This window comes from Vigna unguiculata, chromosome 11, assembly GCF_004118075.2.
Source record: "Vigna unguiculata cultivar IT97K-499-35 chromosome 11, ASM411807v1, whole genome shotgun sequence".
NCBI lineage: Eukaryota > Viridiplantae > Streptophyta > Magnoliopsida > Fabales > Fabaceae > Vigna > Vigna unguiculata.
In genome coordinates, this window is record NC_040289.1 from 4,323,656 (window position 1) to 4,395,744 (window position 72,089).

Sequence of the window (72,089 nt, forward strand, 5' to 3'; positions counted from 1 at the left end):
GGTAAGTGAGAAATCAAGAGAATTCCGTTTGTAAATCAACACTTATATTGACCAATTTATTTGTACACGTATTTTCTTTTCTAAAAATATGAATAATCCTAAAATATATGTATCTATAATTGTGTTTAAACATCTTCTGCATGTCATTTTGATGTCAACAAAAAGAATGTTAAAGCTCAATAAATTTTAACAACAAATGCAAACCACAGACGAAATAGTATGTATGAGAACATAAGGTGATTTGCATTTTCTTCATTTTGATTAAAAAATAATTTAAATCATTTAAGTTCCCGACAATATTGTAAAATAATTTGTAGTTTTTATATCATCATAATTTATTATAGAAAACTAATTTATGATATTAAGGTTCATGATTCTCGCACCTTAATATACATAAATCATAATAATAGATATACTAATATTGATCGATCAGATCCAACACTAATGTGTTCTTCAGTTTCTATATTTTTTAACATCCTTTTCGCAATCTACTTCTTTGTCTTTTTTCTTCTCTCATGTGTCTTTTATGGCTCACTGTGAAAGAACCTTATGGCTCTGCTCAAGACAAATCCCTAATCCTTTTTATAAATCAACGTCCATCAAGTTGGTTTTATTTTACCTTTATTTTATTTTACTATAACTTCTTATAATAATCAATAAATTCTTATATTTTATTAGATCACATTTGAACTCATCATAATATTTTAAATGAGTCACATAATAGAATTAATTCATCAATTAATTTTAACAAATATTTGTCATAGTCAAGTTATTTGTTTTAAACATGTTAACCACCAACACTTCAAGAACAAAAAAAAAAATACATTATACATGGTACCTTGATGCTCTAAAAAAATTTAAAGGTTAGTGTCATTAAACTATTTTCGTTGATGAATCATTGCATAGAGAGATTTTATCAAATGAATTACTGACTTGTAACCTTTTCATCAAGCACTCTACATTATTAGTTCTAGAAAAAATATGTTATTGTTTACGAATTGGAGTAAGAAGGAAATTTGTTTTTATCATAAAAGAAATATATTGGTTGTGGAGCATTTAGGATGCTCCAACCCTTTTATAAAGAATAAGTACTTAGTTTTTCACTCCATATACAAACATAGCCAAACAAATTTACTTATCAAAACCCTACTAATCTTCATATAAATTTTCACAAAAAAACTCAATTTGGTGCTCTATGAATATAGCTAGAATGAATTCATGGAGTCAGTGCTTCACTCTTTGATATTAAAAATTATCTTTCTAGCATGATGTAAAGGCCTCTAGCACCATTGTACACTGCTCTTGCAAACTTATAGGGATAAATATTCTCATGAATCCCTTGGCAAAAAGTCAACAACATGAACTCCATTATAGAATGTGTTTGTTAAGACCGCACTTACAAACAAAACACCAGTCACTCCATTGTAGAATGTGTGAATAATTCCTAACATATGGATCTTAAACAAAGTATGAGATAAAGACACCAATCAAAAAAGGAAAAATTAACATTTGTATTTTTATTTTTCAACCATGCCAAAACTTTCACTTAGTAGACAAAAATATCTCTTCAGGGTTAGGTATTGCATTCCTAAAAATAATATGATTCCTATAGTTCCATAAGGTCCACACTATAGCAATCCACACCCCCTTCCATAGCATATTCCCTTTGTGATTTAGCTTAATTAGATGAAAATGTTCAAAATGTGCTTGAATCTGATTATGGTTTACCCCCAAATTCTCAGTCCATTTATGGTCTTTTCCTGCTCGCTGCACATAACACAAGTGACATTGTTAAATATGACCCTATAAGCCTTAAGTTAACCATTGTAGGTACTCCATTTGAGATAGCCCACCACACAAACAACTTAGCAGATGGGATAACCTTTAATCTCCAGAGAAAGTCAAAGAAGCATTGGTTGTCTATAGCGCATGGACCTTGCACCTTTTTATATGCTGACTTAACTGAAAATGCCTTATCTTCCCCATCGTTCCACATCCAAATATCATTTCTTCCTTTAACAAGATTTATCATATCAATGTCTTCTGATAGTGTTTCAATATGAGGCCTCTCTCATTCAAACCAATATCTTCTCGAAGACATATTCCACTCCCGTCAATCATTGTCCCACTTTCCACATTCACTTATTGTTTGATCTTTTTTATTTGAATTTGCATATAGCCTAGGGTAGGACTCCTTAATTAATCTATCCCCTATCCATTTGTCTTCCCAAAACAAAATCCTAATTCTCGAACCCACTTTCCAACTCACATTCTCTTCAAACCATATGTTATCCTCACCAGATCCACAAATCTTTCTTAAGTCTTTCCACCCTCTAGATTCTTTCTAGATGAACTTTCTAACATCCAAGCTTTTCCAAAATCCATATTTAGACTCCAATACTTATTTCCACATCCCATTTTCTTCTAAACTTAATCTCAATTTCCATTTAGCCAAGAGTGCTTCGTTAAACATCTTTACATTTTTTATATTTAGACAACCCTCTTCTTTTGGTTTGCATAGAGTTGCCCACTTCACCCATGTTATTTTCCTCCCTTCAGCACCCTAGACCGATAAGAATTTTCTTTATATCTTCATTATCTCCTTACTAATTGAGATGGACATTTTGAACAAAGACATATAGTACAATGGTACATATGTCAAAATTGATTTAAGTAAGCATACTCTTTAAATGAAAGATAAAAACCTTCTTTTCCACTGAGTTAATTTGTTCTTTAATTTTATTCGCTATGAATTCTCAAAAAGTATTACTTCTAGAGTTTCTCCTACACAAATGCCTAGATACTTAAAGAAATGTTCATGGATCTACAGTTAATGATATCAATGCTTCTTTGAAGTTCATCTTCTCCAACCTTTATACTTTCTACGGTTAAGTATGTTTTTAGTCTCTGAACTTTGACTCAAAATTGAAATTCGTCCCTGGTCGAAACTTTGATAAATTTTGGTCCCTAAACTTTAAAAATGAATGAATATAGTCCTTTTAACCTAATTTTGTTAACTTTTTTTTAGGTTTCGAATGCATTTCTCAATAAATATTGAGCCGAGAATGTGTCAAACGGCATAAACAACTCCAATATTAACATGAAACACATTCCACATGTTGAAAAAAAGTTAACAAAATTCGGTTAAAAGGACTATATTCATTCATTTTTAAAGTTTAAGGACCAAAATTTATTAAAATTTCGACCATAAACAAATTCCAATTTTAGGTCAAAGTTCAGGAGTTAAAAACATACTTAACCCTATTTTCTAACTTGCGCTTATGAAAATTTATCCTAAACCTGAGTTCAAAACATCTTAGGAGATAATCACGAGTTCCCTACACATTTTTTATCAAATTTTCAGCGGTCGTTTTTTATTGTCATGATAGGTCACCTAATCATTAGAAAAACTTGATGATGATGCATTTGATAAGGATTCATCCTTTTTTATTAATTATTTTACGATGTTTTTAAGTAAAAGTAAATGCGCACCTCAAACTTTTATTGTCAATTTTAAGTCCTCGTTTTTCTTTAATATCATTTTAGGTTCATCTGAGCATCGTTAGAGGCTAGAAGCTAATGTCAGTTTATTAATTTTGAAAATATGTAGTTGTTTTAGGTATCGAATCTCGAGGATTAAAATATCCATTTAAACAGATAAGAAGATAATTAATATACTTATTTGTAAAATTATCCTTGTTAGTTACATCTTTAATAAAATAAGCAACAAGAAAACTTATTAGAAAACATTCCAAACTTCGCACAAATACTCTCTTCTTTTACCCTAATCCGCATTTAAACCTTTTTTTGTAAAATTATATTTAAACTATTTAAAAGACTAAAATAGATATAATTTAAAGTGAAAATGAAATATAGATAAATTTAAAAAGAAATTAAGAGTGAACTTAATTTTTTAAAAGAGAAACTGTTCTACCGTAATTAGGAATAAAAATCATCTGAAATGTCGCGGTTAAAAATAACATAGATACACACGAATCTGTTTTACTTACGTAATGTGACTTACGTAATGTGATGACAAACTTTGAAGTCTTTCTCAACAATTGGAACAAGTTTTTTGTTATTCACACCAATAATTTTATATTATAATCTGATTTCACGAGGTAGGTGATGACTAGTGGCGGAAGATAGTATTCACTGGGGGAGTCGCGGTTCCTCAACCTTTCTTTTTTTACTTTATTTTCTGTATATTTAAAAAATAATATTTATATATTATTACTTTATTTATATTAATTGATTTTTATTTTATTTTATTTTTTATATATTTTAAAAAACATATTTATATATTATTATCTTATTTATATTAATTTAGTTTGGAAAACTTTTTTAAAATTTAAAAATCTAATTTTTTTCTATTATAATTTTTTATACTTCTTTTATTTGATTTTTCTCTTTTTCTTGTCTCTATCTCTTTCTTTCGTCTTATTTTCATCTCAATTTTCATCATCAATTTCTTATTATTTTCAAAATCAAATTACACTACGGTAAAATTGAGGAGTTAAGAAACATTTTGGACTGAACAATTTCTTCTTTTGAGTAAGTTCATTTTTTTTTTGAAGCAATATGTTTTCCCTCTTGTATGTGACTTTTTTTACGTTCTAGGCATATCTCTATCTGTTAGAGATCATAAAATCATGCTTTAATTATTGATCAAACTCTTCTTTGTGTAGATAGAGCTATTTTAGACTTTGAAGTTGTGTAAGGGAAAAACAAGATTAGGAAACTACTCTAAGATAAGGGAAGTTAATCATTTAGAAGGTATTAGTTTTCTTAAAATATCGAGTCTTGCTTTTAAGATTTAATTTTGAGTATTCATAATTTTAACTTTTTGTAATTAGGTGAGAGATGACAAATTTATATTAGAAAAATTATGGTAAAGAGTAAAAGAATTGATTCTTTTGTCAAAAGGAAGGCTTGTGATGAAGATGAAAAAAATGTATTTACATCATCTAAAATTGAGAAACTTCATGAGAATCCAAATATTGAAGAAAATAAAAAACAACTCTCTAAGGTTCCTAAAATGAATTTGAAAATGCAATACCCACCAAATCAATTGAAAGATTTTTTTTTTGCAATGAAAAATAATCAAGAACAAGTTGAGAAATAAGATGGAGACTGAATTTTTAGCAAGCATTATGATAATCTATATTGAGAGGGATATTGCAACTAGTTTCAGTTCTGATTCAGTTATTGAAGATTTTAAGTTATTGAAATAGCATAGGAAGCACTCTGACTAAAGGTAACTTTTGCTTCTTCTTTTAATATATTATTATTGATGATAAACTTTATGTTACTCTTTCGTATATATTATTGTTATATTGTTTAGATTCTATTGTTATGAGTGCTTATTTTGAATAATTTATATATAATAAATATAATTTGGTCCCTTACAATTTTTGTTCAAGTTCCGCCAATGACAAACCTCAAACCTCTATTATGTCTATCTCACAATATTATTCTTTGGTATGGACAAAGAAGACAGATACAATGATTAGAATAAAAAAAGTGAAAATATAAATCAAAAAATTGAATAAAATATATTTTTAGATCTTGGTAAATTGTTGGACCTTTTTTTTTATCCATTTAATATTTTTAATAATTTTTATTTTAATTTTGTAGTCTTAAAAACAATTTAAATAACTCTTCAAATAATGACATAAGATAATTTCAATAACGTTTTGAGAAAAAACCAAAATAAAAATGGATTAGACAAAACAATTAACTTTTTTAATAGGAAAAGTAATTAAAATCCACCAATTTATCAAAGAAAATGCATAATTAATGCAAAAAAAAAATGGTATCTCATTACTTCTTTAATGCTAAACAAATTCAATTGAACTTAAATATTATATATATATATATATATATATATATATATATATATATATATATATATATATATATATAAGTGGTTAATTTTTGACAGAAACAATTTTTTATTAGACTTTAATTATCTCCTAATGGAGTCAATTTAAGGTGAAGTCTTAAAATAATGATTAGTCATATTATTTGTATCTGCACACAGTCTTCAATAAGCGATCAAACTATTTAATTGTTTCTATGAGAAACTATCTACTCAGAAGACAGATAACAAATGCATAGATTATAAATCGGTAGAGAAGAAGAAACTGACCCATAACACAAGTAGTTGCTTCTGTCAAAGAATGGGTTCTGTCAAGGTTTCTCCTTTGGCTCTCTACTTGCTTGCCACATCATGTAAGTGTAGTTTCCATTCATTTTTTTCATCATCTCTGGTCGGTATAAATATGTTTTTGGTTATTAACTTTCAGCAAAAATAGAAATTAATCATTTTCAAAAACTTTCACCAAATTTAGTCTCCAATTTTAAAAATGTGTGAATTTAGTTCTTTAAACAAAGTTTGTTAAGTTTATTTGACGTGTTTCATGATAGTATTTAAATTGTTTACACTGTTTGACACATCAAAATAAATTTAACAAAATTTGGTTAAAATGACTAAATTCACGCATTTTTTAAAGATAGTAGACTAAATTGGTCTAAAATTTCGAAAAAAAACTAATTCCAATTTTCCCCGAAAGTTAAGGAATAAAAAATATATGAAACTCTTTTTAACTATGTTTGAGAAGTGAGAAATTCTAACTTCGACATCTAAATTTCAGTAATGTTCTCGATGAAGATTGAAGCATTGGGTGGTTTTTGTGAGAATGGTATATGCATATCTTTGAAACATGCATCTGTTGGGAAAATGATGGAGCAACATTCAAAGTTATGTCAATCTCATGAAGAGTGCAAAACAAAAGGAAGTGGAAACTTTTGTGCTCACTTTAATCCTCGGGTAGATTATGGCTTATGTTTTCACACGTGAATTTTAACAAATAAAAGTTTGTGATGCATCTACTACTCCAAATAAAAGAGTGCTAGCTCCACTACGTTTTGTTTTCAACTCTTGCGATGTGTATGGTGAAATGCGTAGACATGGACATGAGTATGAGCTATTTTCTTTAAAAAAAAAGGGGGTTTGAGCTGGTGCTGATGTTCTTCCTCCATGGACCATCCTTGTAATAATTTGACCAAATATAGTGAGATAATTTGTATAAACTTTTCAATATAAGTACTTAAGAGGTTAAATGAATCAATTACATTACATGATTTGTAATATGTGTCCTTTAGCAAATTAGTTTATATGGTTTGCGTTGGAAGATTCTTTTCTTTGTTGCTACATGATTAGACAGATGTAAATTAAAAAGATGGGGTGGGAACATTGTGAGAATTAATTTACGAATTAATTATATTATATGATTCATTTAAAATATTATGATGGATCTAAATGTGATTTAATAAAATATGAGAATCTATTGATTATTATGTGAAGTTCTAATAAAATAAAATATGTAACCCAACTTGATGGATGTTGGATTATAAAAGAGATTAGGATTTTGTCTTTGACTATAAGGTTTTTTTACAGTCAGTCATAGAGAAATAGAGTGTGAGAAGGGAAAGAAAGACAAAGAGAAAGATTGGAAAAAATGAGTTAAAGAACATAGATTGAACAACACATTCTCATTGAATCTCTCATGAATCAATATTAGTATCCTATTATGATTTATGAATATGAATGTGTGAGAATCATGAATATTAAGATCCTAGAATAATTTTCTATGATGAATTATGATCATATGAAAACTATAAATTATTTTACATGCAGTATCGGAGCAGTTTGTTAGATTTTTGATTCTCAAGTTTTTTCCAAATTATGTTTTTCTCAAATCATGATAAATCATAATTATGAATTTAGGAATTTTTATGAAATGAACCATAATCTATGTTTTTGTCCAATTTTTATTAGATTTAGGGATTTAAATTTTCTTCCGCTGCTCATTAATTTCAAATTGAAATCATGTTATGTGTATGATGAAATTATGATTGATTCGCTGGACTTTGTTAATTGATTAAAAACTTAAAAGTGAATTTAATTTGAATTATAGTTGGCATTGAATGAAATCACTTATCATTATTACGTGAATCAATTCCAATTGTAATTAAAGTGGATTGCAAATTGAATGGATTGATCGAAAAATTTAACCCACGTAATTGTGAATGATTTGAATTCCGGTATAGTATTATTGGTTTACATCATCAATAAACAAATAATGTTGATTTATTTTATTATATGAATAGTGTATTTATTATTTGAAATAATTTGTATGTTTTGTTATTATTAAATTAAAATTAGTGAGAATGCTATACAACATTTGAACACTCCATTAACTTCAAAATCAATGAAGAGATATTCATATGTCAGACCACACACATATAAATAAATTAGTGTGTCTATTTGTGTACAATATAGGTTCTATTAGAGGGATTATTTTTATATAGATTTGTGGAAAAGTAATCCTTGTAATTTCTTTTCTATTTATTGAACAACTTTAAGCTCAATAGTGAATGTATTCTTCTTTTATTTACTATCATTTTTAAATTTTTTATGTTGAAAATGTGTTTTAGGCATCATTAAGTTCTTCAACTTTTATTTGATGGGCGATAGAATTTGTCTTTCTAAGTTCTCCAACTTTTACTTCAAAGAGTGTTAAAAATGCATGTTGTACATGATAGATATGTTGTAGGTGGCATCAATTGTCTAGTGGGCGAAACCAAGTGGGTCGAGTCATACCAAATCGTGACGCTTGGGTTGTTATGCTCTTCAGTAGAAATAGTTGTATCCTGACTAACCGTTATAGCTTTTAGCTTAGTGGTAAGCACTCGATCCAACAATTAGTATTAAAGTCAAGGTCAAGAGTGTGATTCCTAGTGGAACAATTTTGAGGATGAGATTGTTGCATGTGGCATCAATTGTCTAATGGTGGACGTCAAGTGGACCGAGTCACAACTGAATTATGATGCTTGAGTGACACTCTTAAATAGAAAGAGTTGTTTCCTGACTAAGAGTTATAGCTTTTGACTTAATGGTAAGCGTTCGATCTAACTTGATAATTATATATATGAACCTTCTAATTATTATAGTGAGGGAGGTAGAAAATAATTTTGTTAATAGGATGATATTGTTTTTTTCATATGTTTTTTCAATATAAGAGACTAATATTAAAATATGTGTTTTCAATTAAAAACGAAAAACGTGAAAAAATTCTTCTAATAATCTTTAAATCGATTACTAATGGTTAGACATTTATATATTATTATATTTACATATGTTGAGAATAACTAATCGAAACATGTACCAAATGAACTCAAAACCTTGGTAAAACACAGCACCAAAATAGAATTCAACCTTAAACCTCAAAATTTTGATTTAACACAACATTAAAAGCAGAGCAGTTTCACCATTTTCACGATCTTCATTGGCAATCCCGCACCATCTCACTCCACCATATGGGCTCAACATCGGACATGATCAGAGAAACCATCAAATCTTGCGATTTCATTCAAGTACAATGGAGAAGAGAATTTTATAAAGGAATATCTTTTTATTAAATCAATACTTGCTACCTTTACAAAAGAGAGACATTGAATATATAAAAATATTCAACCCATGAAGAAAATAAAAACAAAACAGAAGCAACAGAAAACAATAAGCATAATAAGTGATCAAAGATATTAATAATATCTCAGAAGATATTAATTATATCTCAAAAGATATTAACCATATCTCTATCATCCCTCTCAAGCTAGGCGTATGGATTGAAAAGACCAGGCTTGGAAATAGCAACTTGGAAAGGTGCATTATGTAAGGACTTTGTAAATATATCAACAAGTTAGCAAGTAGAAGGAACGTGCATAAGATGAATGAGATATTCTTTGAGCTTTTGTTTAGTGAGGTTAGAATCTATTTGAACATGTTTTGTTCTTTCATAAAAGGTGGGATTTTTAGCAATTTGTATGGCTGAATTGTTATCACAGAATATAGTATAAGGAGTATTATCAACCATATGAAGATCTCAAAACATATATTGGAGCCATTGTAACTCACATGTTAAAGATGCTAAAGCATGGTATTCAGCTTTGGATGAAGATCGTGAAATTGTGTTCTATTTCTTGGACTTCCAGGAAATTAAGGATGTGCCTAAGAATATACAATAACTAGTCACAAATCTTCCTGTAATAGCACAAGCACCCCATTAAGAATTAGAGAAAGCTTGAACTTTAAAATCAATGTTGGACGCATAGAATAATCCATGTCCAGGAGCATTCTTCAAATAGCGAAGAATATGCAAGGCTTGCTGGAGATATGGTTCATGAGGAGAGGAAACAATTGACTAAGTTGTTGGACAACAAAGCAAATATTGGGTCTTGTATGTGTAAGGTAGAGAAGTCTGTCAATAAGACGCCTATATGAAGAGGGGTCTGACAACAATAATCCTTCATCAGCATGCAATTTGATTGAAGGATCCGAGAGTGTACATGCTAGTTTGAAACCAAGGAAACCCGCTTCAGAGATAAGATCTAAACAATATTTTCTCTAATTCAAAATGAGTCCATCACAAGATTGAAGAGCTTCGAGACCCAAAAAATAACGTAATAGACCCAGATCTTTTATACGAAACTTATTATGAAGATGGGTCTTGACATGTTGCATCGCAGAGACGTTATTACTAGTGAGAATCATATCATCAACACAAACAAGCAAAACTATAGTGAAGGATTCAAAAGATTTAACAAACATAAAGTGATCAGTACTTTGAGAATATCCTAAAAGAAGAAGCTCAACAGTGAGTTTATGATTCCAATTTCGACTTGTTTGTTTGAGATTGTAAATAAAGTGGTGAAGCTTGCAAACAAATTTAGGAGGTGGAATAGTAAGATAAGGTAGGGATTTCTTGTAAATCCCCATGAAGAAAAGCATTATCAACGTCTAACTGGTATATGAACCAGAGATTTGCAACGGCTATAGCGAGCACAATACGAACAGTATTTAACTTCACAACCGGTGAGAAAGTCTCGAAATAGTCGAGGCCTTCGATTTATGTGAAACTTTTTGCAACAAAAAGAGCTTTAAACCTTTCTACCAAGCCATTAGATTTGTGTTTGATTTTGTAAACCCATCTAATAGCCTTCTTGCTAGGAAAAAGAGAAACCAATGTCCAAGTCTAGTTTCGGTAAAGAACATTTAATTTAACCTCCATAGCTTCTTTCCAAGAATCACTCTGAGCAGCTTTTGTATAAGAGGATGGTTCATCTTGGGCAGATATGTTGTGACAAAGAAATATGGTCAAAAGCACAACTGGTATAAGATAGAAATTGATGTAAGGGATAAGAAGTAGAAAATAGATTATGAATTACGAGTAGTGAGCCTTGTACTAGGGGTTGCACCTGAGTAGAATTAGATTCAATGACAGTAACAATCATGTTTGGTGCAAAATTTATGGTATGAAAAACAGGTAAAGAGCAATCAAACAAATTGTTATTGGAAGAGTAAAAATAAGTAATAGTATTAGAAGAAGAATCATCTGATGAAATCAAAGAATAAGGAAAAATGGTTTCAAGAAAAATAATTTTTCTGGACCCAACTAAGGATTTTGATTGAATATCATATAAAACATACCCTTAGGTTCCATATTTAAAGCCAAGAAAAACACATTTGAGACTTCTGGAATCCAATTTAGCTCTATTAGCAGTAGGTGAAGAAGCATATGATAAACAACCAAAAACCTTGAGGTTAGAAAAATCAGGTTGGATGGAATAGACAATTTCATAAGGTGATTTGTTTTTGTAGAAAAGGAGTAGGTAAACGATTTATAATATGAACATCATGCTAAAGAGAATAAGACCAAAAAATATTAGGAAATGTGATTGAAAAAGGAGAGCTCGACATACATTTAAAAGGTGTTGATGCTTCTGTTCAACAACCCCATTCTGTTGAGGGGTGGCAATATAGGAGGTTTCATGAGAAATACCTTTGTTTTGATAAAATTCATTAAGCATAAATTCTTTCCCATTATCTGATCTAACTTTCTTTAGCTTGCATGAAAATTGATTTTCTATGAAAAGGATGAAATGCTAAAGGGATGTGCGAACATCAGTTTTTTTTTAGAAAAAGAATCTAAGTAAAACGACTAAGTCATCAACAATGGTTAGAAAATATTTAAAACCATAAAGAGAAATCAACGAAAGAGGTCCCCAAATATAAACATGAGTAAGTTTAAAGAAGTTAGTAGATTTGGTAATACTAGTACTATATGGTAAACGTTTTTGTTTGGCAAAGACACAAGCATTACAATCAATAATAACAGATGAAGTAATGGAAGAATTTTGTGAAGGACGAATTTGCAATATTTTATTAGAAGGATGACCAAGTTTCATGTGTCACAAATTATAAGAAGTAGTATTATTAACTAAAATAGAACAATTTAAAGTGCTACTGGGATCTGATTTATTCATAGTGCAACCATTAGTGAGGTAAAACAAGTCGTGATACTTTGTAACTACTCCAATCATTTGAAAATTATTGGTCTGCAAAATTGAACAATGGTTTTGATAAAAAAAAATTCACAATAAGAAGTGGACTTTAAAGCCTAACTCAACCTCACAAAATTGGGTTGTAAGGTGAGGTTTGCACCCCACTTATATATTATGAAATTGTCTTATCTCTAGTTTATGTAGGACTTCCAACACACCTTCCTCAAGCCGATGTATGTACATTTCGTGCGTGGGACTAGAAATGGGTGGTCTAATAGTGAGTGAAACAGAATGTTCAAGAAATTTTGTTAGGATAGACTCTAACCTAGTTTTGATACCTTATTAAGAAAGGGGATTTTAAGCCTAACCAGTCATCAAGGAATTGTGAAACAAAATTGAGAATAGGACTTTCTCCGGAATGCAGAAAAAAGAGGATTTGCTGAATTGATGAGATGATCTAATTGAGAAGTTTCCATGAAGAAAAGAGAAAGGAGAAGAATAGCGTAACAAGACTAATCTGATATCATCTAAGTATATTAGAGAAGAGAATTTGATAAAGGAGTATCCTTTTACTAAATCAATACTTGCTAGCTTTACAAAAGAGTGACATTGAATATATAAAAAATATTCAATCCATAAAAAAAAAAAATAATAATAAAACATAAGCAACAGAAAACAGAAAACCATAAATATAATAAGTGACAGAAGATATTAACAATATCTCAAAAGACATTATCCATATCTCTATCATTTTCACATTTTAAATCACTACTTTGACTGCGCTAAATTCAAATACCATATTTTTCATTTTTTTTTTCTTCTTATTTCATCTCTTATATTCAAAGTAGTAAATGGATCACAAATACTTCTAAAAAAAGCAGTAAAAAACTTGAATTTAGCTTCGTTTCCGTATTATCATCGAGAAAACAATGTATCATTTGAGAATTTTGGTAGGCATCTTCAAGAAGCCTTTTAGGGATTCAGAAAGAGAGTGAAAACACCAGCCATAATCGGCATAACGATCAGAGTAACGAACACAAAAGTTTCCGGTTCCTTTCTTGATGCATTCATCATCAGAGCGACATAAGTTGGGATGTTCTTCTATCATGTTCGCAACAGATGCAACTCCACCGATACACACACCTATGTCACGTGGAAATGGATACGGAATCGGGGGACCCACGAGACAAATGCATCCAGAGCCGCAATCTGCAGACTGTGAACACGATGTACGCGCACAAGCTCCCGCTTCACTCTCCTTCCCTGCAAACACAACTAAAATTCAAATTTAAAATGTGAGTCTAAGTCTTACATAGAATATAAATAAAAAAGTAGAACATTATATAAGGATAAAGATCCATAAACTCATAGTTTAAGATTTTGGGTTGAGAGTGGTGTCAATGTCTTATGTGATTGGCCTCAAATCTCATTGGTGTTTGTTCTCCGTAGTAATACCCCTCTATAGACCTAACAATTTCTCACAGATTTTGAATGGAAAAATGTTGTTTAACACGGTTTAACGACCATTTGACAACTTATATAAAGGTAAAATAGTTTTAACAAAAGTTAATTTTTACATTTTTAGACGAAAGAGAAAGTAAATAGTTATGAGGGATACTGTTAAATGATAATAAAAAAAATAATGATGTTAAAATACCAGTGTCCATTTTGAATTACACTATATCCAGGGGAACAAACTTCAATTATCTTAAAATTAAATTTTAATATAAAAATATGTGTAAACTTTATCTTAAAGACTAATTATGTTGAGTTAAATTAAACTTAAAATATGCCTCTTAGTAATATTAAAAGCATGTAAAGAGAAAAAATTACTGTAAAAAAGATACTTACATGAAGTGGCAAGTAAGAAGAGAGCAAGAGAAACAAGACTGACACAAGCCATTGTTAGTTTGATTCAGTGTTTTGGTCTGTTTTATTTCCAGCTAATATTTACATATTTATAGGCGTTGTACTGTACTGTATTCATAAATGTGGATCACGTGAATGGCTTCACTTATTGCATAACCATAATTCGTTGGAATTAAGTACCAATTTCCATTGGTGATAATTATTGCTATGTTTAAAAAAAACGCATTCATTAAATATTTTTCATATTATTTATGATTTCACTCATATATAATAAACGTGTGTAAGAAGAAAGAAACACAATGTATCTCAATTAATTTATATCTTAACTTCTATCTATCTTTTTTTTTGTATTCTCTTTAAGATCGAATAGTAAAGGCTTTTTTTTTATCAAATTAGTGAATTTCTTAAAAAAATTACTAAAATGCATAAATTTTTGAAACGATTAAATATATTTTTAGAACTTAAACTTTGGCATGAAATTAGAATTCATCTCTATTTCAAACTTTGATGTTGTTTGGTCCTCACTAAAGATAAGATCAATTCTCAATATATAAGTGAGTGCAAATTTCATCTTACAAGTCGATTTTGTAAGATTGAATTGGACTTAAAGTTCACTTCTCAATATAGTATCAAAATCATGAGTTAGAGCTTATCTTAGTGAGATTTGTTGTTTATTGGGTCTAATATTCCACCCTCTCTTGGGTCGTATCGGATCACCTATTAATGTCTAGTTTCATGTTTGAGATGTATATGTCTCGACGTTAGGAGGTGTGTTAGAAGTCTCACATCGACAAGAGATAAGACTAATTTACAATATACAAGTGGTTGAAAACCTTAACTTACAAGTCAATTTGGCAAGGTTTGAGTTAGACTTAAAGTTCAATTATCAACATAAACATTAAAAAGGAATAAATATAGTCCTCATAACCAACACCCTAGAAGGGACTACAAATGTTTAACCATTTAAAAAAATTACGGATACTAGTAAGTTATGTCACCTTGGTACGACATCATTATGAAAAAATTGTGTCAAGGTGGCACAAATTTAACTAAGTGCATTTTAAATTAAGTTGTACCACGATGAAAATGACTTTGATTCAATTTTGATAGAAATTGTGTCAAGATGAAAAAATTTTAGTTTAAAAATACTTTAAACTAAAGTCATGTCACATTGACATTATTGTAATTTTAAAAATGATTTGAACTAAAAGTCGTGCAACTGTAACACAACTTCATTACAATGAAGTCGTGACATTATTTGTTGATATCCATAATTTTCCTAAAAATTGTCAATTTTAGTAAATTAAAAAAAAACGTTACTTTGATTAATAAACCAAAGAAAAATCAATTATATTTTAAAAATATAACATTATACTACTATTTTTTTTAATATGAAATCATAAGATTTGATTTCACACTTAAAAAAAATTAAAAAATCAGAATTGCTAAAAATATATTTAAACTATATATTAGAAAATATGGCTCTTCATGACTGAATCTTTGATGAAACTGGCAACGTTCAGCAGCGTGATAAAAAGGTGCATGAGTGAAAGCAGAGAAAAGAGAAAAACAGAGAGCTTGTTATTGATACTTTGGAAACTGTAAAGTAACGTACATAGAAAAAGGGGATGGAACACCCTTTTATAAAGCAAAACAAAAAAGGAAACAGAAGAAGGTGCGAGAAACAGAAAAGGTATGGCATGTGTGGCTCATGTGAAGCTCCGTGTGGCTCTAAGACCCCCCCCCCCCCCCCCCCCCCCGCAAGCGGGCAGTATATATTGTGACTGCCAAGCTTAGAATTAATTTGAGAAAACACCCCAGGAGGAAGAGCTTTTGTTAAGATATCAGCCAACTGATGGTTTATTCTAACAAGAAGAAGCTTGATCAAACCTTGTTGGATCTTTTCACGAATGGTATGGCAGTTAACTTCAATGTGCTTTGTACGCTCATGGAAGACAGGATTGTTGGCAATCTTGGTGGCAGAAGTATTATCACGGTAGACAGAGGCAGGTTGTGCTATAGGGAGATAGAGATCATGCATGAGCTGTGCCAGTCATTGTATTTCACAAACAGTTTGAGCCAAGGCTCTGTATTCTGCTTCACAAGAACTACGAGACATTGTGGTATGTTTCTTAGATCTCCAAGTGATGAGAGTATTACCTAGATAAGCAAGAAAACCAGTCACAGATTTCCTAGTGTCAGCACAGCCAGCCCAGTCAAAATCACTATATGCTTTAATGTGAAATTTGCTCTTTGCATCAATGAAGATCCCTTGCCCAACTGTCCCTTTGAGATATCTCAGAATTCTGAAGACAACTTGATAATGCTCTTTAGTTAGGGAAGACACGTATTGGCTAAGGTGATTGACGACATAGGTGATGTCGGGACGCGAGTTCGTCAGGTATTTGAGCTTGCCAATAAGCTTGCGATATGAAGTAGGATCAGGGAGCAATTCTCCATCTGCATGAAACTTAGTAGAGAAATTCATAAGTGTGCTTACAAGAGATGAATCAAGCATTCCAGTATCAGTAAGTAAGTCAATGGTATATTTTCTTTGAGAAATATTGATGCCATCCTTGTTACGAGCAATCTCAAATCGTAGGAAATAGGTTAAGTCTCCTAGGTTTTTAAGCTTGAATCTTTGATCAAGTAATTGAGTTATATGATTTATGTTTTCAGGGTTATTGCCCGTGGCAATTATGTCATCTACATAAACAAGGAGAATAGTGATATCATCATGATTATTGTGTATAAATAAGGAGGGATCTGCATGAGATTGTTTAAAACCATGAAGGAGAAGAAAGGATGAAAGTTGTGCATACCATTACCTACTAGCTTGACGTAAGCCATAAATAGATTTGTGGAGGAGACATACCTGGCCAGGTTTAGAATTTATCATTCCAGGAGGAATGTCCATGTAAATAACCTCATCTAACTCACCATGTAAGAACGCATTGTTGACATCTAATTGTACTAATTTCCAATTTTGGGCAGTAGCTACAGCAAGAATGAACCAAATAGATGCAAGCTTAGCCACTGGTGCGAAGGTATCATGGAAGTCCATCCCTTCAAGCTGAGTGAATCCCTTTGCCACCAATGTGCTTTATGTCTTTCTATGGTTCCATCAGCTTTATGTTTTAATTTGTAGACCCATTTGCATCCTAGAACAGAGTAATTAGAAGGAGGATTGACGATGCTCCATGTTTGATTTTGCTCAAGAGCTGTTAATTCTGCAGTCATCACCTCTTTCCAATTGGGGTCTTGTATGGCCTCTTTGAAATTCTTTGGTTCCCGGTTACTGTCAATATTGAGAGTGACCTGTTGAAAATGAGCAGATAATCTAGATAGAGAAACATATGATTGAATAGGGTATTTAATGGTCTTGATATGTACATTAGCAAGGTTGGTCTCATAATCTTTCAAGTATGCAGGTCTGTTTCAATTCCTACCAGATTTTCTATGAACATCAGAATTAGGAGCAGGATTATCAGATTCATTACTATTAATATCATCATTGTGTTCTTTGTCAATGTTCTCAATAGTAGGTTTAGAAGAATAATCATCATTTGCAAAAATAGAATCAGAGGATTGATTGACAGGAAGGCAAACATCATTACTGAAATCATGGTTGTTATCTATGTTATAGCAACTGGGAAAAATATCCTCATGAAATAAAACATTTCGAGAGATTTTAATATCATGGTTCTTCAGATCAAAAACAATGTAGGCTTTTGTATGCATGGGAAAACCAAGAAAAACATAAGATTTGGCATGTGGCTCAAACTTAGAACGATTGGCAGATAAGGTTTGCATAGAACATAAACATCCAAAGACCTTGAGATTTTTGTAATCATAAGCATTACCATAAAGCTTTTCATGAGGGGTGCAATTTTTTAGAAGACGAGTGGGAGTTATATTGATAAAAAACGCAACATGAGTCAGAGCGTATGACCAAAAGCAAGTGAAAATTTTTGATTGGAAAATTAAAGTCCTAGTGACATTCAATAAGTGTTGATGCTTTCTTTCAACGACCCCATTTTGTTCAGGGGTTTCAAGACAACTAGTTTGGTGAATTATACCCTTTGAATTGAAGAAATCATGCATTTTAAATTCATGCCCATTATCACTTCTAATCACTTTCACTTTAGTCTCAAATTGGTTTTCAACAAGATTGACAAAGTCAATAACATGGTTTCTAGTATCAGATTTGTTTTTCATTAGATAAACCCATCAATATCTACTATGATCATCAATGATAGTGAGAAAATAATGATGACCATGCAAAGAGGGAGTGGGTGAAGGCCTCCATATATCAGTATGTATAACATCAAAACATTTCACAGCATGAGATTCACTAATAGAGAAGGACAACTTTCTTTGTTTACACATATGACAAATATCACAGTATTCATTGCCATACTCAATGTAATTGTATTTATTGTGTAGCACATGTAATCTTTTATCAGATAAATGGCCAAGTCTCTTGTGCCAAACTATGCTACTACCAGAATTAACAAAGCTAACATTACTAGACATATCAAACATGGTGTAAAGACCCTCATGGAGGCTAGCTGAACCAATCATCCTTCTGCTCAATTGATTCTGAATGAAACATCCTTTGTTAGTGAATGTAATATGGACATGAGAATCCATAATCAATCTAGAAGTGGATATCAAATTATAGTTAAAATCAAGTATGAATAATAAATTATGCACAGTAATGTTGTCATTCAGTTTTATAGTCCCTTTATGTGTAGCATTAACACATGTTCCATTGGGCAAATTTACTTTAATGTTCCTAATTTTATTATAGGATGTAAAGCATTCAAGACTCATGGCAACGTGATCAGTTGCTCCAGAGTCTAAAATCCACTTTTGCTTACTGTGAAAAGAGTTGGTGCATGAAAAGATGTTACCTGCATCATGGCCTTTTGTCGTTAAGCTCCCAATGTGACTACCTTTGTTGCCTATTTCAAAATCCTCTCCAGGTTTAATGAGAGCCATTAATGTAAGACCCACAAAATTTAAATAATTAAATAAATAATTATTTAATAAATGCGGGTAGGGGAAGTCTTTATGGCGTTAAGTGCTAACTTTCTTAACGTGGAAAAGTACTAACTCAAGTGGTTGAGAGTACTTTGATTGTGTGAGAGGACTTGGGTTCGAGTCTCATGTATGCCAATTGTGTGTATTTTGTTTTATTATTTTGATCTGATTATGTAATTGGAGCGGGATAGTAGGATATAACCTTTGAAGTATGAATTGTATCGTGAAATGTAATGTGATTGGATTGGTTGTGCATTTGAAATTAAATTGTATGGTGAGGGTTCAAACCTTGACTTTGACAAAACCATAGACTTCTTTTTTTTATCAATTTTAGATTCGGTAAGAAGGTGAAGGGGCGAGAGAAACCTAGCTAGAGGAACAACCAAGGGTGTTGGAAAAATCAAATAGAAGGACAATTAAAACCAAGCTTAAAGTATTCTTTTTTCGTTTTATTTGATTAACTACCATTAAAGTGTCATAAAAGGGAAGAATGGAGGGAGAGAGAGAGAGAGAGCATCTTTGAGTCTAATAGTCTAAGGATAATGAGGAGAGAGTTAGCAGAAGAGAAGCGTGAGTCGGGAAAAGGAACAAGGGTACTGGTGTAGAGGAGGGCCAAGGGGAGTTCATCGCGGATTCAAGGAAAAGCTCCAATTTTCAAGTATAAGCGGGGAACCAGGTTAGGGGAATTCCTACGATTGTTTGATGCGTATTTTATTCGTTATTGACTGTATTGTGATGTATGAGGGAATGGGGGTTGTTATTTTCGTGAAAATCGGAATGGAAAATCGGGTTTCTGGGATTTTTCCAGAAACTACCTGGCGGGTCGCACGTGACCGCCAGGCGACACACGCACCAGAGCCCTGCTCTAGGTATCAACGATGAACCGCCTGACGGTAGAGGATGAACCGCCAGGCGGCAAGAACACAATTTCACCATTTTTGGTTATTTTTTATGTTTCTGGAATATCTGTGGTGTGGTCGTGATAATTGTATGTGTGGGTATGAACTTTGATGTTGATAGACCCTGCATATGTTGATTTTGTTGCAAGATACTACCTCTGTTATGAAATTGGGTAGTTAGGGTTTATGTGGAAGGTTGAAAATAATTATGCATGTTATAAATTCGTGATCTGACATGATGTTATGAAATTCGGTTTTATTATGATTTACAGATGTTATTGGTGAGTATGAATATGTGAAATGGTATACCATGTGGTTGGTTGATATTTTGTTGAGTCCAAACTATGATTCCATGCCAAGAGAAGTATGAGGGATAAACGGAGGGAATATCGTGAGTGGGAACAGTACGAAGGGAGGACTTTTTATCACAGATTATAAAAAGGGTGGGTGTGAAATATGTGATATTGCATGTTGGTGTTATGTATCAAAAGTAGATAAAGGTGGGCTTTATGTGAAAGATATTGCAAGTATGGTATATATATTACACTAATGAGTGAAAGTACTTGTGAGATAAAATGTTGCATTATGTTGGTAAGAAAACTGTTGTGGCATGACTCCTATAGGTAGTAAATAATAGGACCAAAAGCATGTGAACTTGTATGCATGATGTTGAGCATATTGGTTGTGTTGTGAATAGATGTGATGTAAATTGTTTAAAGATTTATGTTTGGAAATTTATACTGTGATGTAATTCCCTGTGTTGAGTGTTTGGGTATCCTTTAGGACCAGTTATAGTGCCATAAAAACCAATAGCATTGTGCTACTGGTATAGCGCCTGGCAGCGTGAACGAGCCGCCAGGCGGATGAAAGATAAAGCGGAGACAGTAGTCACAGCAGAAGTGAGGCGCCTGGCAGCGGTGATGGTTGCGCCAAGCGGTGACGTCGAATCAGGGCGCCTGGCGGCGTGGTGGTGTCCGCCAGGCGGTAGCAATACTAGGAGAGTGCTGCAAGCGCATGGCGCTTAGCGGTGTGAGATGCCCACCAGGCGGTCTGGAGCTAAGTTCCGCCTAGCGGCGTGAGATGCGCGCCAGGCGGTTTTGGTCCAGTGATGGTGCGCGAGGAAGGTTTTCTACACCGCTTTAGGGGATGTTGTGATGCGATGTTTTGGTTGGGGGCCCAGTTACAAGTGTATCTAGTATTGGGGTAACACGTGACCACTCGAGGTTGTAGCCTGGTGGTTTAGGAAGTCCAGTGGAGTGTGCGAGTTGTGGCTCGTACGGCAGGGTTTCGAATGATTGCCCTCTTCAGTGGATTCTAATAGAGATTTTGGTAGTCTGGAAACAACTACAAACTTAGGTTTGTTTTGGGGAACTCCACTTGGTGCCACGATGAGATGTTGTGGCAAAGTTATTCCCACGTGTGGACTATCAGGTGGTGGCCTGTAGTTGGAGGGGCGAGTAGACACTCATGCAGCAAAGATCGATCATAGATATCACCTAAAGGGTATAGAGATGATAGACGTCTCAAGACAGGAGTGGGGTACGAAGGAGTAAAAGAAGAGGGAAGTGTGTTAACCGGTTTTAAAATTGTAATGTAGTATTTATTAATGTATTGTCTGATTTTATTTAAATGAGCTCACCATATCTGTATGTGTGTGGCGATGATCATGTAACTTGTTACATGGGAGCAGATGTTGATGCAGGTGGGCAGACTGAGACTTAGAGGCGGAGAGGGGACTGTTGGGAGTTTTACTGATTTATATTTTGTCATGATATGGATTTGATGTAATAAATTTTATAGACATCTATATTACTTTTCGGTTTTTCCGCGCGGTATGATTAATTGTTTTGGCGCGTTTGAATTTTGAATCGAAACTTATTCCCGTGTTTTGGGAAATTTTTCCTAATAAATGAGGTTATTCAAATAAATATTGTGATAATTTATTTTATAAGTAATTTCCGGCTAGGACGTTACAATTAAAGCTTGGAATTGCTGGCGAGTAAGTTTCATATCTTCTTCTTCTTCGTCAACTTTGGTATCACAATTCTTGGTCTTTGCATTGAAGGTCTTGGGTGGAAAACCATGCTTCTTGTAACATACATCCAAAGTATGTCCAGTCTTCCCACAATGAGTGCAAATGTGTTTTCCCTTGTTGTTAGGGAAGCCATTCTTCTTATAGCAAACGGCCTCAGTGTGGCCACTTTTTTCGCAAAACGAACATGTTGATGGATTCATGACTGCAACAATCTTGTTGTCCGAATAGGGAACAGTGTTGCTTCCAATCAACTGTCGTTCTTGCTATAAAATGAGAAAATTTTTGAGATAGGGGGTAAGGGTTCCATCAAAAGAACGTGTGATTTCACATTACCATATTGTTCACTCAACCCTCGTAGGAACTGCATCGCACGATCTTCTACCTTTCTTTGTGCGATTAATTCCGAAGTTTTGCAAGAACCATTACAGCATACAGGATCGGGTCTGAAGTTCTCTAATTCGTCCCAGATAATTCTCATATGTGTAAAATATTCACTAACCGTTTGTTCTCCCTATTTCAATTGCACAACATCCATCTGAAGATCGGATATGTAGAGTAAATCACCTTGAAAGAAACGAACCCTAAGATCCTTCCATATCTCTTCAGCATTCTCCATCCATAATATGCTCTGCTTGATCTGTGGAGACACCGAGGGAACGATCCACGAGACAACCATATCATTGCATCTTGTCCAAGCATTGTGGATAAAATCATCCTTGTCAGGTTCTACGACAGACCCATTTACGAACTGAAGCTTGTTCTTCGCGCTTAGAGCAGTAAGCATGGATCTGCTCCATGAGTGGTAATTGGTGGAATCCAGACGAGAGAAACAAGAGAAACGACTGGGCTCTCCCCAGGATGCAGATACAGATAACTCTCACTTGTAATTGGAGGCCTTTCATTCTTTACTTCTTTAGTCATGATACAGTAAATCAACAAGAAGATAGAAAGATTATGCAAGAAGATGAAAAAGAAAAGATAAAAGAATCAAAGTAATGAACCAGGCGCAGCAGAGCTCTTCAATCGAAGAGCTCTGATACCATATTAGAAAATATGGTTCTTCATGATTGAATCTTTGATGAAACTGGCAACGTTCAATGACGTGATAAAAAGGTGCATGAGTGAAAGCAGAGAAAAGAGAAAAACAGAGAGCTTGTTATTGATACTTTGGAAACTGTAAAGTAACGTACATAGAAAAAGGGGATGGAACACCCTTTTATAAAGCAAAACAAAAAAAGAAACAGAAGAAGGTGCGAGAAACAGAAAAGGTGTGACACGTGTGACTCTAAGACTATATAAAAGATTTCTATACGAGAAGATAAAGTTTAAATCATGATTATGCTTTGTTTATTCTATAATCGTTTATTTAGATTTTGTAATTGGAATATATCCTTACAGCATAAGTGCAATGAGTTCGATAATCGCTCTTAAAAAAATGATGAGTTTACTAATTTTTTAATACATTGACTTTATTAAATCAATAGGTTAATCCCTTTATTTTGTTTCTTGGTGACATTTGTGTTTGTTAAATCTGAAATAGTTAAATGTTTGTGTTAACATATCTGTTATTTAGAAACCTTTCTGACATTCAAACAATTATTGTCAGTTATTTTGTCTTAGAGCTTTTTTGCATAGTTGTGAATTTCACCTATTTATTTTACTTATATGTTGTTTCTGTTTGTGTTTTTTTTTTTTTTTAAGTTCTTTTCTTAAAATATTAGTGTTGTTAGTGTAAAGTTTAAAAATATAATTCTCAAAATGTGTTAGTATACTAGTTTTATTTATACACAATGCTAACATAAATTATTCACTGGATAAATTGCAAATAACTGCTAATATGATTTTTAAACAAATTATATCTTAAACCCTAATAAATTTATTATATAAGTTCTTATTAGATGACAATGAAACTAAATATTTAAATTGCTAAAATTTTAATACTTCTAGTTTGTGTTTTTTTTTATCACCGATCAAGAATATATTAAGTGTAAAATACTTGGATGTTGTAACTCTTATACATAAAAATTCAGAAACCAAAAATAAAAATACACAACATAAATATGTAACATCTATATGATAATAAGTAAGAAATAAGGTGAACCAACATAAAAAAACGTACATGTATCCAAAACCAACAAAAAATAACATTAAGTATAGGTTTTTCAAACACTCTATAAGTATATATAGCATCTATATAATAAATAGGATTAAATATGTTTTTGGTCCCCCAAATTCTACTGAACTTTGGAATTAGTCCATTTTCGAAACTTTATATCAATTCAGTCCTTCATGTTTAGAAATGTGTGAATTTAGTCATTCTTACCAAATTTTATTAACTTTATTTGACATTTTAAACGTATTTTATGATAATATTTGAATTAACATTGAAGCGAAAATGTGTCAAACGGTGTAAATAATTCAAATACGATCATAAAATGCACTTAAAACGTCAGATAAGCTTAACAAAAATTAGTTATAATAACTAAATTCACGCATTTTTAAAGATGAAGGACTATATTGGTCAAAATTTTGAAGAGAGACTAATTCTAAATTTCACTGAATCTTAAGGAAACAAAAACATATTTAATCCTAACAAACAAATAAAGAATCAAATGAATCAACATAAAGGACATGCATACATTTAAAAACAACCAACAAAAAACAATATTAAATATAAAAACTTTAAACACTTGGTATTGTTGAAAGTGTGTAGTTTGTTTGGACCACATTACCACGTGATCTTAGGAGTTATTACGTTACGTTGCCTTTGTATGTACTATTTACAACAATTGAAATACATGCATACCTAACCACGCCGAAAATTAGAATCACTTTCACACTTATGTCATAAATTTTGTCGAAAGAAGGTGAAAATGTGGGGTCACTGCTACACTCTTATGCTTCCACATCATTAAAGATATATTTATATGTCACATCACACGTTTATAATATGATTCTAAGGTAGAAAATTTCAGTTTTTAAGTTACAGAGTTGATTTCTTATTTATAATCTTCAAAGTTTTACTATATATTTCTAAATCTTAAAATAGAATAATTATCTAAAACTATAAGAACTATAAGATATTAAATCTTCTAAATCATAATAATTTGCTAATAAAATAAAAACATCTTGTACTCAGTTCATTGATCCAATAATTTTTTATATCTTTAAAATTCTCTGATAAATCGAAAGTAGTGATCATATATGTTTAGGTAAGTTCTTGGATAATTTATCAATTTGGAAGTCTAAGATTTGGTCAGATCTGAACGACCAAGACAATACACAATCTCTAATCTTAACCAAAATATTTGAGATAGAAAAATAATAAATATTAACTAAAATTAGTGACCAAAAATAATTATCACCGTTAATAACTGAATCAACGACCAAATTTTATTTTTTAAATTAATAATCGAAATAACTAAATTTTCAATCACAAAAATCAATAATTAGATGAGTCACTACTAATTTATTTTTTAATAAAAAAAGTTAACACGTTCAAATTTTAGGTATGAGAGTTCAAATTCTCGATCTCCCATATGGAAATGGTTTTGAGCTCTGGGTTTGGAAATTCTCGATCTGGTTTAGGCTTGTTTGGATTATAAGCTATGGATTGGATTTCTAGAACTAAACTATGAAAACTAGGGTTATTGTATATTCAGGGATTACGAAATTTTCATTTTTTTTTGTTAGTTTTGTTTTTATATATTCTCTTTAGAATCTAATATACAGATTTAAAATCGTTTTTTTTCTTAATGATTTGTGTTTTTTTTTTTTAATCTGTTAGGCGTGGTTTGAAGAAAGATGATCATCGGAGAAAAGGAAAGAGAGAGAAAGAGTTGTTGAAAAGTATTTGAACCGACCAAAGCTCGAATATTTTTGCTTTTGAATATACAGTTTTAATTTTAGTTTTCTGATTTGTAGATTATGACATATTTCCAAAAGTAATTAAAATTAAAGAATATAGTCATGACAAATATAGTTACCGAATCGGTCACTAAATTAGTCATTGTTCTAGTTACCAATTCCTTATTAAATCAGTCATTAATTTCAGTCACTAAATCAATCATTATGCATTAGTGACCAAAAAAATAGTGATAAAAATGAGTAGTTATTAAATTAGTCACTATTTTGATACTTTATACTTTTTCTTTGGCTCAAACAGTTTTGAAACACTTTCTAAATTATACCGATTTTTCCAATTGCTCAAATTATGACTCTCATTCAATCACTCATCTAAACCCATGAACAACATATAACATCACAATTTCACACTTTAACACTAAATAACACATTATCACACCATATCAACACATTCCAGTTAGATTGCGGTGTAGAGTACCGTAACATTACAATTTTTTTCGCATTCAACATGCAATATCTAACTCGATCATAAATTCACCACAACCAAGATACATGCTAGTTTCTCTTACCTAATGAAAGTGTTCAAACAGTTTGAGACAACAAAATGTCTTCAAACTCACAAAATATTCTACCTACACATAAAAACATCATAAATATAATCAAACTATATCATTATGATCATTAATCAGCAAAAATTCGTATTGAAGAGTAAGAGGGCACATACAAACCAAAAGAGAGTGCATGCAAAGAGATGACAAATTTGACTAAGGTGATAGCAAAAATCAATTTATTCAAATAAAAAAATTGATCAAATGGATGATGAAAAGAACTTGTTGAAGGAATCACTCCAACAATCTCAGACAAACCTTCAAACAGAAAGTGGGAAATAATAGAAAAAGGAAAAAAACTCTAAAAATAATCTAAAAATATTAGATGCTTCAAAATTAAAATAATAAAATTCGTTTATAATAAAATTATATATAATAAAACATTTTATTATTAAAATAATCAAATATCAATATTTTAAAAATATCATCCGTCCTAAAATATTATTTTCTAAATGTTATACAAAAATAATTAAATATAAAAGAAGATAAATAGTTATAAATTTCCATGATTTAAAAAAATTATTTAAAATTTATTATTGACATAATTTAAATAATAAATAAATGGTTTTGCTATTTAACATGAGAAGTAATGATTGTGAGTACATTTTATTTTCTAAATTGCGTGAGTCAAATCCTGAAGAAAAATTCTTGAAAAAGCTCGTTACAGAGAATGCACCTTATTATTACCTTTTTAACATTTTCAAGTATGATTTGTGATAAATAAATATCTTCTATTTATTTTAAATATATTTGGATGAGTTTCTTTACTATTTTTTAAAAATATAAAATTTAAATTAAATGTTTATAATTTAATATATATATGTTTATAATTATATATATATATATATATATATATATATATATATATATATATATATGAGTCTTTGGTTAAACAGTGATGGCTATATATGAGTCTTTGGTTGAACAGTGGTGGCGGCTGTGAGGAGGCTGCAAATATGGCAGAGCTAGGCGGTGATAGTAACAAACAAATTAAATGACAATTAATAAGGAAAAATACAATATAATTCCCTTATTTTACATGTATATACGTGTGTTATAAAATATATATATATATATATATATATATATATATATATATATATATATATGCAGATTAAATGTTTTAGCTTGCAATTGTAAAATTGAATTGAGATATTTTGGTATTCGCCACTAAACTGTGATCATTATAAATAAATAAGCAAAACTGAAGCTGTTTAAATAAATTAAAATAGGTTAAATTATATCTTTGATTTTTATTTTTGTAACAATATATTAATTTTTATTTTTCTATTAAAAAATTTAATACAATCAAATTCTTTCGATTAGTGATATAATAACAGCGTTGGGATATTCACGGCATAATTTTTTTTGTTTAGCCCGCTGGCTCCAACAATTATGGTCTTAGATCAACGTTAGCCTACAGTGTTCCGTTGAAATTGACTATGTTGTCATCAATTCCAGATTCTAAAACAAAAACAAGATAAGTATGAATTCTTTTATAATTGTTTTCGAGCATTCAACAGTTTTACATGTTTTATACGGTTAGAAGAGCATGCCGCCAAGAAGAATTTAAATATTCTTTTCTTTTTAAACTTTTTAAGATGTTTTCTAAAAGTAAAATGATGTTGAAGTACGGAGTTTTAAAGTGAATAGTTGTTCAAGATGATCGACACAATGATATTATCTGAACGAATTTAGGGTTGTGACATTAACATTTTTATAGAAACATAAACGAGACTCTAATTAAACGAAAAATAAACAATTTAAAATGAATAATAACTGATAATTATTAGTCATTAAGATTTTTATTCAAAAGTTTTTTAGTGATAATTATAAAATGAAATTCTATTACTTAGAAGAATAAAGTTTTAATGACATAAATCATATTACTGACATAGAAATATATAATGCTACAAATAAAAGCAGCTTTGCCAAATAATCTTAATGCAGATAAAGACGATATCATTGATATGAGAAATAATAATAGGAATCGATCTAAATCTTATGTGGAGAATTTTGATGATTCATTTGCAGGATTGTTGTTAATATTCGAACCTCAAGATTATTATGTACAGATTTCAATTTGGTCTCTACTCCATGGGTCAGTTTTGGTCTATTTTTTATAAAGCTCTTTTTTGGGGTCTCAAATAAGAGGGCTAAAAAAAAACTCCAACTCCCAACGTTTCCTTTTTAGTGGGTTAGAGCTAGGGCTAAAATGGGTTAGGTTCCCCAAATAATACTACATTAAGTCAGAGTCAAAGATCAAGTCAAGCGACTCAGACGGGTTCGAAAACCCAAACAGGCCCGACGAGCTAAATATGTCCAATCATCCGGACAAGTCTGAAGCCTTATACGGGCTCGACGACCCAGACGAGCCCTAAGGCCCGAAGACCCAAATCGGTCTAACAAACTAGACGGGTCTGAAGACCTAGACGTGCCTGATGACACCGAGAGGCATGACAACCCGGACGGGCCTGACAACTCGGACAAGCACAATGACCTGGACGGGCCTGACGAACCGAACGGGCTGGATGATCCAAACGAGCACGACGACCCGGACGGGCCTGATGATCTGAGTAAGCCAGACGACCCGGACCAGCACAATGATCTGGACTGGCCGAACGACCCCGATGACCCGGACGAGACCAACTAGTTGAACAGGCCCAACGGTTTGGCCATGCCCAATGCTCCGGACGAGCCTGATAATCCAGACGGGCACGACGACAAGGATGGGCCCAACGACCAGGACGAGCCCGGCGACATGGAAGGGCCTGACGACCCGCACGGGCCCGACCAATCGGACGTTCTGGACAACCCGAACTAGCCCGAAGACTCGGACGGCCCGACGACCCGGGCGGGCCTGACGGACATGACGACCTGGACGAACTCGACGATCCAAACGGGCCCGATGACCTGGACGGGCCCGATGACCCGGATGGACACGACGACCGGACAGGCTCGACGACCGGACAGGCTAGACAACTTGGACGAGCCCGATGACCTTGAAGGGTCTGATGACCTGGACAAGATCGACTACCTGGACGGGCCCGACAGGTTGTAGTTGTCGGGCCCGTTCGGGTCGTCAAAGCCTTCTGGATTTTTGGGCCCGTCCGGAACATTGGGCCAGCCAAATTGTTGGGCTCGTCCGTTTAGTCGGTCTCGTCCGAATCGTCGAACCACTCTGAATCATTGTGTCTTTATGTGTCGTCGAGCTTGTTCGGGTCGTCGGGCATGTTCGGATCTTTGGACCCGTTCGGGTCATTAGGTTCGTTTGGATCGTCGGGCTCGTTTGGGTCGTCGAACCCATCTACATCGTCGGGCTCGTCTGGGTCGTAAGGCACGTCCGGGTCGTCGGTCCCGTCTGGGTCTTTGGGCCCGTCCAAGTTGTCGAGCCCGTCCGTGTCGTCTAGCCCGTCCAGGTCGTTGCACTCGTCTGGGTCGTTGGGCCTGTCTATGTAGCCGCACACGTCCGGGTCGTCAGGCTCATCTAGGTCGTCGCACACGTCCGGGTCGTTGGGACCGTCCGGGTCGTCGGACTCGTTCAGGTCGTCGGGCTCGTTCAGGTCGTCACACAAGTCCATGTCTTCTAGCCCGTCCATGTCGTCTAGCTCGTCCAAGTCATCGCGCTCGTCCGGGTCATCGGGTCTGTCCGATTCGTTTGGCTTGTCCGAATCGTCGAGCCCAATCGGATAATTGTGCCCAACCGTATCCTCGGTCTCGTTCAGATCGTCGAGCATGATCGAGTCGTCAGGCCTATTCGAGCGTCGGAGCCGTTTGGGTCGTTGGACTCGTCTGGGTCGTCGAGCTTGTTTGGGTCGTCGTGTTTTTTGGGATCGTCGGGCAGGTCTGTGTCATTGGGCCTATTCGGGTCGTCATGCTTGTCCGGATTGTTGGCTTGTCCCACAGATAATAATATATTTTAAAAAATAATATATTTTTCATGTTGAAGATAAAAGCCCCTAGGTTGGCCTTGACCCACAAGGCTTTTGTAAGGTTTTTGGCCCTATGGACTTTTTTGATGGGATTTTTTTTCAGCGTGGACTTTTTTGGTCCTAGCCCACATAAGTTAGGACCAAGTCTTATGGACTGGACCAAATTGACACCTCTATCGTCTCCCAAATAACTATTATAGGCTTTATTTGAATTGGATCATAAATTTATCTACAGCAATTGTGACACTTTTTTAATAATATACAAGTACTCAAACAGGAAAAAAGAATGACAAATTCTTTCTTTCTTTCTTTTCTTTTTGTCGGCAAAAATATGTAACATATATATAATATAATATTTGAAATACTCCACCTTTATACTCAGTTACAAGATTACCAAAATATGGAAGACCTTAAAATTTGTACTTAATCAAAAAATTTACAAAAATTGTACTCTTCCATAATAAAACTTCCGCTGACTATAGTATATAACCAGATAACTTACTAAAAAGAAAATACAACACATTGATATGCTAATATACTATAATAGAACAAAAATCTTCTACTAAAAGTTCACTTTACAAAATTTATCTTCGTGTACATACCTGTAAAGAGTTTTTTATCTTATTTAAACACCTACAATTTAATAACTTTGGAATGAGCGTTGTTAAATATGTAATGATATGACTTTGTAAATATCACTTTATTTTTAATATTTAGTGAAAATGCAGAAAAAACATACTCTTAGTAGATAAATGTTTAGTGGCCACCTGCCAAAACCCATATCACTTTATTTTTAATATTTAGTGAAAATGCAGAAAAAACATACTCTTAGTAGATAAATGTTTATGTTTCAAATTAGTGTTTTTTTTTTCTTCATATTAATTGCAGTGGTAGTTGTCACATTTCGTTGTGGTGTGCTGGGATTAGTTTCTGGTTGGCAAGTGGTCAGAGCTGAATAAAAAATAATAGTTGCCATAATTGATAGATGATGACACTATTTTATATTCTTCTTGTTGAAAAATGATAACACACAATTATTTCAAAGGTGGCTATTGTCAACTGGATTCACTATATATATACTACAAACTCAATTATAGGTTTCCATAATCTCACTTCAAAGCAAAAATGGAGTTTGGACATCTAATCATTTTAGCTTTTTTATGTGTAAGCTATTTTCTCCATATCTTTGCTAGTTTCATCATTTTACATTGCTTTAACTTCATCATTTTACATGCTTTTCAAGAATGCATGATCTTCATCATCGTAAAAAAAAAAGTCTCTCACAAACCCTAACCTATCAGCCACACAACATAAATATATGATCGGTTATGGTTTCACCTAATGAAAGAGACCTTCTGTGATTATCAAGAAACTCGTTTTCAGATTTGGTTAAAGTACAATTATGAGCTTTTCTTTATGATTTTGATAATTTCAAAGAAAAAATAAATCGGCTTGTAAGGTAAAATTTGTATGCATATTCATCTTGTGTGTGGGTATAGAAATAGGTGGTCTGTTAGCGGTGGAACAGAATGTGCAAGAAAGTTCGTTAGAATAGACTTTAAACTGACTCTAATACCATATTAGAAGTGGACTTTAGCCTAACTCAACCCCACAAAACCGATTTATTATATATTATGAAATTATTTTATCTTTAATCGATGTGAGACTTTTAATAAAGAAAAGGTTTTTGTTATCGTATATCACTTTGAACCTGTTGTAACACTTATGTTACTTTAAACATTTTCTGTTGCAGCTGACACTCAGAAACATCGATGCCTCGCAATCTGCCGAAGATTATTGGCATTCTGTTTTTCCAAACACTTCAGTGCCGGAGCCTCTCCATGATCTAGTGTGGCCTCGTAAGTTACACCAATTATTATCAAAATATGTTCAATCTTGTTGCACTGTAAATAACTTTTTTTATATATAAGTAGGACAAATTTGTCCACAAATTACGAAAATAGATAAATCAAAACAAAAAATTATTTGTCATGAACTAAATCATGTAGACTCATGATAAAATTTTGAAAAAGTGAAATCCTTATAAATCATGACGATTTTTTGTACAAAAATTGTTAGGAGTCATCAATTTGTACAGAAATTGTTAGTAGTCATGACACTTTTTGTACATATAGAAGTTGTCATGATTTTTGTATAATTTTTTTTAAAAATTGTGTAGATTCCACACAACTTAAACTTTGACCGCTTTTTTGTATTTGAGGGTCTATTTGAAGTTAAATCTGTAAATATATGTTTGTTAATTTTTTTTTTTGTCAAATAAAAAGGAAGACGACATTACAGGTGAAGTCGTCCTCCACCAAGCTAGTTTCTCTTTTCTTTTTCGAAAAAGCAATATCATCCTTACATAAGACAGTTTCTATGGGGAGAAATGAAGTCATCCTCACATGACGACTTCACTTTTCAATTTTTTTTATATATAATTAATAAATTTTGATTATTTTTTAATTTAAACGGATTGGACGAATAAATAATAAAAAAAATTAATGGAATAAAAGTGAAAAAAAAATTATATATATATATATATATATATATATATATATATATATATATATATATATATATATATAACTGCAATGTACACAAAAATAAAACTGAAAAATTAAAAAAAATGAATAGTGAAGTCTTCAGATTAGAGGACGACTTTACTTTTCAAATAACAGAAACTGTTCTATGTAAGGATGACATTGCTCTTACCGATCGGGTAGAGGGCGACTTCACCTGTAATGTTGTCTTCCACCCTGACGACTTAACTCAATTTTGAAAAAAAATATTCAACCGATCCTATTTTACAATTTTGTAGTCAAACATATCCTGAAATAAAAAAAATAAAAAAAAAAAACAAACAGACTTTGATCAATAATATTTAGGCAAATTTGCCTCTAAAAAAACTTTCATGAATAAGAATGTGATGAGGAAGATTTGCATGGTTGTTGATGTTCGTATATGCAGCAAAGAAAAGCAATTTGCCGATCAAGGTGAACGAAGAGAAGCAGTATTGGACTCTGTTTTTCGAACACGACCTTCATCCTGGGAAGATGATGCATCTGGGTCTTCACAACTATTCTGATACCAACCCATCCACAAGAACAACAAGCCAACCTTTCGGAGCATGGTTACAGGCAAAACTATCAGAGAACTATAGTCTCGATGAGGTTTGTGGGAAAACAGCAGGTAAAGGAGAGCACAAGTTCTGTGCAGCATCGTTGGAATCAATGGTGGGTTCTGCCATTTCAAAGCTTGGGAAGAACATCAGGGTGGTTTCAAGTTCCTTCGACGAGAAGCACGATCGATACAGTGTTGAGGAAGTGAAGAAAGTTGGAGAAAAAGCTGTGATGTGTCACAGGCTGAACTTTGAAAAGGTTGTGTTCTATTGCCACCAAGTGAATGCTACGATAACTTACATGGTTCCATTGGTGGCCTCTGATGGAGCTAAGGCTAAGGCACTAACCATTTGCCACCATGACACAAGAGGCATGGATCCTGTTGTGCTTTATCAAGTTCTCAGAGTCAAGCCTGGAACTGTTCCTGTTTGCCATTTTGTTGGCAACAAGACTCTTGCTTGGGTACCAAATCTAGGCACCAAGGAATCTTGTTCTGCCTAGATGTTATTATATATGTAAACATGTTTCATCTGTGTTGGTTTGTTTGAACAATAATGAAGTACTTTCATGTGGGTGTTCATGTTGTAACATGGGCTGTGTTCAAGTGACGTGTATGCATATGAAATAAATTATTGCACTTTTAACCTAGTTAAAGCCTTGCTTTTTTATAGAGGAAAATTTGTTTATTAAATTATGAAAGTGGTGTCATTTTAAAAAGAAAAATTGAAATTGAACAAGTTGTATTTGACTTCAGATTCTTTATTGATTTTTCTTATGTTGTCCTCTGCTGAGCATTAAAAATACATTGTATTGATATTTTAAATATATTTTTAATATATTTTAAAACATCAAAATTAGTGATAATCAGTGATGTATTATGAAGGCACAATAGAATAACAACAAAAAAATTCAAATTTGTCGGATTTCATGTGTATATGCATATGAAGTAATTTCATGTGTTTCAAATAAATTAATACACTTTTAACCTGGTTAAAGCCCTGTTTTTTTTACAGAGGGAAAGTGATGTAATTTAAAAAAAAATGAAATTGAACAAGTTATTGGATGTCACATGACTTTATAAGAAATAATTTGTTATTTCAAATAATTAAATTTTAACAACTTTTTTTATAATTTGATATATATGTCATCTTTTAAATAATTTTGAAATATAAAAAATAAAAAAAAATTATTTAAAAAATATCACTTCAAATTATAATAAAAAATTATCAAAATTTAATTATTAAAAAATTATTTTTTTATAACATGATCATCCCGACACATAACCACGTCTTTATTTTTAAAAAAAATTATTTTTTGACTACTAAATTTTGACAACTTTCTGTTACAATCTTATGTGGCATTTTCTAAGTAATTTTCATTTTTTCTATTTTTTTATTCTCAATATTTCAAAATCACTTAAAAAATGACACATCATATTATAAAAATAATTATCAATATTTAATAGTCAAAATATTATTATTCTTTTAAAAAAATTAAAAAAGTCGTGGTGCTGTGAAGACACACCTTCAAATCAAATCTAGCGAATAGTTCCATATTTACGTGAGTTCTGTTTTATGAAATCGTGCCATCTTAATTCAACGAGGACAACTTCAAAATGTTTTAAATATTTACAGTATTTTTTAAATTTTAAAAGTAAATTATCTTAATGAAAAAACTAGAATGAGAGACTTGTGTGTCTTATTTATTATTATGTTGTTAGCACAAAGCCTGGGATGCATATTTCAATTTGATAATGGTGTTAAAGTGTAGTGTTTGATTCAAATTTTTCTTTATATAAGACGACAAAGATAAGGGCAACTGATTGAAAATTTTCATTTTTTTAAACTCTAAAATAGGACAATTATAAACATACACCTTTTCATCTTCATACACCTGTATAACAGCTAATAAATAATTAATATTTTTATACTTTATTTATCTTAACTTATTTTATATTTTAAAATAAAAATACTTGTTTGTTGATGTTGAATGGGGTGTAAAATAAAAATGTGATGTTTATGTATTATTATCCTAAAAAATATATTTAAGTAGTAATGTATCTAGTTTTATTTGTTTTTAATAATGATATTTTGATACTCAAAATTTTTATATTCTTTTGACATTATTTGTTTTTTCAATTTTTCTTTTTATTTTTTTACAAATATAAAAATGTACTTTTTTATGATTATTTTATTTTTACTTAAATCAAATTACCTTTTCCTCGTTTATATATATGAAATGTGAAATAATTAAAAGCTTTTGTAATCCTGAACAAGATATCATTTATGACATACATATTTAAATCTAAATAAATATATACTTTTATAAGTGGTGTTAATTTAAAGCATTTTAATTTAAAATAATTAGATGAAAGGTATCCAAATATCTGATGCAACATCATAATGTATAAATAGTTATAGTATTAACATTTCACCACAAATAAATATATATATATATATATATATATATATATATATAAACATTATATCCAAATATGTAACATTTACATAACTATTTTTTTAATATATATTTTTTAAAATTTTATTTTGTATCCTATTAACAAATTTGAACTGAAGATTCATAAGAGCATTCTCCTTATTTATGCCACATCATTTCCTTGTCAAAGAAACTTACATAAGTAAACATATTTCTCTTATATTTTCACCTTGAAAAATGTTTTTTTAACGGTAGATGACAACTCATTTTTAAGAATATTGTAGTTATTAAAAAATATTAACTTTTATATTTGTAAACAAAAATAGATGTAAAATAAGTGTAAAAGTTGGATATCAAAATAATAATAACACCAATTATAATCTCGTCATACATTCACTTAAAAATTTTCCAACACTAATTTTTTCTTGGAAATTACATTTCACACATTTTTACAAATGGTTAAAAAACATCCCTCAATTATATTATTCATTTTATTTGTACACTGTAGTTTTTGTCACTCATTTTTTATTCCAATTTTAAAATAAAAACGAATCACAGTTTAAAGCATTTCTTATAAATCCAAAAATTAAATAGAGTTAAATTAAATGTTCAACCATTTAAAAGTTAAATAGATTTAAATGTTAACAAGTATTGACACCGTAATATTCAAACAATATACTACCTAATGATATTAACAAATAATTATCAAAACAATGCTCTGTTTTAACATCAAATTCATCAATTTATAGCCCAGTACAGCCAGTGGAAATTCAAATGGATTTGCATACATTGTTCAGCTTTATGTACCAGGAGGCATTCAACACGATGCTGGATCCCAACACGATACTTGCAATGGCGGCTGCGGTGGCAACAGCGGCGGCGGCCATCACGATAACCAGGGCGCTCCAGAACGACAAAGATGTCCATCCTATAAATACCCAGTTGAGATATCATACCTGAAGAAGAGCCAATGCTCAACATTAACGGAACAACTTTTTTAATTGAGCATAGTTAGTGTTACAAGTAAATTACAATAGCATCATACAAGAAGAAACAAAATTCAATGGACATAACAAAGAATGCAATACATGATGACACCATGGATTGAATTTCAATCTGTTCTCAGTTTAGAGAGACGGTTTGAAAACAAGAGAAACACAGAAATGTATCTATTTTCCCAGCACCAGTATAGAACAGTTAGGAACTGGATATAACCAACTTCTAAAATACCAATGGCATAATCCATTTGGAATAAGTAATTGATAAATGAAAATAAAAAAATAAAAAAAGCCATGCAGCTTTGTATCAGTTAATAACAGCTAAGTACAGCAAAAATACTAGAACAATAAATAAAATATTCTACCAAAAACTGCAAGAGATTTTAATCTTACTTGATTCGCAAGTCAATATGTTCCTGAATACCAAAGCCAAAGCACCCAGTATCACTGAAGTTTCTTCGCAGAAGTTCATATTCCTTCACCTTCAATCCACTCTCCAGAAGCTGCATTGCCTTTGTCACCTTTAACAGTTACAGCATGCAATCTTTTCATTTCGTCTGATACCGAAAGAACGGACAGTGTATCTAGCTGTCAACAACAATTAAGATATAAATGATCAGAGAACAGCTAGTTGCAACTAAAAGAATTGTTGTCATTTTAAAGGTGGGCAAACAAGGTGTGCCCCCCAATACAACTTATACTAGCTTAAAAAAAATTGTGAGATTTTAGAAGCATTTATCTATAATTTTACATTTTGTGTTGAAATTTTAAACACCACCCTAGAATATTTAATTATTGGATACTTCAGTTTCAACCCCATTACCCTAATTCCCCTAAAAGAATCATATTACCCGAATATATTCAATTTTGATACATTAATTTCAATTTATGTTTGCATTATTTTAAGAAATTTAATTACACTAAGAGAAACTCATACGTACACAACATTGGAAATCTATGACAAGGTTTAGTATTGAAAAATATCCTAATATGAATTCAAGATCTCATAAAACTCTTTAAAATTTCAATTTCTTTTGTGAATTCAAAAGTGAGGGGGAGAGAAAATAGGCCCCCACGAATTGCCCGTCAAATTCCAAACAGAAAATCCAGTATTACCTGCTTCTATAAATACTCTACAAATGGATGCATAGCAGAATCCAGGAGTAAACCGCATAAAACAAATAAAATTGTATAATAGTCTTTTTAGGCATTTGAAGTTTTGAAGGTCTTGAAACACTATTTTCTTACACTCTAGTAAATATGCTAGTATTAACACATACTAAAAAAAAAATAGTATAATCTACGCCAAGTAACACTAATAATCCAGGAAAAAAAATTACTTTAGCTTAGCTGCTCTTGCTTTTTTTTAACTTTCCTCTTAAAGGCAGTTGGATTTAGCAATCTCTTGAAGGGGAATACAGGTAGTCCCCGAAGTGTCCTTCGCTTCAGTTTCAATGCACCTGGAGATAATGAAAATATACCTGATGATTATACCCACAAAACGTACAATGCAAACATACTAGATACTATGCACATACAGGGGAGCTAAGACGAACAGCATTATTAAGAAACGAAATGAAATTAATAATAGTTTAATACTAATACTTGAACTTCTTTGAAGGAAAGCACCAAGGTAACATATAGCTTTCAACAAACAACCCAGATAAAGACATCAGTCAATGAGTGAGGGTACCTGATACACGATGAACTGGGGCTAATTGATCGGATTCGGTGATCACTTCACCGAGCTCTTTATCTTTCATTGCAACATCTGGACTTAAATGGCTGGCAGCTTTGGAATTATCTTCCATTTCCATCTCATCATAAGATTCTAGCTGTTGCTTCTCGTGTTCAACTGCCTCATGCCGTTTCACAAACTGTTTACCCTCCATTGAAGTATCAGAAATAGATGTTTTTAAATCTTCATTTGGCAAAGCTGCATGAATCTTGCCGGCCTCATTTAAATTAATATCAGAACTTTTGTCATTGTAGTGTTTATCATGAATCGGTGCAGGAATAATAGTATCAAAGATTTCTACTTCATGAACAATATCATGTGCCTCTTGTGAAGAACCAGAAAGTTCATCGTTTTCATGTAGTTTTAGAGGATTCAATGTATTGCTTGAGATGCTTAAGTTTGATTCAGAATCAAATGCTTTCGCTTCAAACGGGATGAGATCAACATTTGAATCAGTAGAACTTCTTTGTTTCAACTTTGTGGCATTTGTCGAAATGTCCATCTCCATAGAATTGAAAGCTTTAGTAGTTCCACCGTGTATATTTTTCTCCAAACAATCGTCATTTTGTTTCTGTGATTGGGAGATTTCACCTTGCTCAGGACAAACATCAAGCTTATCAGGTTGCACCAGTAAGTTGTTAGGCATAGGAGTTGACTGATTTAATTTTTTGGCAACCGAAAGGAAGTTTATTTTATCATCAGGGAAGGTAGAGTCAAGGGCAGTCGGAATGTTTATCTCCTTAAAATTGACATTAGATATTCCATTATGCATAGTTTTCTCAATAATATCATCACGGTTCAAACTGTAACCATTTGCTATATCATCTGACAAGGTGTTTTCATCTTGCTCACGACAAATATCAAGTATGTTGGACTGCTCAGTGAAACTGTTAGGTATGGTTGCTGACTGATCTAGGTTTTTGGTAACAGGTGGGGAGTTTATTTTATTGTATAAACAAGCAGGTAAAACATTGTTTGCAGGTAACATATTCTTGATTTCAAAACCATTGGATGGAAGGCTATTGACCACTGAAGTAGAGTCTATGGCTTTTTCAGTTTTTGATGCTTTACAAGAGACCAAAGAAGATTTGTGCACGTCATTCAACAGGATATCACCTTCACCACTGGAGATAGGATTCCACTGTAATAACTCTTGATACCGATCTTCCTTGGAATGATTTGCATCTGTTGATAAAACTTCTACTCTTATTGCATCTTTATAAAATCGTTTTTTCCTTAAAGAATTACCTAAAAGAATCCTGCAAACAATTCAAATGATATTCAAGACATCTTAAACATTGCGCACCTCCAGACCCAAACACAATAGAGGATATTTTAGCAAATTCCATACCTACAGTTTTTAGAAATAGCAGCATTAGCCCGTTCCTTGGAGAGTCCAAACAATGACAACAAGTTGGCAACATCACAAGGTCCTCTGAGCTCATTCACAGTAGGAGCAGCACTTGAAAATACAATATTGTGTCTCCGAGTCCAGTCCACCAACAACTACATATTTGTTTAACCAGTGTAAGTTTGCAGACATGTCTTGAATAACCATGTAGTTAATAGCAGAGTAGCCACCTACCCAAAACCATATAGTGGGATAGTGATAGCAGAATGACCACTATTTTTGATCCATATGTGTGTGCGTGTACTGATAACTAAAGAAAAACACCTAAACCTTAATACATCTTCTGATTAAATTTAATAACCAAGAGGTCCAGAACTCAGCAGCAAAAGCTGCAACAAAACAACCAATAACCAATCCCAAAACAGCAAAAACTAATCACTGTGTCCAAAAACAACCAAGTAATGAAACTAAATAAGCTTTAACTGTACAAAACCAAAGCAAAACAACCAATCTAAATTCTAAAAGCATCCAAACATTATCTTCAGCTGCAATGTCAAGCATTTCATCCTCATCTAACTCTATACATGAAGCATACAAGAAAACTGAAGAATTTGGGCTTGTAATAGTTTTACATTTCTATCCTCAATGAAAACATTGATCCTAATTCAGAAATGTTGCCACCTTAAGGTGGTCAGTGCGCTCTTGTGCGATGTTGGTGCTATTCCACACTATCAAGTACATAAAAAGGAGTTTGGACATCTAGTCCTTTCAGTTTTTTTATGTGTAAGCTATTTTCCTCCATATATTTGCTAGTTTCATCATTTTACATTGTTTTAACTTCATCATTTTACATGCTTGTCAAGAACTGTCCAAACTCCATTTGTTCATGTGCAATGTTGACACTATTGCGCACTATCATAAGCAAAATCCAGCAATGGGGTAATGAGAATAGTAAGACCAAAAGGTAATGAGGATCAAAACAAATTTTGTTGTAAAATCTTACCGGGATATTTTCATTATATAAACAAACTTCACTACAAGAACCAACAGGCTCCTTCTAGTCCACTAGGAATCTCTTTACCTATAATGTCCACACTTGCACAATCAATGATAATTATTAAGTACATGTTGATTCAATCACATATAGCATCTACAACAAGCTTGTCTAGTAACGTGCTTAACAGACTCCTGCTTAAGCCTGATCATTTATCAATCAATCTATTCTACTTCGGAGCCCTTGCTTATAAATACAGAAGTTGATTCCACACATTTAAAAACACAAACTCTATAAGTACATAAATTCAATTAAAAACACACAAGCTTCCCTAGTTAGTAGAACAAAAGTCAAAGACATCATCTATCAAATCTTAACAATCTATCCCTACAAAACACATCCACTCAACTCTAAAAATAAGAACCATTGTAACAAACACTCAAAGGCAAGACATGTGTGTTTGACAGGGTCAAAGGATTTAAAAGACATTGGGGTGTTACAATGCAAGAATGAAGATGTTAAAAAAAATAATGAGCAGCGAGAAAGTTATCTGTCTATACATTAAATAAACCATACACTAAAATCTCATAATAGCAATCCTCTCGTCATCTCATAAGCCCCTATAGTTATCATCCTGCTATCTATCACTTGTAAGCCTTAGACTCCTCGTGAATTTGAAGAGCTAGAGGCTTGTATGAGTAAATGAGTAAATTGATGCACTGTGTTATTTTCTTTTGGCTATAAACTGAGCAGAGGTTCTTTGCAACCTCTAAATGAGCTAGGTCAGCAGTTAGTAAATAAACATACTCCTCAATTCCCAACAGTTAAATTTTACAATTTTATTTCTTCTACATGTTTGCAATGTGAGCATACCATATGATATACCCTTAATGTAGAGTGGATAGGTGGGTGAATTAGCAAGAAACCAGGTGTCTAATCTCTATAATTCAAAGCCTTTAATTTTGACAACACTAGCAAGCTTGAGCATGAAGTAATTCTATTAATCAGACACCATGAAATTTGTTAAGAAACCATACATATAAAAATAAATTGGAAACAATAAAAAAAATCAATTATGTAAAAATGAAGTAAACAAATCAAACACCAAATATGATCTAATCTTTTAATAATTGAGACGAGTATATTGGAAAAAAAAAAAATCACCTTAGCACCGGAAATTAACTGTCTCCTTTTTTGAATATCAGCAAACAAACCAGAATACGTGACTTCAAAACAAACCCCACGCTGCAATTAATAGGAGACCTTTTAATTATCACCTTCCTTTTTGGTTATAAGAAAATAAATGGTTAATAGTCAAGAACAAACCTGCATTGCTACTTTAACCATAGGCTGCTTCAACCTAAAGGGCAATTTAGCTGAAAAATCAATCGATATAATATCCACCTGCAATTGTTTTCAGTATCAGAGTTCAATATCTGAAGTTGGCCTTCCGTTAAAATAAAGAGTCAACATAAAGAATTTTGTAATAATCAACACCCACATTCGAAGGTTTCAGAACAGCAATCTAAAGGTTCCTTTTATAGCAATCTAAAGGGGTTTTTATAAGAAAAATATACATTAAACTTAACACACTGCTTGTTGATGTCCAATTATGTGCATAAGAACTGAAAATTGAAAACCACTACCAAACCATATTAAGGTTCAATTTTTTCTTCTTCTGAAAAAGAACATAATCTAAAACTTGAGTTTGTACTCTACCAACCAGTTAAAACATTATGTAACCAGCTATAAACATTAAAATAAAGGTCTGTATCAAAAAAAAAATTAAACAAAAAAAAAAAAAACTCACAAGGAGTAAGAGAGAACAGAAAACACCAAGCACGGGTATTGACTACAGCAGTATTATCCCAATCTCAAAGGAAGCTGCATTTAACTGCTCTGCCTTCACAATTGAGTCGATAAAAGATCATCCAAGTTAAAGGAGATACAATTTATAAACTACCCATACTTTCAAAATCTCTAACGTCTGAGCAATGTAGAATTGAGGGCCTGGGCCTGGGCCTGGGTAGCGCTGTCTACGGTGAGACACGTGTACTGATGGAAGGGAGTGGAGAGTGGAACACCGAGGAGGGAGAGCGGTGAAGATTGGCGGAGAGGGAGAGAGAGGGAAGAACGTTGAGGAGATAGGAGAGGGGGAGAGGGGGAATGGAGCAACGGTGCTGATCGGACATGACGCCTTTGATGGTGCGGTTGTAAGCGATTCCGGTGTAACCCAACTCCATGGCCTTCACCGCAAGCCTGGTGCGGTTGCTTTGTTCGGCGACCTTGTTGGTGGGTGAGGGTTGGGGATAGGGAATGTTGAGATCGAAGTAACCCATGGTTGTTGTCGGAGATGCATCCACAGGGTTTGGCGGTGACCGGTGAAACACTTCTCGGGCTGCAAAGAGAAGAATAAAATTGGAGGGTGAATCCAGGTCTTTTTCTTTTAGATTTTGTTTGTTTTCTTATTTATTTATATCTTCAAAATATATTAATTCTGATAAATATAATGTATAATTTTTACTTTTGAAATTTTTGAAAAATTTTATTTGCGGTTCTGATAAAATTTTGTAGTTTATTAAATATTCAATAAATTTAATTTTTTTAATTAAGTTTTTTTTATAATTTGTTTTCTTTTTAAAGCGGATGGATGACTTAAAGATTAAGTTATTGACTTAATTATTATTTTTTCATCTATTTTGTATTTTATAATTTTATAATTTATAATTTTATAATATTTAAATTTAATAATTTTTATATTTTTATATTTTAAATATTTTAATTAAAAATTATATTCTTTTAATTTTATGATAAAATAAAAAAAATTTATTAAACACTCAATTAAAAATTCTCAAATTTACATAATTAAATCTTAAAAATATATTTTTAAAATATAAAAAACTGTACAATATTTTGAAAAATGATCAAAAGTTATAAAATTTAAATAATTTTTGTATTATAAAATTTTTTAAATTGTATAATTCTAAAATTACTTTTTTCTTATGGATTTTATAAAGAAGTTGCAATTTTTTAATTATATAATTTAAAGTCATAGTTTACTCTTTAAAAATCTATAATTTAAAAAGGATAAAATCAGAAATTTGTTATATTAAAATGCAGGAAGAAATTTACGAAGATACACAAGAAGTATGTGAGCTCACACAAATGAGCCCTGGGCTTAAAAGCCCAGTCACATTAAGGGCTAATCTTCCTTCACTTTCCTTTATTGTCTTTCTGCACCACCATAAAATTTGTGATTCCCAAAGTTAAATTGACTCTTTTTTTTTTAATATATTTCAGAGTGAATATATTGAAAAATAAATAGAAACATTCAATTTGAAATATAATTTTTTTACATTTTGAATTAAATATTTCGAAAAATATTTTTGCATCTAAACATACCTTTTTTAAAACATTTAATTGTGATTCCCAAAGTTAAATTGACTCTTTTTTTTTGTATTTTTCAGAGTAAATATCTTAAAAAATAAATAGAAACATTCAATTTGAAATATAATATTTTTACATTTTGAATTAAATACTTTTGCATCTAAACATACCTTTTTAAAACATTTAATTTAAATGTATTTTTTAAAATAGATAGTTCAAAATTTACTTTTTAAATATATTATTAAATTTCTGAAAATATATTCAAATTCAGAATTACTTTCCTGAAACAGTGAATCCGGAAGTTTCACAAGGTTCTCATCACTGACATCTTGTATGGAGTGCAGGAAGATAAAAAGGGAAGTACTGTTAGAAAAAGAAACCTAACATCACTGACAAAAATATTCTTCACATTTTCTTTGGCCTTTATATTTCTTCTGGTCGCCTTTAGATTCTTCCCTTTGTAACTCAACTCACATTAATAATTAATTGTTAAGTTGTGAACAAATTGAGAAGAAAAAACAAAACCAAATAATTTCTTTTATCTGATAAGAGTATTGTATAGTGATTAAACTAGTAATTATAAATAATAATGAAAAATAGATATGTTTACATTCTTTTTAAAATAATAAAAAATCTATTAAACCATAAAATATTTTTTAATTATTGAAATAAGAAATATTAATGAACTATAAAATAGTTTTTTATAAAAATATAATTATAATAATAAATAATTTTTATAATTTTTTATTAGTAGAAAAGTGGACGACTTCAATCCAAAACCAGAACACTGAAAATTTGTTTACATAAGCCGAATTTCCACTTTTATGTTAAATTATAAATCAAGATTTTAACTCAAAAAACACAAGTTTCAATTTTTTCTTTTAAAATTAAAGTCATGGATGATGCTCGTGGTGAATATGCACTATATGCTCAACTTGACACCTTTGCAAAATACATAAATTTTTGAATTAGTATTTATATCAAATAATCTTACATTTGCTTCTGTTTACATGTCTTTTTTTTTTTTTAATTTGTAATGTAGTTTATCACTTGGATTACATTTTTCTTTGGGTTAAAGAATTTCTTAAACAATTTTACACTTTTCTTAAGTAATGTGTTTTTGTGTTGTCATTCACTCCTAAAAATGCCACATTATCTTTTATTTTTTTACAACTCACAATTATAATTGTGATTTGACTTGCTAGATGATGTTTAACCTGATTGTTAATCATGAATATAGAATTGCAATTATTAATTAATTTGTTATTATCTTATATTATTTTTTTGGATTTCCTTCTCTAAACACAATCCATGTGCTCGACAAAACAAAAGAACTAGTGAAATTACTCTTATGCAATTCCCTTAGACCACGAATCAGCTACCAAGAAATTCCTCTATACATGTGATTATAGTGTTTTTAAACTTAATTAAGAAAATAAAAATCAAGCTCAATATCAACATGATATGTACACTATTTTGTAATTCAAATTCGAATAAAGTATTTCTTACAAGTCCAAAATATAATTCATTCATTTAAAATAAAGCATAAATACTAGTTAAAACTAAATACCTGATCATTATTTCACTTGGATTCTTCTTAAGATATAATAATAAAATATGGCTTTGGAGAATGATTATATCAAATAGACTAAGTCCTTATGGCATTAAACAGTATAACCTTTTTATTACCTTGCACAGTATAATCTTTCAGATCACTACTAAAATATTATATGTTATGTTTTGTACCACAATTAAATTTATACGTTTGGATAAGCATTTTTATAAAAACTTACAAGAAAATTAAAATGAATTTATAAAAAATAAAATTAATATACACTTTAGCATAAAAAGAGAAAAAAAAAAAACTATTTTAGATTTCTACTTTTGTTTCATTAATGCTCAAACCTCAATGAATAAGCTTGTTCAGCTTTATGTACCAGGGGGCATTCAATAATTGAAAGCACATTATTTCACCCTCAACCTTTTTAACTTCTCATGATTATACATACTCAGAAGGACTACAAAATTAAAGGCCAAATGCGATGACAAAACCACAGTATCTGTGAACGAATATGTTTTTCAAAATAGAGGAACATCCAATAAAGGATCAAAGGCGTATTAATATGGATGTCAAAAACAAGTACATCTAAATAATAACTCACATTGCTTCTCGCATTAATATTCCAGTAATTCAAGCTATTTAAATGAAGAAGCGTCAAATTTAAAACAACAAAACTTGCAAACTCCTCAAAACAACTAGCTAATTTAATTAAATTGCCTGTGACTTGTTGAGGATAACACCCTCGTATTTCACCTGGAACCACTTCATAGCATCGTCCTTGGTAACACGATGCTGGATCCCAACACGAGACTTGCAGCGGCGGCGGCGGCCAACACGGTAGCCGGGGCGCTCCAGAACGACAAAGAAGTCCATTCCATAAATACCAGTTGAGGGATCATACCTGAAGAAGAGCCAACGCTCAGCATTAATGGAACAACTTTTCTAATCGAGTACAGTTAGAGTTACAAGTAAATTACAATAGTATCATACCACAAGAAACCAAATTCAATTGACATAACAGAGAATACAATACATGAAAACCACCATGGTTTAAAATTCAATTTGTTCAAAGGTTAGAGAGACTGTTTGAAAAACATGAGAAACACAGAAATTTAGATTAAACATGCATTATGTTGACAAATCCGTCTACCACCTTTAATGTTTCCGGAAATCTATTCTCCCACCACCAGTATAGAACAGTTAGGAACAGGATAGATCCAATTTCCAAATACCAACTGTATAATCCATTTTACTTTTCACGGCTATGGAATAATTAATTGATAAATGAAAAAAATAAAAACATTCGTCTTTGTATCAGTTAGTAACAGCTTCAAGTACAGCAACACAAGTACAACAATAAACAACTTATTCTACTAAAAACTGCAAGAGATTTTTTAAATCTTACTTGATTCCCAAGTCAATATGCTCCTGAATACCAAAGCCAAAGCAGCCAGTGTCGCTGAAGTTTCTTCGCAGAAGTTCGTATTCCTTCACCTTCAATCCACTCTCGAGAAGTTGCATTGCCTTGTCACCTCTGACAGTGACATAGCATGCAATCTTTTCATTTCTTCTGATACCAAAAGAACGGACAGTGTATCTAGCTGTCAACAAAAAAGAAGAAATAAACGATCAGAGAATAGCCAGTCGTAACTAGAAAAATTGTTGTCTTCCTAAAGATGGGTGTGCCCAATACAACTTATACTAGCTCAAACATGTTGCATGTAGGTGGTACATTAATCTTCAGCAAAAGAACATCCCATCACCTTCAAAATCGTTTTGTAGGATAAATATACAAAACCTCCCTTCTAAGTTTAAAATATGAGACGTGACAAGTTTAAAATTTACCATAGTTTACAAAAATTAAGATATTCTTTGTTCAATACATTTTGTGTAAGTGTATCAATCCAAGCATTTAACCAGATATTGTGTCTTGAAAACAACCAAGGGGTTTCAAGGATCTTCTTCTGGTATTTTTCATTTTGGTTCCATGCGGCAGACAGGTGGACAAAGAATGGGACCCTGCTGGTGACTCAATTATAGAACCAAAAATATCCCAATTAACAGCGTTTTGTTTGAGGTCCCAAAAAGGGTTAAAATTGCAGACGAACACAGCTTGTTTCTGCAATGCGACCTTACATTAAATACAATTCTATGAGGCTGAAGAATATCAGCCCAAGTATTTCACCAGATATTGTGTCTTCAGAACAACCCATGGGTTTCAAGGATCTTCTTCTGGCATTTTCATTTGGGCTCCAAGCGGCAGTCAGGTGGCCAATGAATGAACCCCTGCTGATGACTCAAATTATAGAGCCAAAAATATCCCCATTCACATCCAGTGTTGCGTGACTTCCAAATAAGGTTTTAAGTTGTATCACACAACAGAGAAAGCTTGCATCCACGACACAGACGCGGATCAAAACGCCTATCATTGCAACGTTGCAGCCACAAAAGTGCAGTAACAAACAGCTTTCTATAAAGTTACCTGATTCAAGCAATCACATTTTTTTACCCTATCCTCAATTCCATGTTAATTAAATTAAGGGAACTGGTTTATTAGCATTCCGCACTGTTAGCCAAGGTGATATCATAAACTAAACATAGTGAACTACAATGAGAACACAAGTCACAAAATAACAACCTAAGCAATTCAGCATGTACTCCAGTTAGAAAAACAGATAGAATACTCACATAGGTACTACATAAACACCCCCTTTCTCTAATCACCAATAGAACACAGAACTTTAAGAGAAGAGGAAAATATATAAAATGATGTTTGAGTAACCCTAATAATGAGAAGAGAAGGGAAAAAAAATCACCTTTGGAAAACACTGGGGTTTGGCCACTAAGCTGCTCCAACACCTGTGACACCAACAATAAAAAAAAGGGTTCAAATAAAAATTAGAATAAACCAAAAATAAGGATTGAAATAGAAAAGGAAAAAGAAAAAGAAAAGACCTTTGCGGCTCTGGTGAGACGATCACCACTCTCGCCGACGGAGATGTTGAGGACGAGCTTCTGCACCTTGATTTCCCGCATGGGGTTGGATAGTTTCTTCTCCGAAGCCTAATGCAAACAGAAGATAAAACGCAAAGGGTTGAATTGAGAATAAGCGCGTGGCATGAAGAGAGAAGAAGAATGAAGAGAAGCAGAGACTCACCATTGCGAATGGAAGCTGAAGAGAAGGGAGAGAGTTGCAGCGGCAAGATGCAATGGTAGTGGTTATGGGGACAGAGAACAGCGTAAATATGAGAGTGGGAGAAAACTAGGGTTTTGGTATGTGTGCGCTATGACTATAATGCCCCTGATTAACGCCCATTATCTATTTGTTAGGTTAAAATATAACACAGTTTTTGTGATTACTAACTAAGAACTGATACTTTGATTTTAACTAGTATTTTTACCCGTGTGCACGGGTTTTGAAATTTATGATATATTTATTAAAATAATTTTAAATTTTAAATATAATTAAATTAAATTTAAATATTATATTTTATAAAAGTAAATAATAATCTTTTAATTTGTTTTATAATAAAAATATATTTAAGTTATTTATATATATTTTTAACAAAAATGTATTATATATAATTATTTGTACTGTACAATGTACATAATTTTAAAAATTATAAAACTATAATTAAATTTAATATAATATAAGTAATTTATTTTATAAAATTAAGTAATAATATCTTAATTATTTTTATTATAAAAAAGTAATAATGTTATTTATATTTTTTTAATAAAACATGTTATATATAATCATTTTAAACAATATAATAAAACCGAGTTAATCAAAATTAATAAATAAAATTTAATTTTAAATAAAATATTTATTAGACAATGTAGAAAAATATAAATAGTAGATTTTTGAATAATAAAAAAGATAAACAATATAAAAATTGTTGATTATTTAAAAATATAGAGATTAGAAGACACAAAAATATGAAATAAATGTAAATAATATATTTTGAAAAACTAAAAATTTTAGACGATGAAAAAAGTTAAATAGTAAACTATCAAATACTACAAAAGATAGACATTTTTAAAATATTCATTTTAAAAATTTACAACGAAATATTTAATTCTATATTGAATTATTATTATTATTATTATTATTATTATTATATATATATATAATTTATATATTTAAAATATTATTTTTTTAAAAGTTGAGAGTTACAATTTTGTGTACCTGTATCATCACTTAAGATTTTTGAATGTCTTGTATGTGATAAGATATTTTTGTAATTCTAGATTCTTTCAATTTTTTATTCAGACATCTTTTAAATTTATTTTTTCAATGAGATTGAAGGGAAAAGAACATGAGATGGTGGTATGATAGTGTTGATATGAGAGGAGTGAGAAAGTCCAAAGACATTTGTTGGAAGATGTAAAATTACTTTTAAAACAATTGCAAAATTGCTAAGAAGATAAAAACACATACCTATTTATTCTGCGATATTAATGTTGTACAAAATATTTATGGTTGAAAGATACAACATTCATTTAATGCTTGTATCAAAATCAATGCATGAAATGAGAAGATGTGATAGAGTAATTTATTGATAAAAGTATGCAATTGAGTCCTCTATTATATATTTATTGACAAATTCATAAAGTTTAATCTTCCTAAATTTTTTTGAGAAATATATATTATATATTATAAATTAAATGTATTTATTTTGTTATCTATTCATTATTATTTCTTTGGTTAAAATACTCCGTTGGTCCTCGTTTTGGTTCAGAAATCTCAAATTGGTCCTCGTATTTTAATTGGTCTTAATTTCGTCCTCGTTTTGGTTATTGAGTATTAAATCAGGACAATCAGTAACAGTGTTAAATTTTTTTAACGTTAACTTGTTTTGATTTTCTGACGTGGCGTTATGAATTATTTTTCAGATTGGCACAGTACGTGGACTGAATTACAAATAACAAAGATTGAAAAACCCTAAATGATGTAATTAGGGAATTAGGGATTGGATTGGGAAAATCAGAGGCGTGGATTGCATTTTCACTGCACCATGAAAAAAAGTTGCAGCCAACAACTTCTTCACTTCCACCCTATCAAACGAAACAAAAAACCCCAATTGCAAAATTAGGTTTTCCAAAACCAAAATACAAAAACAACATCCACCAAAAAACACAACTAAATTCATTTCCATATCTCATACCTTGAACTTTGGGCATCCCCAAAATTTTCTCCCCCTGTTCTTAGCAGTTCTAGCAGTTCTCATGATTGCCTTCTCACCGCAATGGCAAAGAGGTGTGAAATCGAACCTCCTCCCCACACCTCCATGAGAAGAAACCGTAGAATTTTTCATTCCCCAAGTGCAGGACGAGCAAGAATGAGAGGGAGACATTACCGGTGCAGGACGAGCAAAACGGAGGAGACCACAAACCTTCCACACCCTCTTTCAATTTCAAACACTTACCCTCTCCCAATACCACCTTCTTAAAAGAGAAGACAACAATGGTTGTTTACGGTGCCACCCACAACTCATTGACACGTAAGAATGAACATTACAGCCACATCATCACATATAAACGCCGTTTGCCAACAGTTAACGATTGCCCTGATTTAATACTCAATAACCAAAACGATGACGAAATTGAGACCAATTAAAATACGAGGACCACTTTGAGATTTCTGAACCAAAACGAGGACCAACGGAGTATTTTAACCTATTTCTTTTTGTTCTTACTATTTGTTACGAGTTAATTGTTGTTTATTATTCATTCATTTATTCCTTTTTTTTTAATCTTTGTGTCTAGGTCTAATAATGACTAAACTTAGAATTCAAAAGATTTTTTTTATAACACAAAACATGAAACATTGTAAACACACACAGTTTTTTAAAATAAAAAATATTGTTGGAAAAGTCAATGACAGTATTGGGATTGTCTATATATTACTATAAAACAAAATATCCAAAAATGTTTATATTCAAAAGTAAAAGTACGAAAACAAACAATATTTATTTGTATGTATAATGTGTCAAGTTAATATATTAACCGAAATGAATTTTTTCAAGAATAATTTTTGTAATACTTTATTTCATGTCTCTAATAATATATAAATAACAACATGGATTTTATATATATATATATATATATATATATATATATATATTTTAAATGACAAAATGAAGAAATAGTTTAATGATTAATTACAAAAGTGAAGGTAAATTTTGACATTACAAAAAATAAATTGTGGCTTTATATGTTTAAAAAGATTGTAATTGAGTGCTACATACACAATTCTTTGAACTAAATACGTCGAAGAAATAATATTTTGGGTTTATTACAAAATATAATATATTGTGCATTTACAAAATATATTGTGCACTTAGTATAACTTGTAATTACCTGTAACCTTCTCCGAAACTGTATAATTAATATTTTCATTGTTGAATAACTTATTATGAAAACACAAATAAGTTAATACAACCATGTGAATACAATATAAGTTAATCCATTAATTACATCCATATTGATAGATTGCTTGAAAAAAAACATTTGATCCTATATTTGGATTCAAGTAAACACATAATTAGTTACATGAATTATCATTCCCTAGATCTCATTACCTTGATGTTTTGGTTTAGTACTTTCTTGTCATCTATCACATTTCTATATTTCGTGGTAATTACATAACTCTTTCCATCTACTGTCAATTTTGGTTGACATTCTTGGACAATTTATTGACAATTATTTGCATTTTTTTGAGTTAAATGATCCACGAAGAACAAACTTTTTAGTTTATCTTTGAAAAGATGCTTTAAAAATCTAAAGGTAAATTCTTCTAAGAAATAAACTTGTGTATAAATGAGTAAAAACTATGCAGAGGCCTTTCTATTTTATTTAATGAAACAAATTAAAAAAAATAAGACCATGCATTTCAAATTAATTAATACACTAAAATAAGCAAAGTGTAATGGAGTGAATTTTTAATATATAACTACATACGGAAGTTAATAAAATATAGGTTTACATGTCATTTGATATTAATATTAAAAATAATATTTAAAAACATTTTCAAATAATATTTTAAAAATAATTTAAATAAAAATTAATAATTACGATTGAAATAAAAAAATATCAATTACGATTTTATAAACATATAAAGAAATTATATATTTTATATTTTATGAAAATAATAATAATTTTTTTATATATTTAAAACTTAATAACAAACATAATGAGTATTTATGAATGTACACTGTAAGGCCCAGTTTTCTGACTTAGTGTTTTAAGGGCTGCCCTTAACTTAATGGGCCTAAAGGCTGGCCTATGGAGTAAAAACATACCCTAATCTGCCCTAACAGTCTCATTTTTCTTCACTTTCAAAAATAGTACACTCCTTGCCTCCTTGAGCAGCTACGACGCTCTGCTAGGGTTTTGCCGCCAACATTCTTCAAGCTAGTCCAAGCCAGATTCCACCCACGTAAGTCGACTTCGAACTCTAACGTCACCTCTGGGCAAACTTTTACCGTTAGGGTTTCGTAGTAACTCGTGCTTATTCTGTCTTACCGTTTGTTTCCAGCTCTTTGGCCACCTTTAGGACAGTCGTGCTCTCCGTGTGCATATTGGGGGTTTTTCTGCTTAACTCTTTCAGGTAAGGGAAGCTAGACCTTACTGTATCTCCGGTGGGATCTGCCTATTTTATGAGCTTGTGATGATTTAATGGTCTGTGTGAGAATATGAGTGTCTGAGAATGCATACTTGAACTGTTTGGGGGTGCGTGGATGGCTGTTACTCGAGGAAATAGTGGCGGGTGCTGGTTTTCTCGCCCAGGCGAGCTAGACTCGCCTAAGCGAGATTATCGGAGGCTCGCCCAAGACTCGGTCACTCGATTTGTCGCCTAGGTGACTTGTGTTTGTTTTGAGCGAGGAGTGCTCTCGCCTATGCGGGAAGGAACTCGCCTGAGCGAGACCTCGCAGAGTCACCTGGCCCCTTGTCGCACTCTCGCCTAGGCGAGATGGGATCCGCCTAAGCGAGAAGGTCCCTCTCGCCTAAGCGAGCCCTGCTAGCTTGGGCGAGGCAGCGGGCAGGTTTTGATGTTGTTATTGAGTGTTTCGCTGATGTGTGGTTTGTTATCTGATTCAATATGCTTTACGAGATGGGTTGTGTGATGATGGCATGATTAATATGTTCCATTTGAAAGGGAAATGGCATGTTAGTTGATTTGGTATGAATTGAAAAGCATGGGTTGTATGAACTGTTGATTTTACACGATATTATTGTTATGAGAAACTCTTAGATGGTGGGTGGAACATGATTAAAGTATGGGTAGGGCATAATTCCATGTCTCTTGTAATGAGAGATATTGGTGGCGCCTCATCGGTTGGACGTAATTCCATGGATCCTCTTAAGGGGAGTCCCTGGTGGTGCCTCGACAAACGGACGTAATTCCACGGGGGGTCGTGGTGGTGCCTCAGGGACAGGACGTAATTCCACGAAGGCCACGTGGTGGTGCCTCCTGTAAGGGTGTAATTCCGTGAATGCCTCACGGTGACGTCTCAATACTAGGACGTAATTCCACTGCCACGTGGTGGTGCCTCAGGTACATATCCGGATAGTCAAGTCTTAGGTCCTAGAGAAAAATTACCTTGAAAAACAAAAGTAATAGAAAACAAAGTAGATCTGGGAAGATAGATGAAGAACGAAAAAAAAATACAGAATTCTTGTTACCTTCGAGTTGCTCAAGGCTCTCAGAGCAAAACATCAACCAAAAGAAAGTTAGATATGAGAAGAAAAAATAAATCGAACACTATACATTTGAAAGCAAATCTGAGAGCAAAGAAATCATTCAAAAGAAAAATAGATATGGGAAAAAAAACTAAATGCAACACATGTCGTACCAAAAGAAAAGTAGATATGAGAAGATGGTAGAAGAACAATAAAATGAGAAGCAGTTACCTTTTTTAAGTTTCGTGAAGGTGTTGAAGAATATCAGACGGAAAAATCAACCAAAACAAAAGTAGATATGAGAAAAAACTTCGATCCAACACATTTCGTCAACAAAAAAAACAAAATATGAAAAAATACACCGAACAAAAATAAGCAGATCTTAGAGAAAAATTACCATGAAAATAAAAATAATAGAAAACAATGTAGATTTGAGAAGATAGATGAAGAATGAAAAAAAAAAAAACAGAATTCTTGTTACCTTTTTTCTATTCGTCAAGTTGCTTAAAGCTCTTAGAGCAAAACATCAACCAAAAAGGTAGATATGATAAGAAAAAATAAATCGAACAATATACATCGAAAAGCAAATCTGAGAGCAAAGAAATCATTCAAAAGAGAAATAGATCTAAGAAAAAAATCTAAATCCAACACATCTCGTACCAAAAGAAAAGTAGATCTGAGAAGATGGTAGAAGAACAATAAAATGAGAAGCGGTTACCTTTTTTTAAGTCTCGTGAAGGTGCTCAAGAATATTAGAGGAAAAAATCAACCAAAACAAAAGTAGATATGAGAAAAAAAAAACTCAATCCACCACATTTCGTCAACAAAGAAAACAAAATATGAAAAAATAAATCGAACAAAAAATTAGTAGATCTGAGAGAAAAAGTACCATGAAAAACAAAAATAATAGAAAACAAAGTAGATATGGAAAGATAGATATGAAGAACGAAAAAAAATACAGAATTCTTGTTACCTTCAAGTTGCTCAAGGCTCTTAGAGCAAAACATCAACCAAAAGAAGGTTAAATATGAGAAGAAAAAATAAATCGAACACTATACATCGGAAAGCAAATCTGAGAGCAAAGAAATCATTCAAAAGAGAAATAGATCTGAGAAAAAAACCTAAATGCAACACATCTCGTACCAAAAGAAAAGTAGATCTGAGAAGATGGTAGAAGAACAATAAAATGAGAAGCGGTTACCTTTTTTTAAGTCTCGTGAAGGTGTTGAAGAATATCAGACGGAAAAATCAACCAAAACAAAAGTAGATATGAGAAAAAAAACCTCAATCCACCACATTTCGTCAACAAAGAAAACAAAATATGAAAAAATAAATCGAACAAAAATTAGTAGATCTTAGAGAAAAAGTACCATGAAAAACAAAAATTATAGAAAATAAAGTAGATTTGAGAAGATGGATGAAGAACGAAAAAAAGTAACATAATTCTTGTTATCTTTATTATATTCGTCAAGTTACTTAAAGCTCTTAGAGCAAAACATGAACCAAAAGAAAGTTAGATCTGAGAAGAAAAAATAAATCGAACAACATACATCGAAAAACAAATCTGAGAGCAAAGAAATCATTCAAAACAGAAATAGATTTGAGAAAAAAACCTAAATCCAACATATCTCGTACCAAAAGAAAAGTATATCTGAGAAGATGGTAGAAGAACAACAAAATAAGAAGTGGTTACCTTTTTTAAAGTCTTGTGAATGTGCTGAAGAATATTAGAGGAAAAAATCAACCAAAACAAAAGTAGATTTGAGAAAAAAACCTCGATCCAACACATTTCTTCAACAAAGAAAACAAAATATGAAAAAATACACCGAACAAAAATAAGTTGATCTTAGAGAAAAATTACCTTGAAAAACAAAAGTAATAGAAAACAAAGTAGATGTGGGAAGATAGATGAAGAACGAAAAAAAATACAGAATTCTTGTTACCTTCAAGTTGCTCAAGGCTCTCAGAGCAAAACATCAACCAAAAGAAAGTTAGATATGAGAAGAAAAAATAAATCAAACACTATACATTTGAAAGCAAATCTAAGAGCAAAGAAATCATTCAAAAGAGAAATAGATCTGAGAAAAAAAACTAAATGCAACACATGTCGTAGCAAAAGAAAAGTAGATATGAGAAGATGGTAGAAGAACAATAAAATGAGAAGTAGTTACCTTTTTTTAAGTCTCGTGAAGGTGTTGAAGAATATCAAAGGGAAAACCAACCAAAACAAAAGTAGATATGAGAAAAAAACTTTGATCCAACACATTTCGTCAACAAAGAAAACAAAATATGAAAAAAATACACCGAACAAAAATAAGCAGATCTTAGAGAAAAATTACCATGAAAAATAAAAATAATAAAAAACAATGTAGATTTGAGAAGATAGATGAAGAATGAAAAAAAAAAAAACAGAATTTTTGTTACCTTTTTTCTATTCGTCAAGTTGCTTAAAGCTCTTAGAGCAAAACATCAACCAAAAAGGTAGATATGATAAGAAAAAATAAATCGAACAATATACATCGAAAAGCAAATCTGAGAGCAAAGAAATCATTCAAAAGAGAAATAGATCTAAGAAAAAAATCTAAATGCAACACATCTCGTACCAAAAGAAAAGTAGATCTGAGAAGATGGTAGAAGAACAATAAAATGAGAAGCGGTTACCTTTTTTTAAGTCTCATGAAGGTGCTCAAGAATATTAGAGGAAAAAATCAACCAAAACAAAAGTAAATATGAGAAAAAAAAACCTCAATCCACCACATTTCGTCAACAAAGAAAACAAAATATGAAAAAATAAATCGAACAAAAATTAGTAGATCTTAGAGAAAAAGTACCATGAAAAACAAAAATTATTGAAAATAAAGTAGATTTGAGAAGATGGATGAAGAACGAAAAAAAAAAAAACATAATTCTTGTTACCTTTATTATATTCGTCAAGTTACTTAAAGCTCTTAGAGCAAAACATGAACCAAAAGAAAGTTAGATCTGAGAAGAAAAAATAAATCGAACAACATACATCGAAAAACAAATCTGAGAGCAAAGAAATCATTCAAAACAGAAATAGATTTGAGAAAAAAACCTAAATCCAACATATCTCGTACCAAAAGAAAAGTATATCTGAGAAGATGGTAGAAGAACAACAAAATAAGAAGTGGTTACCTTTTTTAAAGTCTCGTGAATATGCTCAAGAATATTAGAGGAAAAAATCAACCAAAACAAAAATAGATTTGAGAATTAGTAGATCTGAGAGAAAAATTACCATGAAAAACAAAAATAATAGAAAACAAAGTAGATATGAGAAGATAAATGAAGAACGAAAAAGAAAACAAACAGAATTCTTGTTACCTTCAAGTTGCTTAAGGCTCTCATAACAAAACATCAACCAAAAGAAAGGTAGATATGAAAAGAAAAAACAAGTCGAACAATATACATCGAAAAGCAAATCTGAGAGCAAAGAAATCATTCAAAAGAGAAATAGATCTGAGAAAAAAAAACTAAATGCAACACATGTCGTACCAAAAGAAAAGTAGATATGAGAAGATGGTAGAAGAACAATAAAATGAGAAGCGGTTACCTTTTTTTAAGTATCGTGAAGGTGCTCAAGAATATTAGAGGAAAAAATCAACCAAAACAAAAGTAGATTTGAGAAGAACAAATCATACAATAGTAGATCTGAGACAAAAACCTCGATCCAACACATTTGGTCAACAAAGAAGCTGAAGAGGTTTGAGAAAAAGAGAGAAGAAGACGAAGATGTTTGAGAGAAAGAGAGAAAAGAAGCTGAAGCAATTTGAGAAAGAAAGAGAAGTTTGAAAGAGAGAAGAAGCTGAAGAGGTTTAAAAGAGGCTGATAAAGAGGAGTTGTGTGTGAGAAACGTAGGGTCAGAATGAAATAGTGAGAGAGTGTTTGGTTTTTTATTTAATTTTTAATATTCAAAACTTTGAAAGATTGACAAGTATCCATTATTTCTTATTGTAAAAAAAAATTGAATAGAAGTGGGTTAGAAATATTATTTAATTAAAGAACTTTTCATTTGTTAGTTCACAATTGTAATAGTATTAGATTTGTGGATAAAATATTTTATAGTATTGATTTTAGTATAATAATAATAATATTATTTTTATTTTTATTTGTAGTCTATAAATTATAGGTGGGTATTTTTTATTCCTAATAAAAAACTAAATTATATCACGTCTAGGATCGGGAATGCTGAGATTATATGGACATGAATATGTGTAGAGATTAAAAATAAAACTAGGTGTCAACACCCAATTTTGTTCAAATTATATTTTTTTTTATTTTATTACCTTATTATTATTATTATTTTTATTTCTTATCTCAGTTTACTTTGATTTTCTTATGTCTCTTTATCTTTTATTTCTCTTTTCTTTGTTTTCAATTTTATTTATATTTATTTTATTTTTTATTTTTATTTTTTTGTCTTCTTACATTTTTTTATTTAAAAAAAACGGACTAAAAAGGGGGAAAACAAAAAAAAAAAAACAGTTTTGAAAAAAAAAAAGAAAAATAAAGAAATACGGTGCAGAACATTTAATTTTCTGTTGTCATGAGTTGCCTGCCTGAGTTGCCTAATCCTTTCCTTAATTCCCTCCTGGAACGTGTACTAGCGGTGCTGCTGTTACTCATACACAAAAAAGGAAATTAAATCAGCTGTATGCATGGATTGATGGAAGACTCTGCAGATTGGGCAAGGAGAAGCAACACACTTTTACCTCTCTGGACCGTGAACAAAAGGAGGGTTCTCAGCAGAAAAAGAGAAAGAGCGAGAGACGGGAAAAACAAAATTTGAAGATACAGTTTCACAATATAACATATAGCAAGAGCAACAAAGCAAGAAAAAAAGGAAAAGAATAACAGAATAACAACCAACGGAATCAACAGGCAACAAGAGAGGAACAACGAGCAGTACAAACAGAAAGAGGCTGCAAGAGGGAAGCATCAATATTCTTGGATGTTTGAATGCAACACTATCTGATAGTCCTTGAATGAATGCTGTCTGTGTTGTGTTTACCATATTTGTTATGCTTTGTTTGTTGCTACTGGTTCATGATGATGTTACTGGGCGAGTTGTAGTGTGGGTTGAGTGATAGAAAACATAGTCCACATTTACTCCGTTACAGCACTACATTCCTGTCACCGTTCAAGCCCCAACCGAACCCCACAGCCACGGTTTCCCTCCATTCCTCCAAACACCAAACTTTTCTTCCTCTTTTTTTTTTTTTTCATCACCATCAGATTCATACGCCCACACTAGCCTCCAATTCATTCGAACCTGCGACACACCAAACCAAACAGTACAACACTCCAAATCCACCTTTCTACCCGCATCATTCATCATCCTCGAGCCATATACAGCAAAACATCCAAAATCACCATAACAACCCCAACCACAAAAGCCAGAGATAGCAGAAACCCAAAAACCAAAACCCACACGCTCAACAGCAGATTCACATCCCTGCAATCTCCATTCACGCCGAATCGGGACCCTCCTTCCACTCCAACACCAAACTCTCGCGCCTTTCCGACCACATACCTCCAATCGGAAACAGAGAAACCACGGGAGGGAGGGAAGATATCGCCGGCGGCAACGCCGCCGGCGGGTCGGAGCTTTGAGCAGAGAAACGTGGCAGCAGCTGGCATCTCGGTCAGTGCTCTCTGCGAGCGGCAATGGCGTCGTGGCGGCAGTCCAGTTCGCGGCGGTCGGAGCTGACGAACATGAGGCTGGAGCGGCATGGTGTGCGACGGCGGAGCTCCGGGATCCGGCTATCTCGCGCGCGGGAGAGAAACGAGAAAGGAGACGATTCGCGGAGTTGGGTTCTCGCCGACGATGCTTCCGTTGGGGGCTGGTGTCGACGGCGGCGTGTCTCGCCGGCCGTGGGACTTGCGGCGGCGGCATCTGCTCATGGAATCGTGGTGGCTCGAGGCAATGGAGAAAGGGTCTCGCGCACGAAGGAAGAAAGAGACGCGTGGTCGCCGGTGAAATTTTTGGTGATGGTCGCCGTCACCACCGGCATCTCTGGCCTGCCGGAGTAGGTGAAGCATTGATGATGCTTGATGATGGATTTGGTTCCAGGCGCGAGAGGAGAAAAAGAAATCTCGTTTCCTGCTTTAGAAGAAAGGAGATTACTGTCATTCTTCATTTTGATTTGGGCCGCTTTTTTTTTGTGTGCAGCACCTCTTTTACTGAGTCCACACCCCCAGCATGCGTTATTGTCTTTTCTGGGCTTCCGTTTCTTCCTTGCTTCCTGCACCTCCATTTTTATCCTTCGCACCCCTCCGTTATCACATGCACCCCTGTTTTTTTATCTCATACACCTCTATGCTTCTCATCTCTTTTCTTCTCGCACCTCCAATTTCTGATAGCTTTACACCCACTATGTTTACTAATCTGCACCACCATGTTTACTGACCCCACCCCCTTTGCATGTTCTATTGTATTTTTGGGCATGTTTTATATTTCACTTGTCACACCTTTTTTACTGTACACACCTAATTAACTTCATGCACCTCCCATGTTATTCATGTACCATCCTTTTTAAATAATTTCATCCTTTTATTTATTTATCTTCTTTTTATTTAAAAAAAACAAATATATTTGAAAATTATAAAAAATTTGCAAAAAATAGAAAATCAAAAAAATAAAAATGTTCTCTTTCACTTCATTATGTCTGTCCGGTCGCTCGCACGTGTGACACTTATTTTCTAAAAAACACCAAAAGTAGTTTTCTTTCTCTTTTAGTGTCTGTCCGACCGCTCGCGTCGTGTGATACATATTTTCAAGTAAATCAAAAATATCAAAAAAATATAAAATTTTCAAAAAATATAAAAGTATCAACATTTTTAAACAAAGTCTCCTTTAAGAACTACGTGATCTTTGATTGTCCTCTGTGAGATATGTAGGAGCAAGGCCAGTCCTTTTCAGGCTCACCTCCAAAAAATCAAATCATTTTCTCAATTGTTTTTTTCAAATATATTTTAAAGAACTACGTAACCCTGATTTCTCATTTTGAATCCCTGGTTTCTCGTTTTGAATGAGAATACGTAGGACCAAGGTCAATCTTTGTCGGGCCCAAAAAAATTAAAAAAAAAAATATTTTGTTTCTTTTAGCGTTTTTGTCTTCTTATTTTTGGGGAAAATTAATATTTTGAAAACCACATCAACTTTGCATTTTTAATTAAAGGTACCACCCTCGGGTGGGTGTTGTAGGGTGCTAACACCTTACTTACGCGTAACCGACTCCTAGATCCAAAATCTAGTTTTTCGCAGACTTGTCTTATCTTGATGGTTTTCTATAGTTTTCCAGAATAACTATGGTGGCGACTCCAAATCTCTTTTCAAACCTGTTTTCTTTTTTTAGTTCGTCGTCCCGTCGCGACCGCGGTACCTTTTTGATTTATTATGCAAACATTTAGTTTAGTAAAATAAATGTTATCACAACATTTTCTTAAGGAGAAAAATGAAATATGAAAAGGAAATAAAACAAAAAGGTAGAATGTAGGATAGATTATTTGAATGAATAAAATTAGAAAAATTTTAGTTTCAAAATAATATATATAAAATAATAATAATAAATAAAATAATAACAAAATAATAATAATAATGAATAAATAAAAAATTAATAAATGGTTAAATAATGTTTGTAAGATAAAATTAAAAATTTATTACAAAATTAAAAATAATTAAAAAAAAATCATTTTGAACCCAACTTTTATTAAAATAAATTAAATAAATAATAATAAAAACCCAATTATTTCTAATTGCTTCCTCTTGCTTTTATTCTTACCACATTTTTTAGCAATCCAATATCTCTTTCATTTTCACTCCCTTGTTCTCCTTTTACACGCCCACATTAACCACACACACCAGGCCCATTAACAAACTAACCTCCCACACCACTCACGCACACACACTCGGGTAACTTTTCACCTCCCTCACTCGTGCACTCAGATTCATTGAATTCACACACTCCTCGCTCACAGGCACAACTAACTTAGCAGATTCAACCAACGTTTCATTCACCTGGAAACACTGTAAAAACAGAATTAAGAAATAAATTGAAGAAGGAGGAGGAGGAGGAGGGGGAGAGAGACGGATGAAGAGTGAATTGGGTTTGAAGGATCAGAGAGAAGAAAGAAGATTTGAATAGCAAAGAAAAGAAATCACGGCAACGCAGGTGTTCATTCTTCTTACTCTATGGTTTCTATTAAATTTTATTTTGAATCATTGTTCGAATTGATCGTTTCTTTGGTGGATTTGTTATTTGCTTCAATTTATATCTTAATCCAAAAATCACATATCACAGAGTAGAATAGAACGCATAACAGAGAGATTAGAGTAAAAAAAATAGCAAATGTAGAATTAATTGATAACAATTCACTTCCTATGCGAAAGATGATAGTAAACCAATGAAATTATAGTTTTGAATATCTGTAAAATGAAAATAAACCTCCATTGCTGGAAAACACACTCAAGTTCAATAGGATTATCTAAAAAAGATGGAAGCAAAGAACAATGTAACAGTGGTGTTATCGGCCGTTGGAGGTCGCACACTTCAATTTTTTGAAGTTTGAAGTTAGGGTTAGAGACGAGAACACTGGGGTGCATTTCGATTTCGAGATTCTGATGGTGCCAAAGTGATCGCGGCAGCGGATTTGAGTTGCTCGGAAGCGTCTTCATCGGCGCCAGTTCCGATCAGATGCCTCATCGGAGTTGACCGAACCGAGGTTCGCGGTATCGTGATGGTAAATGACGGTAGTCTTGGAATCACTACGGCTGTGATGCTCGTCAATTGTGCTCATCAAAGGCGTTGCGAAGGTGGCCGGAGATGACGGAGAAGGTTCGATGGCGGTGTATTCACAGATTGCAGTGATGACGAAAACTGGTGGCGATGTGAAAAAATTCTGATTCAGAAACGAGAGTAGCTGTGAAGCATTACGATTTTCAGTTTGGGTCTGAAAATGAAGGTGGCTTGGACATGGCGGACGCCGGCGAGGTTGCCGGTGAGTCTATCGGAACGGCTTGGTGGTGGTTAACACCTGTGGTAGGATTTGTGTGGATGGTATGCGCAGATGGAAGAAGAAGTTAGAAAAGGAATTGGGTATAAGCTTGGCTGATTTCAATTTTCTTTCTGTACCCCATTTTAACCCTCCATACCCTCGTGTGCTAATAATTTGGACTACACTCAAATTACTTAGCGCACCCCATATTTATGCTTTGCCCTTTACCTGATTTGCTGTTTGCACCTCTCATTTCAATACTTACACTCCTGCCTTATTAATTAGATGCTTATGCTCTTTGCATCCCTGTTTTGCTATTCACACCGCTGCTTCATCTTTTTATTTGGGATTTATGTTTTTATCTATAAATCCATTCCTCACTTCTAAATCAAAATTACTATTTTTGTTGTGTTGGAGATGATTAATTATTATGTTAAGTCTTATATTGGTTTGATAATTAAAATATTATAAATAAAATTTGATTATTATATTAAGACTCGATAAATCTAAACTCTTAAGTAAAATTGGATTAATATGTTAAGTTTCAAGTTTACTTAACAATTAAATCTAAATTTTTAAATAAAATTTAATTATCATGTTAAATTTTGGACTTACAGGATAATTAAATTTATATTTTTTTAAAAAAATTTGATTATTATGTTAAGTCTCAATTTTACTTGATAATTAAATTTTTCAAATAATTAAAAAATATAATTATCGTATTTAGTTTTGGACTTAATTGATAATAATTTTTTATTATGTAAAGTTTCGGATTCACTTGATAAATAATATATATATATATATTAAAATTTAATTTTTTTAAATATTAATTAAATTAAGGTTAAAAAATATATATTAAAATTTAAATTTTTAAAAAATATTAATTAAATTATGGTTTTTTTAAATAGTTTGTTTTCATAAAGACTATGTTTCCCGATTTCTCAAAAGACAGGGTCAAATTTTTATGTTTTTTTTTAAACAATTTAAATAGTTGTTTATCTTTTTCATAGATCCAAGTCAACCTTAAAGATTATGGCGGATAGTTGAAATTTTTGTCCAATTATGGTGGAATAGTAAAATAGGGGTGTGCGAAGCAGGAAATGGACCGGCCCAAGCATTTTCCCTTTTCAGAATACATCATCTTCTTCCCCAAATTTCCAATACAAATGCCATGGAAGCTTTCTCGTGCACCTCCACGTCGCGGCCGCACCTCTGATCGGAAACTGCGTGGGAGCCGCGATCAGAAGCATCGACACGAGTAGCATTGAACTGAGGACCACCCTACCAACGGATTCCAGTGCGGCCATAATCGTCGTGCTGCTGCAGCGACGATTGGAAGCATCGTCGCTCTCTTTTGGAAATATATCTTTGGGAACTATATGTTAGCTTATGGTTGCAAATAGAGTTGATTGAGGCAGTCCATGCACTTTGTATATACGTATATACTGAGCTGTGATCTTCTTAAAGGGAGTTAAGGTGAGACAGGGCCAATGTTTTTATTTGAATCCATTTTTTTCCTTTTTTCTAAATTTGTTTATATTGAGTTTTCTAGTATTATTTTTGTTTATTGCGTACTTCACTCTATACTAAACTAAAAATTGTAATTGACTCTAAATCTGTGTTTGCGGTGATAATCATTATACTTAGCCCAAAACAGTATATTGAATCGTGAAGTCCACACATACTAGATAATGCCAATACCCGTAGAAGTTGTTCATGGATTTTGCAGAAGAGGGAACGAAACCCTTTTGTGTTGGGTAAGGGTATGGTTCCTTGATAGGATTTTCTATTTCTTTGACCCTTCCTTTGATGTTCCCTAAAAGGTATCATTGATCAAGTTGATCAACTACAATGTTAACATGAAAATCTGTACTTCTAATCTTTATTGTGCATTTTAAACATCCGCAACTTTCATTCCGTTTAATTTTGGTCGGATGTTTTATTTTGGATTGATTTATTTTATGTTCTTCTGACATATGTTTTCTATGGTAAATTATGTTATTGTGAAATCAATATGGTGACGTTTAAATTTGGTTGTCTTATTCAAAGTTGCTGATAAGGTAGCTAGGCAATCATTCGGCTAGCATGGACGTAGCACATTGTTATTTAAAGGGGAATGCTGATGCTGTGGAGTTTTGTCCGTATGATTTGTACCGTAATGTTTTAGCGGTATCCACTTACACATTACAAGAAGGTTGTCAGCCCAACCGACATGGAAGCATTTCACTTTTCAATGTTGATGAGGAGAAAGGCCACCTTGACATGGTTTTTAGTGAGGAAACTGCTGGAATTTTTGACATAAAGTGGAGCCCACCTGGAGGGCGTTTGAATCCTTTTCTAGCTCAAGCAGATGCTGATGGATACTTGAGAATTAAAATGCTGGAAGGTTGCTCTAATGGAGTGGAAGGTATGGATTTAGTTCTTGATTCATTTCTATGAAGCATTGTATTCGATATGAACATGTCAACTTAGTAACACTAAAAAACTGTATTGAAATAAAAAGTTGTCAAACTTGAAGTTCATACTGACGGATAGGCTGAAATTTAACCAAATATATAAATATTTAGAAGTAATATTAAAATATTAGGTAAAAATCTCATCACAAGTTACAGTGGAGACGATGCATGTACTCAAGATGAATTATTATTTGTTTGGCTCTAAAACTGAAGATTCGTCCATGTTACTAACAAAATGTTCGAAGGTTTAGTTGTTTTAGGTTTTGCTACATGGTATGTTGGAATGATATAGTGGTGCTTGTGTGAAAGTTTTCGATACCAAAGCTAGCTTAGTCCTTATTGTTTATGCAAAGCCCTCTATTTCACAAGCATATTTGCTTCTTCACAATGGGTTGACAACACTGAATTCTTGTGATCTTGAATTCACAATGGATGCTGAGTTCTTAGGCACGATCACTATAGAAGAATGCGAACTTGATAACACTAAGCTTGATAGCAACAAAACATCATGCTAATTGGCTTCACAAAACAAAATATGGTGAGAGTTTGATTGTTTTGGTTCTTACTCAAATATTGCATGTACCTGGACTTCCTATGCAACACATGGGAAAGCATAAATACATTGTTATCGTGGGTCAATTGAGTCAAAAGTGCATTTTATTTCGAGACTCACCGATTCTCTTGATTCTCAAGTTTTTTCCAAGTCTATCTAAATCTAGAAAGGAGTTCAAACAGTCAATTGGCTACCTATACTTAGAAGTGTAACTGTTGGAATTTACGAGTTGAGACTTAAGAGTTTGATAACAATTTCTTATGCGGTCAAAAATCCCACAAGACTGATTCCCATATATGGCTATTTTGGGATTTTAATCTATTTCTTTTTGATGGCCTTTCTGAATGTAAGATTCATGTGTTAGTATGAAAACTGCAATTATTGTTACAACTTACACCTATTATTTGACATTCTAACAGTTTTAGTTGCTTTATATACTTTTTTGTTAGCGGCTATTGTTTTTATTATATAGGTTTAGTACATGTACTCATCCACGACATCTAGTTATGTTATTTTTAAATTGGTATTTTGCTAAAGAGATGTCTTATCATCTTTTACTCACTTACCTTGTACTAAAGATTTGTTATTGATTCTATGTCAGGAGTTAATCTAAAGGAGATCACTAATGAGAAAATCAGCAACTCTATGTGCTTGTACATGGATTGGAACCCTTCAGCCACATCTATCACAGTAGGACTTTCTGATGGCTCTGTGTCTATTGTTTCTGTTCTTGAATCCAAGCTAGAAATACAAGAACAGTGGAAGGCTCATGATTTTGAACTCTGGACAACCTGCTTTGATACTCACCAACCAAATTTGATATACACTGGCTCTGATGATTGCAAGTTCAGTTGCTGGGATTTGCGAGATAAACCTCCCAATGTGGTATTTCAAAGCTCTAAGGTCCACAAAATGGGTGTTACCTGCATTGAGAAGAGTCCACATGACCCGAATATCTTGTTGACTGGTAGCTATGATGAATTCCTGAGGGTATGGGATTTAAGGTCACTCTCAAAACCCCTTAACAGTTCTTCAATTAGCTTAGGGGGAGGAGTTTGGAGGGTTAAGCAGCACCCCTTCATTCCAGGCTTGGTCTTGGCTGCATGTATGCACAATGGTTTTGCTATTGTTGCCATTAAAGGTGACAGTGCTGAAGTGTTGGAAACTTACAACAAACATGATTCTCTTGCTTATGGAGCAGACTGGCAGAAAGGTGAAGCAAATCACTTTGGTGGGAAAACCAAACCATTGGTGGCTACTTGCTCATTCTATGACAAACATGTTAGAGTGTGGAGGTCAGAAAATTATATTGTCTCGTAGAACGTTTGTTCTTACTTAACTTTAGCCCACTAGGAAATGTGATACACAGTTTATTTATTCAATCATGGGTTGCATTATTTTGACACTTTCATTCACATTTAATTGTTTTTTTTTTCCTATTCACAGCTTGAAGAATGAATTTACTGTCACTGTTTGATCGTGGTAGTTGATTGAATTATATTAATTAATTGGAACAAATCATCAATGATAAAATTTTCAACACTGGCAAAATTGCTATCTAAGTTATTTTGATTGGGTTTTGATGAGACAAATAACCTCGATAAAAACTAACTAATTGGAGTAGCTTATATAGATTAGTTTAAGCAATACAAAAGTTGTGTAGGTAGTTTTTTGTTTATAAAATATAAGCTATTTCAGATCATTTGTACTGTATTTAATTTTCTTCTATAAGTATTTTATATTTGAATACATTTTTTATTATTTTAAATTTCATTTGATTGTTATCTATTTTAATCTTATAGACACAATTAATTATTATATTATTTTTAATATTTGTTTGGTAAATTTTTATTTTATTTTATGTATTTAGAATTAAAAATATTTATACAAAATTAAGTATCAAATAAATGTTTAATGTAAACGTAGCCTAAATAAGAAATAACTAAAATAACATTTCTGAAAAATAAATAAAAGGTAAATTTAATTAGTACTCATGATATGAATTCATTTAAATAAAATTACTTGTTCAAACAAAAAACCATATACAACTTTTAAAAATTAAATAAAAATACTAACTTTTTTAATAGGAATTTAATTATTTAAAAAAATCTAAAATTATATTACATAATAATATATTTATATTTAGAAACAGAAATTGTATTTATATATTAAAAGTTATTTACTTATTTTTTTTATGTCATTTTTCATTAACTACCAACTAATTTATCAAACCCCTATATATAATTCAATAAGTTATTTTATCTGTTCAAAATTTATGAGTTAGAAACTTATAATGTAATAGTTAATTTATTAGCTACTAATTATCTTATAAGCTAACTTATTTACGTAAAAAAAAAATAATTGTAACATTTGTGATAGAAATTAAAAGTTTTATCTCCAAAACTTTAAACTTAAACTATTTTGCTAGAACAAATTGTCTATCAATTTCTTAGTTTAAATTATTATCATTATAACAATTTAATTTAACTTCTATTGTCATTAAGTACTACTAAACCCATCTTCCAAATAACTCCAATCCAATGCTCATTAATCATAAAACAATACATTCTCTTTGAAAGATACTCCGATTCTATCTCTTAACCATTGTACAATACTTTTTACTATGACCAAATTTATTGTAAAAATTATAGTGATTTTATTTTTATTTTTTATCTTTGTATGAACAATCTTTTCACCACTATATTAAGCATCAATGGTTTATGTTTTATTTAAATAGGTTTTTATATCAAAGTTTTAATATGTTGTGATGAAATTACTTTAATGCTTAAAGGTAAATAATTTGTGGAAATTGTCTAATTTTATGACTAAGTATTTAAATGATATATGCATACGTAAATGTAAGCTTATAATTTGAGGATGATTGTGAATGATTATTTGAATTTTTGTATTAAATAAATAATTGTGGTGTAACAAATATTTTTAACTTTACTAATAGTCTAGGTTACACAAATAAGACATTAAGTGGTCAGAAGCCGAAAGAAAGTTTATAGTGTTGTCAAAATACCTATTTTGAATTTTAAGTATCAATATATTTTAAATGATCTATGTAATTGAGGTTTGTATATATACCTAAAGTATTAAAACAGGTTAAGTTTTATCTTGAAGTGAAGACATTAATAAATATTTCTTGATAGATATAATGTAATGTATAGATAGATGTATAATATATCGATGAGTGTGCTTGTAATTGAAAAAATAATGATGGATTGAATGACTTGTAAATATATATTATGATAAATTTAAAATAGAGTTGTTTCATTTTGATAATTTACTCTTTTATAAATATATATATATATATATATATATATATATATATATATATATATATATATATATTATATGGGTTAAATATGTTTTTTAGTCCCTCAAGTTTTAGTGAATTTTGGAATTAGTTTATCTTTGAAACTTTATACCAATTTAGTCCTTCATCTTTAGAAATGATAGAAATGTGTGAATTTAGTCATTCTTACCAAATTTTGCTAAGTTTATTTGACATTTTAAACACATTTTGTGGTAATATTTGAATTAACATTAAAGTGAAAATGTGTCAAACAGCGTAAACAATTCAAATACTATCATGAAAATCATGAAATGCGTTTGAAACGTCAAATCAACTTAACAAAATCTGGTTAAAAATACTAATTTTACGTATTTTTAAAGATTTGAATGACTAAATTGATCAAAAATTGTAAAGAGGGATTAATTTTAAATTTCAATGAAACTTAAGGAAGCAAAAACATATTTAAATATATATATATATATATATATATATATATATATATATTTGTTTGTGTGGTAACATGTTATTAAGATTGTGTGAACAAATGAGATTATAGTCTGAAACTGTATCCGAAGAACATGAATATGTGTATATATTAGAATTTATGTGTTGGGCTTATAGTAAAATAAATAGTATTGTGTAAGTTTTACACTTATTTTTTTAAGTTATACAAACTTTTTCTTATTTGAAAAAAAAATCATTTACTTGTATGAGTTTATACAATGAATATTATTAAATTTAGTTTCTAATTTATTTTCAAAAATTTAAATTTGTTATTTTCCTAACGTTAGTTATTTCCGTATATAAAGGTAAATTTCTCTTAATTCGAATTACATGATAAATTCAAAAGTAACTCATTAACGATAAGATTCTAAAATAAGCTATTTTAAAATACTTAATAAACATTTTTTATATTAATTAAATTAATTAAATAATATATTAATTAGCTTACAAATGTTATCAAATGACTTTATATCTTTACATTTATCAATCATTTTTTATTTTCTATTATTTAAAAAAATCTTTGAAATTTAAAAGTATTTATATTTTTTAAGTTTTGTATTTAATAAAATTAAACTATTTTATAACTATCTTATTGTTCAATTTACCTTTTATTTTTACGAAAACTTACACATACTTCTACTAAATATGTATACAAGTTAATAAAAAATTGTTTTATAATTTGGTATTATGTATACAGCTCAATAAAAAAATTTAGTAATATTTTGTAATTGATTTGTTAATTACATTTTCACTTTTATTTTCATAACGTGAACAAAAGATTCTAAATAACACAATTTCATAAAACACATTTATGGTAGGTAAATTAAACGATCTTTGTTGATTGTGTGATTACCAAAATTATTATCATTTTTTGTTAAAAAAGTTCTTATTTTTTTCCCAATTCAAACCACACAATTCTTCTTTATCAATTTTTAAATGTAACTGAATTTTAAAATCTTAAACTATAGTAAATTAACCAACGTGTCTATTCAAACTCAACCACTTAATTGATTATTATTTTTATTATTATAAAGTTTCAATGTGATCACTTCTTAAAACAACTTTGACCCAACCAACGGTAGTACGATTTCTTGTGAACTAAGTTTGTCAACATGTTTCAATTATTTAATATCATACTTTGAAAACATTAAACTCGTTAAATTATATAAGTTGCTATAATTAAATGAAATGTGGAAACCTTTTTAACAGCAAATATATATATTTTAATTAAATTTTCAAAAAATGTTGAAACCTATTTTAAAGAAACCTCCTTTGCTAATAGCTTGTTGTTAGTTTAAAATAAAATTAAAGTAAAATATTTCAAAAA

General features: G+C 31.7%; 7 protein-coding genes and 1 pseudogene across 10 annotated transcripts; 3 read left to right on the forward strand and 5 right to left on the reverse strand.

Annotated features, from left to right (window-relative positions):
• The first annotated feature begins 6,078 nt into the window (after window positions 1-6,078).
• LOC114170439 (cliotide T4-like) lies at window positions 6,079-7,146 on the forward strand. The gene is made up of 2 exons (XM_028055913.1): window positions 6,079-6,234; window positions 6,657-7,146. Exons 1-2 carry the CDS (start codon window positions 6,183-6,185, stop codon window positions 6,860-6,862), a joined length of 258 nt encoding a protein of 85 aa, XP_027911714.1. The 5' UTR covers window positions 6,079-6,182; the 3' UTR covers window positions 6,863-7,146.
• Window positions 7,147-13,048: 5,902 nt separating this feature from the next.
• Window positions 13,049-14,332, reverse strand: LOC114170661 (albumin-1-like). 2 transcript variants are annotated; one of them, XM_028056187.1, is made up of 2 exons: window positions 14,260-14,323; window positions 13,049-13,671 (listed from the first exon to the last, which is right to left on the reverse strand). In XM_028056187.1, exons 1-2 carry the CDS (start codon window positions 14,309-14,311, stop codon window positions 13,343-13,345), a joined length of 381 nt encoding a protein of 126 aa, XP_027911988.1. In that variant the 5' UTR covers window positions 14,312-14,323; the 3' UTR covers window positions 13,049-13,342. The 2 variants fall into 2 exon arrangements, with proteins under 2 accessions (XP_027911988.1, XP_027911987.1); XM_028056186.1 differs by having other exon boundaries at window positions 13,058-13,683; window positions 14,260-14,332.
• Window positions 14,333-29,131: 14,799 nt separating this feature from the next.
• On the reverse strand, window positions 29,132-29,848 carry LOC114169461 (putative cuticle collagen 80). The gene has a single exon (XM_028054618.1). It carries the CDS (start codon window positions 29,846-29,848, stop codon window positions 29,132-29,134), a length of 717 nt encoding a protein of 238 aa, XP_027910419.1.
• Window positions 29,849-31,772: 1,924 nt separating this feature from the next.
• On the forward strand, window positions 31,773-34,437 carry LOC114169960 (embryonic abundant protein VF30.1-like). Its single transcript, XM_028055371.1, has 3 exons — window positions 31,773-31,825; window positions 32,415-32,520; window positions 33,632-34,437. The coding sequence occupies exons 1-3, from the start codon at window positions 31,787-31,789 to the stop codon at window positions 34,282-34,284; spliced, it is 798 nt and encodes a 265-aa protein (XP_027911172.1). The 5' UTR covers window positions 31,773-31,786; the 3' UTR covers window positions 34,285-34,437.
• Window positions 34,438-36,884: 2,447 nt separating this feature from the next.
• Window positions 36,885-37,765, reverse strand: LOC114168169 (annotated as a pseudogene).
• On the reverse strand, window positions 37,668-43,730 carry LOC114168168. 2 transcript variants are annotated; one of them, XM_028052909.1, is made up of 7 exons: window positions 43,270-43,730; window positions 42,627-42,704; window positions 42,465-42,545; window positions 40,307-40,461; window positions 38,911-40,214; window positions 38,558-38,677; window positions 37,668-37,805 (listed from the first exon to the last, which is right to left on the reverse strand). In XM_028052909.1, exons 2-6 carry the CDS (start codon window positions 42,645-42,647, stop codon window positions 38,559-38,561), a joined length of 1,680 nt encoding a protein of 559 aa, XP_027908710.1. In that variant the 5' UTR covers window positions 42,648-42,704; window positions 43,270-43,730; the 3' UTR covers window positions 37,668-37,805; window position 38,558. The 2 variants fall into 2 exon arrangements, with proteins under 2 accessions (XP_027908710.1, XP_027908709.1); XM_028052908.1 differs by having other exon boundaries at window positions 43,111-43,730.
• A 3,042-nt stretch (window positions 43,731-46,772) lies between these two features.
• Window positions 46,773-49,562, reverse strand: LOC114168213 (60S ribosomal protein L11). The gene is made up of 5 exons (XM_028052955.1): window positions 49,406-49,562; window positions 49,204-49,311; window positions 49,065-49,107; window positions 47,654-47,849; window positions 46,773-47,149 (listed from the first exon to the last, which is right to left on the reverse strand). Exons 1-5 carry the CDS (start codon window positions 49,406-49,408, stop codon window positions 46,957-46,959), a joined length of 543 nt encoding a protein of 180 aa, XP_027908756.1. The 5' UTR covers window positions 49,409-49,562; the 3' UTR covers window positions 46,773-46,956.
• A 13,273-nt stretch (window positions 49,563-62,835) lies between these two features.
• Window positions 62,836-68,372, forward strand: LOC114169196 (diphthine methyltransferase homolog). 2 transcript variants are annotated; one of them, XM_028054233.1, is made up of 3 exons: window positions 62,836-63,125; window positions 65,998-66,355; window positions 67,559-68,372. In XM_028054233.1, exons 2-3 carry the CDS (start codon window positions 66,034-66,036, stop codon window positions 68,275-68,277), a joined length of 1,041 nt encoding a protein of 346 aa, XP_027910034.1. In that variant the 5' UTR covers window positions 62,836-63,125; window positions 65,998-66,033; the 3' UTR covers window positions 68,278-68,372. The 2 variants fall into 2 exon arrangements, with proteins under 2 accessions (XP_027910034.1, XP_027910033.1); XM_028054232.1 differs by lacking the exon at window positions 62,836-63,125 and adding an exon at window positions 64,989-65,424.
• Window positions 68,373-72,089: the final 3,717 nt, after the last annotated feature.

Excerpts from the sequence above, each read along its gene's own strand:
- LOC114170439 (XM_028055913.1), top strand. The coding sequence starts at position 6,183 with ATGGGTTCTGTCAAGGTTTCTCCTTTGGCTCTCTACTTGCTTGCCACA. Across the intron at positions 6,235-6,656 it reads CTACTTGCTTGCCACATCAT|TAATGTTCTCGATGAAGATT; the intron begins GTAAGTGTAGTT and ends TCTAAATTTCAG.
- LOC114170661 (XM_028056186.1), bottom strand. The coding sequence starts at position 14,311 with ATGGCTTGTGTCAGTCTTGTTTCTCTTGCTCTCTTCTTACTTGCCACT. Across the intron at positions 13,684-14,259 it reads CTTCTTACTTGCCACTTCAT|TTGTGTTTGCAGGGAAGGAG; the intron begins GTAAGTATCTTT and ends TTTGAATTTTAG.
- LOC114169461 (XM_028054618.1), bottom strand. The coding sequence starts at position 29,848 with ATGTTCCGGACGGGCCCAAAAATCCAGAAGGCTTTGACGACCCGAACG.
- LOC114169960 (XM_028055371.1), top strand. The coding sequence starts at position 31,787 with ATGGAGTTTGGACATCTAATCATTTTAGCTTTTTTATGT. Across the intron at positions 31,826-32,414 it reads TCATTTTAGCTTTTTTATGT|CTGACACTCAGAAACATCGA; the intron begins GTAAGCTATTTT and ends TTTCTGTTGCAG. Across the intron at positions 32,521-33,631 it reads CCATGATCTAGTGTGGCCTC|CAAAGAAAAGCAATTTGCCG; the intron begins GTAAGTTACACC and ends TCGTATATGCAG.
- LOC114168168 (XM_028052909.1), bottom strand. The coding sequence starts at position 42,647 with ATGGTTAAAGTAGCAATGCAG. Across the intron at positions 40,462-42,464 it reads AGTTAATTTCCGGTGCTAAG|TTGTTGGTGGACTGGACTCG; the intron begins GTGATTTTTTTT and ends ACAAATATGTAG. Across the intron at positions 40,215-40,306 it reads GCTATTTCTAAAAACTGTAG|GATTCTTTTAGGTAATTCTT; the intron begins GTATGGAATTTG and ends AATTGTTTGCAG.
- LOC114168213 (XM_028052955.1), bottom strand. Across the intron at positions 49,108-49,203 it reads GTCTCACCAGAGCCGCAAAG|GTGTTGGAGCAGCTTAGTGG; the intron begins GTCTTTTCTTTT and ends TTGGTGTCACAG. Across the intron at positions 47,150-47,653 it reads CATATTGACTTGGGAATCAA|GTATGATCCCTCAACTGGTA; the intron begins GTAAGATTTAAA and ends GCTCTTCTTCAG.
- LOC114169196 (XM_028054233.1), top strand. The coding sequence starts at position 66,034 with ATGGACGTAGCACATTGTTATTTAAAGGGGAATGCTGATGCTGTGGAG. Across the intron at positions 66,356-67,558 it reads TTGCTCTAATGGAGTGGAAG|GAGTTAATCTAAAGGAGATC; the intron begins GTATGGATTTAG and ends ATTCTATGTCAG.